Genomic DNA, 62,407 nt, shown 5'->3' on the forward strand with positions numbered 1-62,407 from the left:
TATATAAATATAAATATATAAAAATATATATAATCTTCCCAGAGTAGGTTGTTTGACTAACTTTCTCTTCATAGAGGCAGAAAGTATAACTTCGAGATTCTGTGTTTCTAAATGTTTAGTATAACTACAGTGTACGTATAACAAGAGGTTCCTTTTCCCTCATTTAAAAGGTAAGATATCTCTATTTTCTAAAAAATCTGTTCATTTTTTGGTACCACAAAAAACCTACTGTATAATTTCTGAGAAGACAAGCCATGTACTTCTCATGGGACAGTGGATAATGGCTTTATTTAACACTTCATTTTTAAAATGGGAATTGCATCTTCAGCTTTGTAATAGTATTTTTTTTCTGAAGATTGCTATTCTCTCCTTTGGGTGTGATTGAGTTTTTATCTTACTTTTTTGCTTTCTGCCGCTGTTCTTCTTTTCCTCCTGTTTGTGAGAATTACCTCCCACCTGCTTATACATTGCTGGTTCAAAAGCAGTCCTATTTTAGTGGTTGCAGCATAGCAGCCTCTTCCTAAAGTACAGTGGCAATGTAATAAGAAATTATTACATCAAAAGGGAAATTAATTTTCTCTGTCTTTAATGAAAATGGTTACTTAAAATGAAGGAATTTCATTTGAAAAGTTTGGATTGTTTTTTATAAAACCCTAAATAAAGAATTTGGGTTTACTTGTGCATCTACCTTGACACATGTCTTTAGGTTTACCAAACACACACACACACTAAATAATTAAAGAAGGAGAGATAATTTCTCCAAACTTTCCACAGCTGGGTAAACAAAATATTTCTGGTTTAATTCACATGGCTTTGTCATGGTATTTATTTGTTTCATTCTTTTAACTTTTTTGGTTTGGTCTTGTTTTTGTCTAATTTAATATTGCTAATTAAAGCTTGAAGGATCTCGCTGTCTTTCTGAAAATATGAATAGTGGACTCAATCTGAAATCTACCTTTAAAATCTTTCTCTTTTCTTTTTTTGGCAAGAGTCCAAATTATCTTATTTATAAGAATATAAGGATTAAAGGGCATGATTGCAGGATATTAACTTTCAATGGGGTTGCATCACTTGGGCAAAAGGACTCATCTCTCTGTGCGTGCATGAATATCGCGAGTTCAGCATCTGCCATGACTATTTAAAATAATAACGAATTTAGTTCTTGGGAAAGCAAAGGATTAACAACAGTAGCTCATGCCAGGATTAGAGTAGGGAAGTGCTGCTCCAGCATTTCTCAGCCACTCTGCCAAGACACTTGAGTTTTAGCTGGCAAGAACAAAGCTTTACAAGTCATTTAAATTATACTTTGCAAGAGGAGACTCCAAGGTCCCAGAACACGTGTTCTCAAGATGTGGGTCGTAACCATGCTTCAGTGTTTGGTGCTCACACTTGCTTGTCTAATGGCTGACAGACAGCAAGGTCATTATGCTGCTTTGTTTATATCAAAATCAAGAAAATGGCAAAGGTTGAAAATAAGAGCCAGAGAAACTAGGGCTGAAAAAGAGCTTCTGGAGTCATTTGGTACTTAACTTTGGGTTATTACATGATAGTGCTGCTAGTTTTCTACAGTAGTTCTTTGTCACATCCAACCTTGAAACCTCTGTTTGAAATGGTGATCTCAGAATCTCCTTTGCCAAATCATTACACTATTTGTTTTTGGTAGTTTTCTTTTCATCTTTTAGGATGTTAGCTTTAGTTTCTTGACTACAGGCATTTTTCTCTTGCACTTGCCTCACTTTTTATAAATACCTCCTAGGCTTTTGTGAATAATGTTAAATTTTAGCAGTTTTTTCTTTTCCTCTGGTTAGCTGTTGAAACAACTTTTAAAAATCTAGACTTTCAAAGCAACTACAGTGTTTTGTTTCCTAACAATTTCTGGATGCTTTTCTGGACAGAGTTGGCGGGCATTTTTAGTGTAAATTTTGTTCATATGCACTCCAATGGGTAGATGGACCAAATTCTCCTAGCATACTAGCTGAAAGATTGGACATGCCTGGGAACGGTACTCACTCTTCAGCTCAAACCAGAAATTTCACTATCCTCACCCTAATACAATAGTATTTTTTTTAAGTTTTTATAAGAACGGAAGATGCTCCCATTGTAGCTTCACTCTTGCATGAAGTTCAAAAGTACGACTTTGAAGCAACACATCATTTTGCACATCATTCTACATACCAACCCTGTATTGGCTTTTTTTCTGCAGAACTATCCCACTGCACAGCTATTTATGGCCCTAGTTTCCTACTGTCTGCTTTTGGTTAGCTTGTCTTCTCTGTGCAGAGTTGATTTCTCTGAAATGCCCCATATGGACTGACTGAAGTTTTAAATCCATTTATCTAGTCTTGTCAACTGCATTTGCCACATCTGCAGTAGCATTAGCCCAGGATGTTTTATGGGGATGGATAATATCCTTGGAGTTGCCTGGTGGTCCTTGGAGAATTCAGGTGCTGCCTTGATGATGTTCCAGTATACCTCAGAATGTGGTTGTATTTATTTTCACATTAATCAATGCATGTGCTTGTACTGCCAGTGTACCTCTTTATCTTGAGGAATATTTTCTGTGCAGGTTCATATATTGTATTTTGGCAGTACAATTCCTAAAGCTGTTTTCTTTTTTATTCAATGGCTCAAATAAGCCAAATCCTTTCTATTCAAGTAAGACTTCAAAAGCTTATAACTGATCATCTTTTTCTTTCTTGCTCTCTTCTTTCTTTTATTTATCTCACTCACTATGAATAACAAAGTTTAACTGTAAAATAAACCAGAGAATATTTTTTTTACCTTTCTTCTGTGGTAAGTCTTAATCTTTGTGGCAGAAAATGAGTGGGTGGAATAACAACGGGACTTTGCATTTCTTGTGCCCAGCTCCAGCCATGTTTAACAGCAACCTGCAGCCTCTAGGAGCTGTGTAAGGAGGAGTTGTGGGTCTTTTCTAATGAATGAACATTTCCAAAGAGATGCAACAGGCTGGAACTCGGTAGGCCATTTTTTCTGAACATAGCATAATAAAATCTTGAACTCCAACAAAATTTTATTCTGAAATAGGAATGTGTTTGGTAGTCTGCTGCTTGAATCAGCTTTATGTGGCAGAGAACCTGAATTTCTGCACAGGTTGTTCTTAGTAATGTCTGGCAAATCTTTATCTCAGATATTCAATCAACTGTGTTTGGCTTAATTAAACAGCAGATACCTAAAGAAAAACAAAATACTGACACTCAAAATGATCGTGTTAGGTTTCTAATATTTTATATTTAGGAATATAAACCAATAAATAATGGAATATATGCATTGCTTTCCCTAATAAGAAATTTCTACAACTAATGTTACTGCATTTATTTATTAGTGCTTATATGTTTCTCTTTATATATATAAAAACCATAAATTTATACATATAGATAAATATTTAGATATATTCACATTTGTCTGGGCAAATGTCAGTTAACAAGAACCATTTGAATAATCATAGATCAAGCTAACAGAAATCAATCGTCCAAATAGGAAGTTATCCTAGAAATAGCTTCATTCATCAAACTTCATGTTAAAAGAAATAAAGCACTAAATAAAACAGCTTCAAAATAAGAATGCTGGATGGGTGACTTGCACTTTAGGGGCAACTGTGAAGATGAAAGTTTTGTTTGTAGGACATCTGAGAAATCCTTCCTAGCCATCACCTATGAGGAAAATAAAAAATTGTTCTTTTGAAAATTAGGAAAATATTCTGCTGTATCTATGTGATAATAAGCCTTTAGGAAATCAGAGAAAAATGTTCTTGTAATATAATTGCACAGGTGAAAGGAAAAGGATAACATAATGAGAACACAACTGTGATGTTTTGGTGTGGTTTATTTTGCACACAGACGTGACCAGCTGGAACAGACCAAATGTGTGAGAGCTGTCACAGGAGCTGTAACGGTTTTGGGGCTCTAAGCTGAGGAAGACTCTTCGAGCAGTGCTCAACTAAGTAAAGAAAGCAAAGAGAAAAAATAGATAAGTCCTGGGATACCACTGTGGAAAGACAATGAAAATGGAAAAATGGGACATGAGGGGGACTTAGCAGCCCTGTCCTAAAATCTGGGAATTAAATAATTAAACTACTGCTGTAGAATTTCTGTGTTTCTGGCCTCTTTTCAGTGTATGTCGGGATTTTCCCACAGAAATTTTAGAAATTCCAGAATTAGTCATTTTGTAATATGTATTTTAGCATAGACTTTTGATCTGTCTTTTTCAGAAAATCCTGTTGGCTTATATCCAGATTTTCCATTAAATATGCTGATATCCCAATTAGTGAGAACAGCTAAATTAAATAATTGCAGCCACATATATGTGGACATTATTCTGATTTTTAAAACACTTACTTGGACTTAGTGCTTATATTCTTGTTTAGCACATCAGCAAGCTGTGTAGCTTTAGGTGAGGTAGTTGTTTGACATTGATTTAATTAAGCTAGTGCTACTCTTGTATAGATCTTGGCTTAATTTCAGGCTAATTTTGTTTTAACTGGAATTGATTAAGGCGCTATTTAAGATAAGCTGATATAAATGGCTGTTAAGCAAAAGATGTGCAGAGAGATTTACAGTCACAGAATTAAAATAGGCTAATACACACATTTAGGTGGTCCATCTTTCTCTGGTAGTTACCTGAAATGTGATTAGCATCAGCAAAACAAAAAGAAATTGTATTAAATGTTTTCACACAGAGCACAGACACGTGGTTGAAATACTTTAGGTCTGCTGAAACCTCTTGCAATGGTTTAATACAGGCTGCAGTTGTTCTTGTAGAGCTTAGCTGTGCACAGGAATTACTGCAGCTGAGTAAGTCGTGGTGTGGAGGAAAGGTGAGGATCTGCTGTGCCTGTAGACCACAGTAAATAATGAAGGAGGATTACATAAGTGCATTTTACTGTCTCATATTTACATCAGGTGAAGAACATACACAACTACAGTTACTTCTGTTCATGACAGCCTCTTACAATGTGGCCTGTCAGCCATGTTTGAACCCTGTTGTCTATGTCTAAACATAAACTAAGCAAAAAACCAACCTCAAAACAAAAACGAACAAACAAAAAAGTGAGGATTTTGAGATGAGTTATGGAAGTTTATTCTTTTTTAATGTTTACACATACTTTTTTATTATGTCTCTATTAGGAGTACGTTTCAGCTGCTGTAGAGGAGTGGTCTTATTTTATTGCTGACTATAAAAATGCAGAGCTTCAGATTAATGTATGAAGATGTAGTGAAGAAAAATACTGATACAAAGAAGTTTCTATAGCAATTACTGAAAGAGAAAAACATACCTTAGTCAGTTTTACTGGTGTAATTCTACAAAATCTAGGGACTACTATGTAGAATGGATGGGGACGAGTGGTCTTCTAGTCTGGTGTCCTCTTTCTGACATTGATCAATCATAGGTGCTTGTTGTTTGTGGTCTGTTTTTCTACTTGTGAATATGTGGTGATGCAAAAGTATTTCTTTCTCATGGGTTTTAAAGGCTCATCCAAGAAATTCCTGTCCCTGTCTTGAGGTGGGAGAGAGAGTAAGGAAGGGATCTTACCACAGGGTCATCCCTGCACAGGCAGGAATCTTGAAAGGACTTTCACTCTCTCCCCAGAGGCAAGATCAACCTTACCTACTTTTCCCATGCTGCCTGCTTATTTATCATTTATATGTATGTATGTGTGTATGTATGTGTGTGTGTATATATATATATATATGTATGTATAATTTACGTGTTCCTTTTCACTGGTGTCACCCTTGGAAACAACCTTTTAAATTTTCCAGAGGAGAGAGGATTTCCCCCTCCCGTTCATAATTTTATGTTTTCTGTTTTCTTTATCTACTCCTGAACTAAGTCACTGCATCAGTAGCTGATCAGTCATTTGACGTATCTTGGACTCAGAGTTGGACCCTGTTTTCCATATGTGGGCAAAAGACTGGCCCGTATAATAACTTTTTAATAACTTCTCCATTATTTTATATGCTCATTTTCCCAGTCTTAAGTGTATAATTAGAGAGAGAAAGTCTATAGCTAAAGCCAAGCCCTTACTAATCTGTTTTTGTCACTCAACATTCCTGCAGTCAAAATCAGGCTAGGTAGAAGCAAATGCAATTCCAATTTATTTTAATGGAAATTCAGGATTTTCAGATCATGACTGATTAAAAGTGCTCTGGATACCAATTTGTTGTAAATTATTCTTGTTTTGCATAACCTCCGAACATATTAATTTACTACTTAAAACCACTGCTGCCTGCTGCTAACAATTAGATAACCAGGTTGTCACTCCAATTTTTTCACTGCTGAACTTGGCAGAGTCTAACTGGCCTTCTTCTGTCTCATCTCTGGGAGCCTTTCCCCAAAGAGCCAGTGTTACATTTAGTGAACAAGAAGACTGATTAATCACATTGACTCCTAACTGCTCATCCAGGCCAACTCTTCTCTTGCTTTAGTTGGAACTGTTTCAAGAGCTCTTAAAAGACTATGTTATTTTAGTAATCTGGAATTTACAGAATATTTGACTGTGAAAACATCTTAGTAACTTTCTTCTGTGTATTAGGAAGGATACTATTTAAATATTGCACACAGCTATTTTTTACTTGGACTTGCATCTTAGTGCAAATGAGTGTTGAGGTAGTAGGCTTATTTGAAAACAATAGAAATTAGATTGGTAAAATACTAATTAAAATATTTAATCTCTCCTCCTCTTGTTGCTTTCTGATTGTTTTCTTCTGTTTTCTTTATGTCCTTAAATATTTTCCTCCTTCTGTTTATGGTCCATGAGAAAATTCAACATGACATTTTATTGCAGGCTTCATTTTGAAATTTTTTTGTCTGTAGAACACTTTTCTGGGACAGAAATTACCTAATCAAAAGCAGCCCCACAAAGGGTTACAGGTTTTTTTTTTAATCCTTTTCTCAGAGAAATTTCTCTTTGTAAGAAAACCTTGGAATAGTCAAGGGGTGGAGAATAATGAAGAGGGAGCTCCACTGTGTCCTTTTCCATATGTTTCACATGCAAGGGGAAGTTTGGTTGGTTTTGCTGGGTGATATCTGCTGTTACAGCTTTCTTAAAGTAGTTTAATATTAGCCATAATAATGCAGCCACCATGGTTAAGCATTCCTAATAATCTTAGAGTTTTATTATCCTTCCACCACAACTTTGGAAATCTTATGCTGTTCCAGAGTCTGGAATGACGTTGCCTTAACCTTGTGAGGTAAGCACATTGTAACCCAGGAGTCTCAGGAGAAAGATGCTTTCTATAAAACACTTTAATGCTGATTGAGCCCTAACTCCTATTCTGACTTTGTTGTGCCACAGTTGTAAAAGATGGAGAAAAGACAAGGTAAGGAAAATGAGAGAAAATATCTCTAAACCCTATTGGAGACTTTGGAGAGTGCGTGGAGAGAGGGACTGGGAGGGATTTTCAGTATTAAATGCAAATCTAAAAATTGGAAATGTGTTATTAACAACTGGTATTTTCAAGAGGACAGAAAGAATTGGTAACAGCAGTTTCAATTCTCTAAGAAGTCTGTGAAACTAGCTTTCATTTCAGAGCTGTCAGTACTGCCAATGTACAAAGACTAATAGGTACAAATTGTCCTACAAGCCAGAAGTCTAGAATTTCTGCCCCTGGCCACCAGGCAGCTGGATGTTTCTTCTGGTGGATTTTAGATAATAATTTCCCCCCCCCGCAGATTCAGAGTAAATCTGGATGTGCAGAAAGTGCTCCGCATGTCCCTCTGTTCCCTAGAAGAGCCAGCCCTGGGAAGTGCTGTTTCTTCTTCCCCATGATGATCCATTGAGTTTAATCCTCGCTTCTTAACTTTGGAAGTGGCCACCTATTAAATTGGGTGAGAGTCTCATAGTGAATTGATCATGGTGGTATCAGTCGCTGAGTAACTTCTGAAAAGTAGAGGATAGGAGTCAGAGAACCATTGCTACCATAAAGCAAAGCAAAAGGAGGGTGCAGCTGAGCAGTCAGGGCTGTAATGTTTTCAACTGCTTGCAGAGTAGCAGCGGGGGTTAACATGATTCAAGACAAATTTGCAAGCCTTGCATCACTCTCTTCTGAACTGGGACTGTTGGCAGCTATTAAATCAGTTGTAAGTATTACAGCTCTTAAGTTACATTATTCATCAAGAATAACAAGGGTAGCCTATTTCAAGTATTTGCTGTACACACATTTAACCCAGTGTTTTCTGTAACCAAGAGAAAAAGTGGAAAAAGAGGAAAACGTTCCTTAGCAGTGAGTCCTAATGTAGAAGCAAAGTTTTCCTTGTGAGGAAAGAGCTAGAAAGTAAACTATAGTTGTATCTGAAAGCGAGTAGCTTCCCAGTCAGTGCAAATCAGTGTCTGTGTTCATAGCTGGACCAACTGGCCCTGAACATGGCAGCTCATAATCCCTGTCCTGAGTGGCAGAGCGCAATGGAGAAAATTGTGACAGTACTGGAGTAAGCTACCTGCTCTTACATTGCTGGCCATGCATTGTTCAGATATTTTGTCAGTGCTGAAAACAGTCCAAAGGAGGTTCACTGCACAGGTCATTTATAAGATGAGAACATGCCAAAACCAACAGTGGTGCGTGCCATTTTCTTGGCATCAGGTGGGGATGTGAGCTGCTATGGCATGATGTTTGGTCTGTGGTGCCAGGTTTATAACTGTGGAAAGCTGTCCTAGTCTCACTTCATGATGTCAGTGCAGCAGACCTTAGTATTAGTGACATTCATGTTAGTGGAAGATAATTTCAGATTAGTTATGCTCTAATATGGCATTTCGGTATGCATTTTGACAGTTCCTTCAGAATACAGTTATGCTTGCCTATCATAATAACTGGATATACAGTGCAGGTGGCAAGGAGAGGACCAAGAAAAAAATGTATAGAAGCTTTAGTGACTTACATGGTCACTAAGGTTTATATTGGCCGAGGAGCACGTTTATGAATGTTTTTGTATTTATTGCTACGAGGTTTCTATTATACTTCCAACTAACTGCATTCATATGTCTGAAGAAGAGAACCACTTATATAGAAGAAAAACTGCATATGGGATGCTTACAACTGACATACACACTTACTCTGTGAAATAAGAGTTCATGATCTCCTGAACCATGGCTTTGAGAAAGGCACAGTTTAAGTAGTCGTTTCAGATTATCATAATAATAATCTGTTCTTATAATGTTGTGTATGATAGAAATTGGTTGTCCCAATCAAAGTCATAATAATAATCAGAAAATTCTTTCTGTTATAACTTTATTTTTCACATAATCCTTGTGTTGTTAGAAATACACTATATACCCCTTGTTAATTAATGTTGTAGTCATCTTGCTTTTATTATCTATTGCTCTGAGTTGGACTCCTAAGAATGCAATCACAAATGTGCTCTGTGGTGATGGATTCTGTGGTCAATGAGAATATGTGCCTTCACACCCTCTACCTGCTTTGTTTTGAATCTCTGGGTGCCCCAGGCTTTGCAAGGAAATTTGTGAGAATCAGGGCAGCGAGGATGCTGCTTCTTGCTGGATGGCATACAAAGTGGTGGAAACAAAAAAAGAATAAAGGACTTAGGTGTGCTTTTTGCTCCTATTTTTCAGCTATCTGAACTGATTTGTTTAACTTGATTTTTCCGTTATCAATAAAACAAACAAATGTTTTGCATCCAGTCTCTTGGACAAAACAAACATGATATTGTTTGGGTTTATGTGCTATTTTGTACTATTTGGCTGTAAGTTTAGAATGTGCAGAGTGCTTCCTTCCAGATGATTTTTTTGTTGTTGTTCTTCAGAATAATAATAAAAATAAAAATAAATACAAATACTGAATATGTGACTTAGCCAAGAAACAAAACATTTTTCATTGTCTTAAGATTTGCTCTGCTCTCTGTGGCTGTAACTTGTTTTAATTTTTTCACATAATGGTAGATTTTAAAGGCTTTATGAAATGATAAAATATAGGCCTTTCATGACAGTTACAACCAGATCAAAATGTGTCTGTGCTTGAATATATTGGATATTCTTCAGAGGGCTGATTAAACTACTATTCTATTAATATGCAACAATTTCCTGTGTTTTATACACATCACTGTGATGGTATATCACTTCTAATCAAGACAGTAATGGACTGCCCTGACCCAGTAAGATTCAATTTTGGTTCAATATCCTAACATATAATTTACTTTATTATCAAATATGTCATCAGGTTTTATGGCCTGATTTGGTCAGAAAAAGTAAAATAAGTCTTTTAGAAACAGACGTCTGCTCAGAGTTTTGCTAAGCAAAGTAACCAGCTGTAACTTGACTTCCCTGCTTTCAAGATGAAACACGAAAATTTTTTCAGCTTAACTGCAGTGTGTGGCTCAAACCTCTTTGTCAACTCCAAGGGATTCTAGTGGGAGTAGGTGGGAATATTCCTAGTAAGAAAAAGCCCCACCACGATCCTTCTCCATCAGTTGGTACTGACAGATGCAGAATTTCATATCTCATGGTGGGTTTGCCTAAATGCTTTCAACTTTTGAGGGATTTGTATGTCCTTTCAGCCTCCTTGGTTTCTGCTCTTGAATTGTTAAAGCAAGAAGTGGAAAAATGAAAATAGAAACAACGATGTAGTTGAATCCTTTGTGTTTACAATATTCTTCATTCAGTCAGAAAATAATATGGTGTCTATTTAGCCAAAGCTTTTGTATAAAACAATGCAGAGCCATGAAATATATTTTAATGTTATTCTTCAGTTCTTTTCCCCATAAAATGCAGCAGTGTTAACTTGCTTCTACTATTTAGCTTCATGAGAATTGAAAACTGTTAATTGAACATGTGGCATTTCATACTAGCACAGAGTATCATTTGTTAGAGAAAATATACACAGAATGCAATACTAGAAACTTAGTTTCCTCTCTCTTCTGATGAATTTTCTGCTTTGCAAGATGAATGCTGTTGGAGAATATTGAGTTCTTGTTGCCGTTACCGTTTGTAAAGCTTCCCCACCATAAGGAGAGATTTAATTCTGTAGCAAATATTCTGTACAGTGCAGTACATCAGATTCTTTGTTTTCTAAACACCTGAGATTCTACACCCCTTGAATTCACACAGGTATCAGACTAGTGAATAAAAATGCTGAACTGTGGGGTTTTTTTAATTTACATTTAATTGGGTTTTTGTTCAGTGGATAATTGCTTACCCTGCAAAGCTCGACATTTTTAATACATGCATAGAAAATGCATGTTAAGTAATTAAGAGTTCTCTTTTAAAAAAGGAAAATACCAAGGAAACCCAGATAAAAGCTAAAGCACACAATGTATAAATACTCCACTTCAGTGGTTAGATAGTTTTGCAAAAGCCTTGGGCTTTTCCTTTCAGCTGGGAGAAGAAGATTGTCGGCGCATAGATGTCCCCAGAGGCCGTAGCTGTTTAATTTTCAGGCTTTCCACTGGAAGGATGAAAATACAGTCAGTGAAAAAGGCACATGAAGAAGAGAGGTTGTTATGACAGTGAAGAAGCCATAATGTTTGGTCTTCTGGTTAAATCTTTTAGAAATCACTGGAACCTCTCTCTGTGCCTATTCCACAACCTATTGAACATGGTAAAATACAGACCATAATGTCTGTTTATTTGCAGCTACATGTTTAGTGGCTTTCCAGTAATAAAATAATGTGTTTTTCCCATTACCAGGGCTTTTTGAATCTTAGTTCTTATGGAAATATCTAACAATTTTAGCAATGCTGACTGCGTTGAGATATTTGATGGCCGGTAATCATGAGATAAGTCTATATTAACAAGTAGTGTGACTCAGTAGGAGCAAATCAGTAGCGTTAAGCAGTTGGTATGAAGGACCTTGTGCCAATACCGTAACCTTTTTAGCGTGTTTTACTCCAGATTATTTCTAGTCTGATCCAGTAGACTTCTTGTAGCAGGGAGTGCGTCACCTGGTGTACCTGTTCATGTTCTCTGGAGATACTTTACATTGTGAACCAGATCATGGCAAGAGGGTGAACTGGGATTTTGTTTTAAAAGTGCACTCCAGATCTGAACTTATGTAGATGTACCCGTTGAGTGGCATTAACAGCATCACTAGCAAAAGAATGGGTGTTTCTTGTACACTGTTACAAATTATAACCAGGTACATCCCAGACTTATGTCAGCAAGTAATGACAGCAGCTTAAATGATAGGAATTTTTTCATACATATTTAAGTGCCTGCCATTGCAGCACCATTTCTCTTCTTAAGAGCTTTCCTTTCCCAGACCCACATCTCAGTGAAATCAAGCAGCAATATCTCAGTGGTTGGCAGTGAAACTAATGGTAAGGGATTCAGTAGCCCTCATTGAATGAGGCATAGCCACATGATTTTAACTTTTCAACTCATGTCAATCCAAGTGCTTAAAAATGCCACCTCCTTTTTTTTTTTTTTTTCCCCTGTAACGGAAAACAGCATGACATCTCCAGTCCTTGCTTCCTAAACCTTAAGGTTTACATGCATCTAGCCATGTCTTGCCTCCTGTGATTGAACTCAGAAATATTTTACAATTGGGGAAACAGTGCACTATCTTTTGGATACCTCTGCAAATTAGAGATAAACTGAAAGACCTACCTTTGAGGTGTGAGACAGAGTTCATGAAAAATGAATGTATAGATATTCTAGCCACTGGTCATTAATTGAGCCCTTTTTTTTAATCTGCAGCTGGAATATTTCAGTGTTATAAAATTGATTACCATTTTTATGTCAGTTGGCTGCTTGTGACAGGTACTATATTAAGAGCTCCAGAAACCAAAGTTCTCTCTTTATCAACAAAACAGGTTCAGCGGGGGCATAAGGAACATAAGCTCCCCTGCACTGCTTAATCAATATGCCTCAACCCTGGCCTGAAAGAATATCTCCAAGGGGAAAGGCATTTGTTGAATTTCTTTTCCAATTAATTTGACAGCTCTGCTGAGACTAGTAACAAAAGTACTAATTCATGCTAATTGCAGTAGTGGACCTTTGTCATTGGGGAGCTGGGCTGAGCTCTTTGTAACATCACACAACCCACCAGGCAGCATTTTGATTAGGAGGTGTTACTGGAAGAAAGAACATTGGGTTTGAAGACTGTTCTGCATTCAGTTTTTCACCTGCAAAATGGAGACAGCAACACTCTCCTGTATGTGTTAACAAGGGTGGAAAGTTGCAAAAGAACATTCAGCCTCAGTAAATGCAAAATCATAGAATGGTTTCGGCTGCAAGGGACCTTAAAGATCAACTTCCCTCCCTCCCAGAGACAAAATGTAGGCTTTTTGTATGTCTGAATCAACTGTTATGGCTTGGGGTATGTGCACTGACACAGACAACTGGGAGAATTAAGCCTGGTCAATGGATTGCTGGAAATAAAAAACAAAGCAAAGCCCCAAATGTGTTAGAAACAGAGGGTAAGAGAGAAAATGTAGTCCAATATATAAACCAATTGGTTTCATCAGAAGCTTTACAAAAGGAATAAGAGCATTTTCCAGCTGATAAAATACACTGCAGAACTACAGAGGAGTATAATCAAAGGCATAGATGTTTCTATAAAAGCTGATTGAAAAGTTTGTGATTGTTCATCGCAGACAATATAAGTTCATGATAGATTTTGTAAGGTAAGGAATAGCTTAGGAGGGATACATCAGGAGCAGCTGTTCTCCATCTCTCATAGTAAAAACCAAGGATACACTGATTTGGCTAAAAGGCTACCAAATCTGAGGGTAAACTGAAGGAAGAATGTATATTTTCACATCACATTAACTACCTAGACTACAGAGGAATGTCATGGGAATTAATTGAGATTAATAATTAGCAAAAAAACCTATATTCTACAAAAAGAAAAGTACAATGAAAAATTATATTTTTTGTTAAAAATAAAGTAATGGATATTTAGAACCTTGCGTTTTCAGGTCTTTGAAATAATGTCTAGGTTGTAGTGATGAGGGTGAAATAATGAGGGATGGCAGATGATCATTCCCTATTAGACTTTCTCTTGCACTTTCATATGATGCTACCATTAGATGCAAGATAAGCACCAGGGTAACTGCTAGGGCTAGGTATAATCTGCATGACAATTCATTTGTTGTTCTTTATTTATATTATCTTTCATATTGTTAACCTGTTAATCTGGCCTGGTTCAGACACAGGGAAATTATATAAACATCCCCAAGTTATGAAAGTTGTTTTTCACTTATTACCTAAATATACCCTGGGAGGATTACCAAGCACTATCTTGATTTTTCCACTGAGCTGGAAAGAAAATATCTTCTCAAGAGCTCATGTACTGTGGGACTGGGGCTGCCATCTCTACCAGGTCTGTTTGCTTTCAGGATGGGGTAGTTCGTTGGTTTTTCTTGTTTCTGTTTTGGGTTTTTTTTTGTTAAAGTTCTGATAGAGAGAGAGGGAGATTGAGGAAAGACTAAACCAGAGCGGTACCGCAGTTCTCTCTCTGTGGCTCTCTCAGCCTCATGTTAGAAAACATTTATTGTTTGAAGCCATCAGGATCATATATCTAGTTTGCCTTTGAGGAGTCCATAGTGTACTTTTAGTTCAAGGAAAAAGTGTCTTTACTTTTTATCCTTGCCAAATGATCATTTTTAACTATCAAATTTCTTGTGTGTGTTTGTTTGTACAACCTTTTTTTTTCCTGTTCAAGTTGAAGCTGGTGGTTTTTTTCTGGTATATCTTTAATTTAGATTTTCTTTTACAATGTTTCTTGAATTAGGAAGTTATTTTTCATCTCTGCGTGGATTAAATTAATTTTTTTTAAAAAATAGAACATGGAATTTCTTTGTTTGACAGAATGATAGCTTAATATATCTTGGTGTGCTCAGGCTTGCCTTCAGGAAAACATCATGTTTAGGGAAAGTGAAAGACAGTTTTTATAAAGATGGGTTTATTGAATTCCCTGTTTAAATACTTGTTTAAGTGATTCACTAAGCATGGGTGGAATTAAGGTAGAACTTCATTTACTTTGCTTTAATTCTGAATCAAGGCTGTAGTTCTCAATGTTTTCCTATTAATGAAAGATTTCATTTCCCCAAAACTGGCTGCAAGGAAGCTGAAATGTCCTATGCATTTTGAAACTATATTTGCACACCCACAAGCCAGAACATCTTTGCTGTAATGCTGTTTTAGACCTACTATGTATGACATTGCACTTTCAACAATATTCCTAGTAGCAATCATGGCTGTAATGCACTTCATAAAAAGAGATACAGAAGCCTGCAAGGCATAACGTGGAGCTATTACAGTCTGTGGTTGAAAGGTGCAGTGTTACTCCCTCAGGATAAAGCTATCTCTTATGTACATATAATTAATATGTCTGCCAGTAACAGTTATTAAACAAAGAACAGGAATTGTTTCTGCTGAATGACTTGAGACCTGGGAGTAAAGCCAATTTAAAAAGCATCTGATTAAAATGCACTAAGGCCACAGATCACTATAAAATATGAAGTGGGGAGGAAAAAGCAGAAATTTACTCATGAGCAAGATTAAATACTACTGAAAAGCAGCAGCTTTTAGGTGTAAAAGAATGAAAAGTGCTCATTCCAAAGAGTACTTTTGTAGGGGCATTTCAGTGTCACATTGCACTGAATCCTTGCCCCTTGCATGCTGTGCCATTCATCCTGGTGCAACGGCTGGAGGCAGAGAGGTGAAGAGAAGAGAGATCATTTCCTGAGCCCTCAGATTATTGGCCTCTTACTGTTGGAGGAGCCCTAGTGATAGGAAAGAAATTGCACCGGTTTTGTTAATTGTTGATTTCTTGTAGCAATGTACAGCTGTAGTAGTTTTTCAAAACTGTCAGTGGCTTTGGCTGTGCTTACTGTATTTTCCAGTCTAGAGATGCAAAAGTACATGTGATGCATGTTTCCTTCTGCAGTAGTTTACCCCCAAAGATATGTTACAGTAATAAACAGTTGCATTTTTTGAAAGCTATAGCACAGCTAATTATGAAAGGAGTGATTTTTAAAATGCAACTTTTAATTTTATGCCTACATTTTTAGAGTAAAAACTATGTCTCATGCACAGAAAATATAAGATTTTAATGGTTTGCTTATAATGCTTAGCAAAAATGATTAGGTTGCTTCTGCTACTGGTCCCAGCAATACCTGTTTTGTAATTATTTCTGGTATTATGTATTATGTGAAAGGCTACAGGGAAGACAATATAAGAATACAACGAATATGAAGAATAATTGTTTTTATTTCCCCAGCAAACAGCATTGACTCCTGTGGGCAAGGAGAGCAAGCCAATGTCCTTACCTCTTCCTGGGGATATTCTTACCTTGGCACTAACAGGGTCCACCCCAGCCAGAGCTTTTAGCTCTCACTAAAGTCTTTCTTAATCTTATTTCCCTCCTCCCCTGAGCACAGACAGTGCACATACCAGTGCCACAGCCTAGCAAAGAGAAAGCGAGCTCTGCCTGTGCAGTAGCCCTTAATGGGGATCCCCACCTACTGTCAAGCATTAGGGCTGCCCCTGCTGCCTCCTACTTCTCTTTCTCCTCCTCAGCAGGTAACAGGTCGGTCGTTGTCAAAGTGTTTCAATGACATTCAGCCCTGTTTCTCTATTTCTACTGCAAGGAGTAGTACTTACCTTTGAGACTTACTCCCTTAAGGGGTATCTTACAGTTTATTAGGATCTGGTGACAAAAAACATGCCTTAAGTTAAATGGAAATAAGAGCTGGAAATACACTGTAATTTTTAGAAGCCTGTTTGGGCTATGCAAGAAGGTAACTCTAGGCCCAATAAAGGGAGAGGATGTATATGTACATAATGCTATAGATTATGTGGCTTTTCATATACTAATGGAAAATGAGAGCTGCTAAAGCTGGTTTCCCTGCTCTGAGGGATTTTGCAGGAAACCTATGTTATAAAGCATTGTTTCCTGCTAAGCAGGTGCCATAGTGAGCAAGGGAGGAAAAAATGAGGCATTTTCATTTTGTGAATGACATGGGATACAAACTGGGAACAGGATGACTCAGGGCAGTATTCTACCTTCATGTATCTAAGCCAGAACTATACCATATCTATATAGTGTTATTTTTAATATAGAAAAAGTAACACGTATAGCTGGCTATGATTTGTGACTGAAGTGTGAAATGAACAGTTTTGAAATCTTCATTTAAGGTTAATCACGATTTTCACCTTTTTGTTGTTTCTTGAAGATATAAACAAGCACAAGGAGAGAAAGAAATGACTCGCCCGAGGAAAATAAAGTGGGTTTGAGAGTTTTATAAGGTTAATCTATTCTGCTTGTTATGCCATCCTTTTTCACAAGCTGACAACTGTGTTCCATCTCATTTTGCAAGTGTGCATGTATGTACGGGTGGGCGAATGTGCAATTCTGTTACTGCTGATAAACATAGTGCTGTTGGCGTCTCCAGAGCATGACCATAATATGCATAGTGAGAAAAAAAAGCCATGTAAATGCTTTTAAAAGGACATGAGAACATTGCAAATATGGCAATCGAGGTGAGCCAGTTGGTAGCAATCACTTTCCAGCACACTTGCACAGTCAAAGGTCATCCTGCAGCTTTGGGTCTAGCATAAGGACCTCCGCTGCTGCTCATTGGCATGCCATTTCCACAGGTGACAACGGAAAGCTCCTCTAACATGGACCACACATCTGGGAGATGCATCCCTGTCCTTTCTGCAGGGGACAGGGACAGGAGGCTTGTCCCAGGGTTGCTGTCATCCATCTTGCTAAAGCATGCTGTGAGGAACTGTTAAGTATCCGTGAGCTGCACAGGTTTATGACGGAATACCCTTCTTTTCTAAAAGCTGTGGTTTAATGTCACAGTGGCATTTAGCCCCTGGGCTACTTTACTGAAGAGCAGAGGAACAAAGGAAGGAAACACTTGATTGCTTGGTGGATGCTGCACGTAAAACGAGTGCTTTCATGGCTGCGCATATCCGCTTCCAGTGCATTGGGATGCTTGAGCCTTGCCTCCATGCATTGCACTTCTATTCAGAGCACAAAAAGCAGAGTTCCTGTAGGACAAGGGAGCGGGGCTCATTTTGCAAATAAAGAGTTGCTTTGACTTTGTGCAGGGAAATGGGCCCTGTCAGGCCTGGAGTACCAGGGAGTACCTGCCTTTCAGGCAGCGTGGGCTCAGGTCGTTAGTTGATATTTGCAGCTGGAAATTGGTGATACTGCTCTGTGTATAGGGGGCTGCAGGGTCTGAATACTAAAATGCTCCTATTTATTAACGGCTTTATATTTTAATTTAAAATTAACTCAAATTTAAATGAAATGTTTAACCCTTAATTAAGACCATGTTTTCATCTCAAACAGATTAGTTAAACAGAGGCATAATTCACTTTGCTGTTGAAAAGACAGCCCCATTTCTGTAAGCAATAACTACCACAGATTGCCACATGCATTTGTTTTTCTTTCACTGAAATAACTTTCCCTGTTCTCTGTCTCTGAGGCAGACTCATCAGTTCTAGTGCAAGGAAATTTATTTTCATGCAGTAACAAGGACAACTGCAGTCCTGAAATTCTTACCAGTAGGTGACTTCAATAAAGTCAGTGTGGCTCACACTCAAATAAAAGAGATTGATATCAGACTGCATACAGTTTTAAAATAATATTGCCATTTGGAGTTACCACAGGAGTCACAGGGACCAAAGGGTGTTGGACATCTGACTTGAAAAGGCCTTCTGAAAAAGCAAAACCAGACAGCCTTACTGTGCAGTTTCTATCATGTATGTAGAGACTCTCAAGGTTTTCTTTGCTCACTTTTAGTGTGGCAAGAGGTTTTTCTTCCCAACCCATTGCATCTACTTCCTCTCTCAGCATTCTCTCTTGTGAGGGAAAGGAAAACTTCTTAGCTTCTAGAAGAAAATGTTAAGAAAAAGCCACTGCTGTTCACAGCTGGTTCCCATGCTGAAATTACAGATTCTGTGAAGACTTCCTATGCCAGTCCTTTTATTTTCTACCTGACTGAAACCAGAGCCATGGTATTCACCTCAAGAAGCCAAACCTTCTTCCATCAGTCCATGTAATCCAATTTTTCTGACATTAAAAAAATGCCTTTTGAAGTAAAGGCTTGATTTTTTTTTTTTTGCTAATATATCAGAATCAAAAAATGACTAGAAAAAAGAACAATGGTAACAACATTGGCAACATTTTCTGTTGGCACCCTTCTTTCCAAGCTTCAATGTCAAGTATAATTGCATTTTTTTCCTCCTTTGGGCTGCAGTTGTGAATAATCTTAAATTGGTCTGACAGACAAAGACAGAAAATGCAAGAGAGCCTAAGGTGAAGACACAAGATTGTGATGCCCTCACTAGGACATATTGGGGCGGCAGGAATCCAACCAGCTCATCCCCCCCGTCTCGACTGCTCGTTCTGTACCGTGATAGAGGAAGCATGAAATTATTAAATCCCTGTCCCTCTGGAAAAGAAAAAGCCTGATATTGAGTTACCAGGGTGCTTCCTGCATGCTTCTCTTTCTTCTTCCTTTTTTCTCTGTCCCCACAACACAATCTTTTCTTAAATAAAGTCTACAAGTTTTCACTTGAGGGATGAAAGAGACATTTATTAATGGAGCTGTTTGATGCTTTCATTTCTCTTCCTCTTCCCACAAAATCTGTCCACTTCTTAGGCAAGCTTGTTTACTTATGTTAAATTCATTGCCATATTAAAACGTTGGTGGTAGATGCTTTGAAAGTGTCCCAGATAAATAGTCTTACTGTACTTCCATTCTGTAAATGAATGCTCATTTATTACAATGCTATGAATAAATTGTGCTTAATAAGCAGTGGAAATTGTGTCTCGTAGGAAGACCAGCCACATGACAAAGGTTCAGTTTTAGGTTATTAGTCTTTTTCCAGTCTTTACATGAAACTAGCATATAAAATTATTTTTTAAATTTAAAAAAGTATATACTGAAAATTACATCTTTGTCTTGAGCATGCCTGCCCATAGGTGTAAAAATGTCCCTTCAAGCTGAGTAGATATGGTTAAGTGAAACCATCTGAGTTTAATAAATGACAGTGAGTTTCCATGGGAAGTTTTGGTGAAAGTGCTGTGTAATTAGCTGGACAGATGTAGTGTGGTGTTTATTCCTTAATGTGTTTGTTTTGTTACTAGTCCTGGTAAAAGCGGGATTGGCATCCATTCTTTTCAACCTGGCTTGTTGTCTTAGGGCCAGGAATGCTTGGGCTGTGTCCAGAGATGGTAAAATCTTTTGAAGCTCCTCTGTCAGGCAGAGGGAGAGCCAAGAGGCTTGCTCTATGTACAGCACTTGTATGATGGGACAGTATTTGAGAGGGAATGAGATTTGAATCTTAAAAGGCTGCTACAGTAACAACAATAAAGCCAAACAAGTCAAGTGTTTCCTGCTGCATTTTCTCCTAGTGAAGGTGTTTAAGAGGGACTTAGGTTTCCTTTATTTCCTCAAGTTAAACAGAAATCCCCAAACACCCCTGCAGTCTTCTAGAAGAAGGAAACATAAGTAACGCCAGCTAAAGGAGGACAGACTGTGCCAGATCAGATTGGGTGGCAATAGCCTCTGTGAACTTCACCACAAAGTCATTTTTAGCAATTCTGCTTTCACAGATTGCCTATTGGGCCCACACCTCAGAGGTCTAAACTCGAGGTTGTTTCCTCAGGGCTTGCAGGAGAGAACTTGGAGTGGGAGGTGTCTTTTCCAGCTGCTTTGCTAACATGGAAGTCAGAGGTAGCAGCTGCAGCCAAGTGCCTTGGTTTACAGGGGCTGTGAAGTGCTGAAGAGAGGCTGAGATTAGCGCTTCTTGGTGAAATGTTTTGTGCTTCTCACACCATGTGCAATGCAGTGTGAGGAATGTTTCCTTTAGTAAGACATCTCAGAGTAGGACATAGAACTGCACAGGGCGTTTGTTCTCTCTCTGCTTCCCAGTGCGTTTCACTCAGATGTTTGCACCAGGAGCTAATCAACAAATTTGCCTAACCCAGATATTCAGTTAGGTTTTGGTTATAGATGGTGATGTGGAAGCTGAATATCCACCTTAATGCTACAGCTCTCTCCTCCAGCAAAGATGCTGGGTTTTTTATTCTTCATTTGACCTCAGACTGCCCATCCAAACACTTCTCTGTTTAGGCAGTGCATGAATGAACATGAAAGACATAGTCTTGTATCTTGGATTTTCTACTTCATCTATGAATCAGTTCATCTCTATAAGCAAAACTGAGAATTGTGTCTCTGTTTAGGCTTACACTAAGACTGGTGAACCCATTATTTTGGCTTCAAATTAACATCTGATTCAGTGATAGGTCCTGGGCGATTTTATTTAAGCTTAACTGTCAGGGCTCCAGAGACAAAAAGAAGTCATGTTTTTCTTTCTATTAGGGTTTTTTTCTTTTTCTTTTTTCTTATTTGTTGTTGTTGGGGTTTTTTGGGTTTTTTTTTGTTTTTTTACATTATATTTGTATTGAGAATGTATCAGGATTTTCCTAGCACTTGTGTGTTAGGCAGTGTTTGCTGTGGAACCAAAGTGTAACAAAAGATGAATGCATTTTAAGATGTGGTCCTTTTTGTTACATTGTCTGTATGCATATGGTGTAGGTATGAGTACAGACCTGTGGGTGACCAGTATCACCCAGAATGTTTTTACTTGGTAAATTCCATTTGGAGAAGAATGTGTGTCTTGGGGGCAAGCAGCAGCTGAACAGTAGAGTCTGCTGATTCTTATCTGGCTTTGGTCTTTTTATTGTTATTTTCAGATGGTGATATCCTCTTGGTGTAAAGAAGTCAACAGTGTTAGTTCACTGCACGGGTTTCTCATAAAAAGTTATTTGCTGAATTGTTCGTTTCTGTGACTTACTTCAAAGGCTGTTTTCTTCTGATACCAACGTGGCCGTGAATCAGTCTAAAATGCAACAGGAGTCAAAACAGAGGGAGTGTGCCAGTGGTAGTGAAACACCACCACGCACAGTTTTTCAGAAGCAGCTTTTGTGGGTTCAAGCGCCATCCCTAGGAGACTGGGCTGATGCAAAACACATCCTCCTCATATAGACTGTGCGAGTTCCTGATAGTATCAGAAGCAGCTCACTAAGCCTGCCGCATGCCAATGCATGGTCCTTCCTCCAGAAATGGAATAGATCTTTCACTGTTCAGGTTATTTTCTTGATTTTGACCTTCTTAGTCCTGCTAAACGGAAGAGACATATTTTAAAATTAGTGTGCTCTTGCACGCGAATATTGGCAGCAGAGCGGAGGTAAAGTTAGCTTCTTATGTGGGCGAGGGCCAATGTTTTGGTAAATTAACCAGAAGAGGTGAAAAATAAATGAAGTTCTTAAAATGCAACATAAAAAAAGTTTCTTCTTAGTGGTGCAATACACTGTTTTGTTTTCCAGGCAAAATTAAATGCAAATTCAAGTTGATGCATGAAGAGCTCCATTCTTCCAAGAAGTTTTATTTCCATCAGTTTTGTCATTGTGAAAAAAATCTGTGTTTTTAGACCATAAATGTCTGTAAAATGTTATTACATATGTATAGGTCCCAGGGCAATAACAAAATAGCATGTTAAAATCAAGGAGATGTCCATGGAATTTCAAACTATACTCCTATTATTTTGCAGCTTGTCGACCTGGTTTCTACAAAGCCTCTGCTGGCAATGTGAAGTGTGCCAAATGCCCACCTCACAGCTCTACCTACGAAGATGCATCTCTGAACTGCAGGTGTGAAAAGAATTACTTTCGCTCTGAGAAAGACCCTCCATCCATGGCTTGCACCAGTGAGTAGCATCATTATGCTCGGGGCTGTCATCCTTGCTCCTCCATCTGTATCTCACCAGCTTGCTTGCTTCCTCTCATGTCCCATTGTAGTCAGCCATCCACTGCGTCCCATGTCTTCTTACATGTTGGACAGGCTACCAGAAATTTGGTTTATGTCTTTGTATTTTCATTTTCTCCTTCTTGTTCTCTGTCAGAAGGAGAACTCGGAATGAGAGCTGGGATTCTTAAATTGCTACCAATATTTTTAGCCCTCAGTCCTGAATTGCACCCTGAGGGTACTGTCTGTCTATAAGAAAACATGGTCCTTGATAGTCTAGGTCTGTAGTCCAGTGAAATATTTCTGAAGTCTCTACAGGAAATAACAAGAAGAGTTTGGTTATTTGTTTTTGACTTTTGTATTTTTGTGCCCTTGTTACTCCCATCTTTGAGCACTACAGAAAATCTCATCCTTCTGATTTCCTCTTTCCTTTTATAGGACCACCATCTGCTCCAAGAAATGTTATCTCTAACATCAATGAGACATCCGTTATCCTGGATTGGAGCTGGCCTCTTGACACTGGAGGTCGGAAAGATGTCACTTTCAACATCATTTGCAAAAAATGTGGGGGAAACATCAAGATGTGCGAGCCATGTAGTGACAACGTGCGATTCTTACCCCGTCAGACTGGACTCACCAACACCACGGTGACAGTAGTGGACCTTTTAGCACATACCAATTATACTTTTGAGATTGATGCAGTGAACGGAGTATCTGACTTGAGTATGCTTTCCAGACAATTTGCTGCTGTCAGCATCACAACTAATCAGGCTGGTGAGTCTCTTTCTGATTATCCTTTCTTTGTTTGAAACTTCTTGAGATGTATGTACCTTTGTTTCCTTTCCCTGTTCTACAGGAGTTACCCTGACTGCTCATGTAACTAATTGACTTGAATGTGCTAGTAACAGTAAAATCAGAAACAAACCCAGTGTGTGTTGCTGTCAAAGGACCTGGCAGCATGACTGTTATGATTAACTCCCAGTTCCCAGTTAATAGTCTCTAATAGCAGACTCACGTGATTCCTTAGCCAGAAAGTGTTTTATTAATAAAACCAGATTTTAATAAAACACTCATTTCAATAATCTCCAACATAAATTACTGTAGTAATCTTAGTGATTAATTTTGATTAAATAGAAGTGAAAAAATGCTTTGATGTTAGACACATTAAAAGCTAACATTAAATTAGAGAGGTTTAAAACGCTGCTTTTTTTTTTTTCCTTTACATGTTGTCTCACCAACTCTGAATTATTGCCAACATGATGGGGGTGTGGAGCTGAATACTGAATTAGGTCCTGGTGTCATAGCTGATAGTGTTCAAAGGAAAGGCTCTGCTTCTGTGGAGACTTATTAAAGTCATTGAGGCCCTGCATGAGCGCAGCAGTATGCCCTGAGTGTCAAATCAGAGCTTTTGTCAGTGCTCCACTCTTCTACTATTTGCTTCTCATTAACAAGGTTCCATTTATCTGAAAGAAGCAAAGAATCTAAACTCTTCTCTAGCATTTGTTTAGGTACCAATTTTTTAGGAGCAATGTTTGCCAGTGAACAGAAAGTCTGGATCCTGAAATTTCTGTAGTTCTGCTCCCTGCAGTTCTCCATCAGGGAGCTTTGTACTGAAAGCATGTATGTGTGCGGTAAGACTTTTCCCGTCTCCTCCCATCCCACACCCTGGGCCAGAATATCTACATTTCAGTCTTTCTCAAGCACAAACCAAGTTAACATTATTCTAAGTAGTTGCTCTTCTAGTGAGCTAGATTATTGCAATGTTTTTCACTATAGATGATATATCTCTTCTCCTGAGATCCCAGATCAGCTTTAGTGGGAGGCATAAAAATGTGAGAACAGACTGTTTCCTGACAGGAGTCGCTACATTTCCAAATGCTCTGGAGGACTAAGTATACAGTAGGCAGACAGGGGTGAACCTATGCAATTGCAACATCTTCTCATGGTTTCTTCCTCATCTAGGCATTGACTTCATCTCTGAAACTTGCATTTGATATCCATTCCAAACAAATTGCTACTGTTAATTACATTTTTTGAATATTTGCATCAGCAACCTCAGCAGCCTTTATGTAGTTGCTCTCTTTTCTTGGTGTTTTTTGTTTGTTAGTTTGGGTTTTTGGGGTTTTGTTTGATTGGTTTGGGTTTGGGTTTTTTTGGGTTTTTGTTGTTGTTGTTTGGGGTTTTTTGTGGGGTTTTTTTTTACTATCAGAGATACTGCCTTTCAGCCTGTCCATCACCATAGCAGTTAGAAGTCACCTGGGGACACTCCACAGAATGAACTGTCCAGCATCAGTGAAAGGTCTTTCTCTGCAGAGGCCTCCTGCTTTGCAGTGTGTTTCCCCAGGGCCCGGAGCTGGCCGCCTTTGCACTACGATGCAAGGTGGATTTTGATTTTGTTTTGGAATGCACAGTTCCTGTGATGTGGCAGAGTTAATGCATTCCTAGCAATAGCAACTTTGTTTAATGCAACTCACAGGCTGCTTAAGCAATTTGTTTGTTTGTTTTCTCTTTTTATGCGTAGCCCATTTTTGCTTTAACTGCATTTGGGTGGTGTGGGGTACTTCAGGTTTAATTGTGCTATCTCTTTATCATGCTGTCTGGTTTAGTATATAAGAATTCCCCTAGAATTTCTGCAAGTTGCTAGAATTAGACCTTAAATGTGTATATAAGTAATCTTTTAAAGTATAATCACAAAAATGCAGTACCTCTTGCATTCCCTTCCATGTTAGGTCACAAAAGGGACACACCAAAAACTTCTTTTTAATTAATGTCATGCTTAAACACCTGGCTGAAAGGTGGAAGGCGAAAGTCTGAAGATCTTGGATTACATTAAAATTAAGGGCTTATCTGGAGGGCATTTAAAAAAAGAATTAAAGCACTGTTGAGCTGGATCTAGAAGAGACCAAAATATTCCAAAAGCCAACTCTAGGGCTGTTATTTGTGCTGTCTGACTTTAGGTACATTCCTTCAAGGACAGAGGTATCCACTGGTTGGATAAAGTTTTGGTTAAGGTTCTTGAGCTCTGCTGGACTAAAGGAAATAGGTTCAATACGGACAGACAGATTCTGGGGACAGAGCCCCTGGTAAGCCTGCAGAAAGAACAATCAGTCAGCAGGCTGTGTGTTTAGGAGAGAGGATTGAAGTATAGAAGGTCTCTACAACCCAGACCTCTTCAGTCGCTCCTGAATCCAGGCTGTCTCACTTCTGCCAACCTTGATTTGAGAGCCCTGTACCCTTGCAGTGAGTAAGATGAAGTTGCAGTTTTAACTCTGTATTTTTCAGTATCTGTGCTTTTTTCAAGCACTTTCAGAGCCCATCCCACCTTAGTGAAAGCTTTTCTGCAGAATGTTCCTCACTCACCCAGAAAGCTGGTTTTCAAGTATGTGTCTTTCTAAAAGCCTGAGGCAGAACTGCAGAATGTTTTATATTTTCTCATGAAAAAAATGTGATTTTTGTGGCAGTTCTTTTGGCGGTAAAAATCAGACATTGTACATCTTTAATTCAGATGAACTTAAGTCGAGACAGGCATCAGTTGGCATTATCTTTGCTGGTCTCTGAGCTCCAAAGGCCCACTAAAAATTGAACAAACATTTCTTTCCATGTTTCTCATGAGACACATGGGCATTTCTGCCTATGAAAGTCACCAGCCTAATAGATCAGAACATGCATAGTACTATTTTTCTGTAATGCAGCAATTGGGAGATCTGCCAGAGAGTGTTAAAATAAATCCAGCTGATATATTAGGAGTCATTCAGTAGGCACAGCAGCTCCATTTTTGTACATGAACAGATCATATACACATGCATACACACATGTATAGGGGAGGTGATTCTGCCCCTCTACTCTGCTCTGTTGAGACCTCACCTGCGGTACTGCGTCCAGCTTTGGAGTCCCCAATACAAAAAGGACACTGAAGCGCTGGAGTGGGTGCAGAGGAGGGCCACAAAGATGATCAAAGGGCTGGAGCACCTCTTCTGTGAAGATAGGCTGAGAGAGTTGGGGCTGTTCAGCCTGGAGAAGAGAAGGCTCCGGGGAGACCTTATAGCGACCTTCCACTTCCTGAAAGGTGCCTATAAGAAATCTGGGGAAGAGCTGTTCACTAGGTCATGTAGCCATAGGATGAGGGCTAGTGGTTTTAAACTAGAAAAAGGTAGATTCAGATTGGATATTAGGAAAAAGTTTTTAAATATGAGGGTGGTAGATCACTGGAACAGGTTGCCCAGTGAGGTGGTGGAGGCCCCATCCCTGGAGATATTCAAGGTCAGGCTTGATGGGCCTCTGAGCAACCTGATCTGGTAACATTGTCCCTGCTCACTGCAGGGGCCTTGGACTGGATGATCTTTAAAGGTCCCTTCCAACCCAATACTTTCTATGATTCTATGATATTTGTAATTTACATATACACGTAGATATATACATACACAAAAAGGGTCACCTCAAGGTGGCTGAAAAATTCTTTGGTACCTTACAGTGACTCTGAGTTCTAGAGTCTGTAGCTAACAATCTCAATAAGATTTTCCTGGAGAGTTTTCAAAACTGGTCTAAAAATAAAGGAAATATATGCTTCATTGTCATTTATAATGTTTGAAACATCCAGACTCTGATCTGCTGGCACTGTGAATGCAAGAAGGATAAGACTTTTTATAGTACAAAACTGTTGTAAAGCAAAAAATCCAGTCCCCTGAATTGAGGGAAATTCAGAATTGTTTCAGAAAATGGATTGGGTTTTTTCTTCCAACTGTTTGGCAGAAGTTTTGTTGTCCTTTTATTGCACTTTGTTTTCCTTCCCTTCCAGTGAAGGTTAATGAGCAGGCATCAGAAATAAAAAAAAGGCTCTCTTGCAAATATGGCTAGACAGGTATGACACTGCAATATTTCTAATTTCTGTAAGTCTTTCTGTCTCTGGTGTGGAAGTAAAAGAAAAAGTGCAAAAGTTTTGATTTAATTTCATTTGTTGATCAACCTTTTTGACTGCACTGCAATACATGCCTTCAGTTGCTGCCTGATACAGCTTCCTCTGAATTATGTTGAAGCATTCTGCTGCCGCCCAAGGAAGGCTCTCACCTCATGTCAATATGTTGCAGCACACAGATGTTATCTTCTAATAACACCAATCAACCCCATTTAGAAAGGGTCACTGGCTGCTACGGGAAAGGATATGATATTCGGTACCCCTGGAGGTGGTGTGCTAATTGTGAATGTGCCACGCAGAGAGGCTGACAGCCATGCCACGCTGCCTGGTTTGTTACTAGCAAGACTGGGTGTCTGGGCACAGATATTCTAGGTTCACTGGGTTTTCTGACCACGGTTTATGGGCTTCTTTAAAATTCATTTATCTGTGAAGACCAGAAAGTTGTGTGTTTCTTGGAGTTTTATGAGTAACCCAAAGGGAAAAGACTTCCAGTCCAGGTCATGATGGTTCTGCATTTACTGCCTTTGGGCTGTAGCAAGCAGAAGACTTCCACTGGAGCCCAAATGGATTTTAAATGAAAACAGGGTGTGGAATCCACCAAAGAAAGACTTAAGAATTGGTAGGGATAACACGATTGTACTACTGGATAATCAGTTTACAACAATGAGAGAGGAGGTTTTTCCAATGCAAAACACAGCCATTGGGTTAGGAACAAATATGAGCTAAATATGGTTTGCAGATGCTGCGTGAGAAAGTAACAGTTTTTCTACCATATCATTGCTTTTATGGTATCACACAGTGTCATAGAGATTGCAGGCATAACTCAGGAATGCTGAGCAAAATTATTAGTATTTTAACCTTGGATCTAATTGACTTAACTGCATTTTAAATAGACTTATTTTCTGCAGTGATCTTTGCAATCTAGAGGAGGCAAGGAGAACTTCCAGAACTTGCAGAAATCTGCACCATTAGCAGATACTGAACTATCAGGCAGGCCCTAGGAAGCCTTAGCCACCCCCTCAGTATCCCAGCACACAGTGCTGTCCCCATCCTTTCTTCCCAGCAGGTCTGGTTTGTTTTATTTGTTTAGCAGGTCTCCTGTCTAAACAAATAAATGTGACATCTGTGTAAATACAATCCAAATAAGTCTATTGGATATAAACATATACCTAATGATAAAAATGTATTTAACTGCTTAAGAGCTAAGTCAGAAACAACCAGCATTGTTGGCCATTACCTTTAAAGGCTCTCGTTTTACTTGGAGAAGGTGTTAGAATTGATTTGCAAAGAATTGTTATTCTAGATCTGTGTCCCAGAGTTGAATAAAATGATGTGTAAAATTGATACAGCACGTTTCCTTAACAATCATGGTTTCAGCGCTGTGAAGAAGCTGAGAGTCTTCGTATTTTCCTAACTTTACAGAACATAGTTCTGGTGAGCTTCCTCCAGCATGCTGTTTTCAATAGCATTCCTGTAGTTGAGTGCATCTTTCACCTGGAGAGGACTAACCCCATGCACCAGTACGTGCTGGAGGCCAACTGGCTGGAAAGCAGCTTTGCAAAAAAGAGCCTGGAGGTCCTGGTGGAGCACCTGGGTCTGCCACAGGAAAAGCACTACCACCAGGTCAAGGGAGGTGATCCTTCCCCTCTGCTCAGCACTGGTGAGGCCACATGTGGTGCATGCAGCTTAGCACACACACATGCAAGCTGCCCAGTAGAAGAGAGCCATGGGTATACTGAGGGAACACCAGTGAAGAGTCACTAAGATGATTAAGGGAAAGGAACATCTGTCATACGAGGAGAGGCTGAGAGAGGTGGGACTGCCCAGCCTGGAGAAGAGGAGGCTCAGGTGGATCTTATCAATGTATATAAAGGCCTGATGGGAAGGTGTGAAGAAGACAGCCAAGCTCTTGTGAGCCTTGTGCTTAGTGACAGGACAAGAAGAAATGGTCACAAACTGAAATGCAAGAAATTCTGTTTAAAAGTAGGAAAAACTTTTTTTGCTTTAAGTGTGATTGAGCACTGGAACAGGTAGCCCAAACAGATTGTGGTATCTCCATCTTTGGAGGTATTCAAAACCTGACTAATCAAGGTCCTGAGCAACCTGCTCTGGCTGGCTCTGCTTTCGGCAGTGGTGGACTAGGTGATCTGTAAAGGCTCCTTCCCATCTCAACGCATGTATGGTGATGGTGTGCAAAGAGGATAGCAGCAACTGGAAGGAGGCCAGGTAAGGGACTGTTCAGTAGTTACTGTCCTCTTTTAACTGACCTTTTCATCCATGTAGCAAGGCCTTCTCATGAAATCTGGGGGAGTAAGCTCCCCATACACTTACTTAGATTGAAGAGAAAGTAAAGCTATGAGTGAAGAGGGACTGTAAACTTCAATATCCCTGCTTCCAAAAAGTTAAGGAAAGTATAGTTGAATTGTTTGTTTTGGTATGTAGCGATGATAACCTCAGAACTCATGATCATTTATCAGAGCACATAAAGTTTATGCATACATGAATATGGAAAACTGCAGTAAAATTGGTTTGTTTTACAGAATACCTCTATAAGACTAGATAGCTTTAGAGAGATATTTGATTTAGTTAAGAGAGGGACTGCAGGCTGCAGTCTTGTTCATCTGTGTATTGTACAGCATTATTGTATGTTACAGTACTGTAGCAAACAGCTATGGCACTCCCCCTTGGAGTCAGCAATGACTGAACCAAGACCTACTTTCCACTCACTAGCTTTCCCCATGTGAATATTAAGATAGCTGGTTATGGGGGGAAGCAGTTTGAAATTGCATGTGAGCATTTTGGTTAAATTGCTGCAAACCTCTGCATAGTTACACTTGCATTGCTCTACAAATTAGTTTTTTCCTACTTTTTCGTGTTAAATTAATTGGAACACTCTAAAGGAAGAGTGCCCATTTTGGGATTTGAAGTGATCTGAACGAATTAGTTTATAAACATTACACTAGTACAGTTTTACTATGGAGACAGGTAATTTATCTTTGAAGATGTCTTTGGGCTTCCTAGCAGTAAGAACTGTGTAAGCTTTAGAAAATGAACTGCTGTCTCAAGAGAGCTTGTCTACAGTTTTATCTTTAATTTCCATGTACTGTATTCAAATGACTCTGTCTCACCATGTAGAGTTGCAAATTCAGTTGTCTAGGTTAGACTGGAGTGGCCACAGAGGCAGAGTGAAGAGAATGAGCAAAATTGAAACCCTGTACAGGATCGGTGGGAACAAGAGGTTAAATCTGTGACCCTCTTTCGGCAACAGAATTTTCCTGGATAGAGCAGCTTACTCCATGTCAGGCTGAATATTCTTTCACCAACCCCCAAATTTGCTTGTGAATCTTCCTGAGCTCTTACACCTTTTATTATTTTTGATATGATTCAGTGCCCAGGATTCCAGCAAAATAATTGTTATCAACAAAGTTCAATGAAAATAATTACAGTTTCTGTATTTTCCAAATATACCCATGCTGGTGCCTAAATAATTTTTTTTTTATACCTCAGGTTTTATTGCATATCTGCTTGATAATAAAGTAGACTGTTTTCTTTTAATCACTAAAAGCACAGTGTAACAGCTTTAAAAGTAGTTTTATGTTTGATTAGTTCTTAAGGACTAAAGGCCTTGTAAACCAAGGTCTCAATAGTGCAGCTGCGAATAGTGGTAGCAACCAAGTTCAACTTCAATAAACCAGTGTCAGTACTAAATCGATTCCAGAGTTTTGTGCTGTCACACATCCTGGCATCAGGAGAGTAACAAAGGGGATGTGTTGTAACAAGAGACTGCCTCAAACTCTGCCCTCAGTTCAACCCAGCTCTGCCACACAATCTGTATAGGATTCATATAGTTACACACACCAAAAAAAATAAATAAAATCGGAATATAGATAGGAATCTCTGATACCTGCTGTAGCAAGAAATACAAAAGAAATATAGGAGTCTTTTTGTCAGGTAAATTCTACCTAGAGATGTCAGTCTTTTCCTAGTAACTATAAAAAGTGATTATGCTTCTCAATTAAGTGCCTAAAAATGCCTAAACTTCAGTTTTGGTGTGTGTCCCCCAATTCAGTTGTGCACTTGTAAAATGTTGATTCCTTTCTCTGTGTGGCTGTTTTCATATAGGAAGCTTAAAGAGAATAACTGCCCCTTGAGCCAAACCAAAGCATCTACACACAACTATAGTATAAAGAATAACAACAACAACAAAAAGATATACCCTTTATCATATTCCCTAGCAAAGCAGTAGTCTGATTATCAGGAGTCTCTTTTTCATCTTTTTGCATTTTTAAACCCCACAAAGCAGAACAATTAATGTAGCCTGTTTAATCATCTTGCTTAATCATTTAACTCATGCATGAAAAGGTGGAGGAGAACAGATGGCTGCAATAGTAGCTGTGGATGTGCACTTACATGGGGCGGTATCAGATCTGGAAGTTGACTCTCAAATCCATTTTTCTCTCTCATTTTTTTTTGATTACTGAATGATAAAAATACACCAACCAGATATTTTCTTCAGGTGTAAACACACAGCCCAATCTGTCACATACACTGAATCAAATTTATTTTTACTCCTCTTTCTGCCTCTTTCTCAAACATATTAGTGGTCAAATCTAGCAGTTTTGGAACACAGAAGGGATACGTTTGTTTAAAGAGAAGGTAACCGATAAGGCACTACAGAGGTTTTACAAGGGACCAGGATGAAAATTGTTCAAAAACTCTTGAGAACCAAACTGACCAATAGGTGCAGAAATTAGGATCACTTGAAGGGGAGTCTTAAAGAGTAGACATAGCTGGTTTGTCATATCTTGATCTACATAAGTCATTTGCAATTTCAAGTCATCCTTTAGGTTTCAGCTTGGGGGATAAACATTTAAAATTGAGAAAGTAAATTTTTTAGTGCCATTGTAAGCAAAGACTCACTTGGCTTCCAGGAAATGTTGTTAAAATTCTAGCTCTGAGAAGGTTTTATTTGCCTGAAATCTGTGGCTTCAAGGGAATAAATTCAGCACCAAGTTGAGCACCAACCTTTATTTCAATATATGTCTCTGTTTACTTACAGGAACTGTGATGCTATTTATGCGCTCAGCCTTTATTCTGCTAAGCTCCACTGCACTGTCTTCAGCAACTTGCAAACGATGTGTGATGCTCCCTTTTTAAATAAAATCCATATTAGAAAGGGTTGTGTACACTTTACAATCTGTATCCCAAGACAGGTCCCTTAAGTAGATCTATCTTTTAAGAGAGACAATTTGAGAAAGCCACAGATGTTTGGTGCATGATATATTTCTTTCTTTCGCTATGGTCCTTATAAAAAGGACAAGAAGATAGACTTATTAAAAGTGAGCTAATGACATGATGTAGGGAGTCTCTGGTTCACTGACTGTTATTACAGCTGTGCCCCATTACGTACTGAATACCTAGGACATGCTTGGTTTTTTGAATGACATTTATCTTTTGAGTTTCAAACATTCCTAGCATAAATAAAGATTTTACGCTTTTCAAATGTGTTTTACAGTTCAGCCCAGAGGCTATTCAAGGATCATTTTAACTCAATAAAACTCCTCCTTCAGGGATATAAAAGGGAAGTGTTTTAACAATGTCACTCCATGCATAGCCTGTTATTAGCTAGAGACATTCTGCCTGCAAAGCCTTTGATCCCTTTTCCCCTGAACGTCAAGGAAGCTCTGCCGAGGCTTCAAAGTCTGTGACATACATTGGTCTCTTCGCTGCGCACACAGTCCTCATGTGAACGCTTGTGACCTTAGAGAAAGTTCACAGGTGAAGTTTGTGGCTCAGCCAGTGTTTTTCACTTCCAATGCTTTTAGCTACCTTTTCCAGAGGTCACGGTGAAGTTGTGTCCAGTGGATAATGGTTTTCTCTACTTGCTTCTATTTCAGTCTTTAACATGAGGCTACGTGTGGATTCTCACTCAATATCTTGATTTGGTAAAATAGTAAAAAAAAAAGAAAAAAAGGAGGTAAATGGGATGTTTAGCACTCTGATAAATAATATTCCTTAGACTTCTGGCTAATATTCCTCTCTTTCATAGAATCATAGAATTGTTTAGGTTGGAAAAGAACTTTAAGACCATAGACCCAACTGTTAACCTAACACTTCCAAGTCCACCACTAAACCACGTCTGAAAGCACCACCTCTATAGCTCTTTGAAATACCTCCAGGGATGGTGGCTCAACCACCTCCCTGGGCAGCCTGTTCCAGTGCTTGACAACCCTTTTGATGAAGAAGTATTTCCTAATATCTAAACTAAATCTCCCTTGGCACAACTTGAGGCTATTTCGTCTCATCCTATCTCTTGTTACCAACCCCCACCTCACTGCAACCTCCTTTCAGGTAGTTGTAGAGGATGATAAGGTCTCCTTTCAGCCTCGTTTTCACAAGACTAAACAGTCCCAGTTCACCCAGCTGTTCCTCGTAGGATCTGTGCCCCAGACCCTTCACTAGCTTCATTGCCCTTCTCTGGACATGCTCCAGCACTTTGATGTCCTTTTTGTAGTGAGGGCCACAAAACTGAACACAGTATTTGAGGCACAACCTCACCAGTGCCAAGTACAAGGGAATGGGCACTTCCCTGGTTCTGCTGGCCACACTATTCCTGGTGCAGGCCAGGATGCTTTTGGCTACCTGGATACACTGCTGGCTCATGTTCAGCCAGCTGTCCCCCAGGTCCCTTTCTGCTGGGCAGCTTTCCAGCTACTCTTCCCCAAGCCTATAACACTGCATGGGGTTGTTGTGATGCAAGTAGAGGACCTGGCATTTGGCCGTATTGAACCTCATAAAATTGGCCTCGCCCCATTGATCCAGCCTATCCAAGTCCCTCTGTAGACCCTTTCTACCCTTGAACAGATCAGCACTTCCACCCAACGTGGTGTTGTCTGCAACACCTTATAGGTTAAAACCTAATTGGGACAGTAGTTAGGGAAAGGGAGTTTTCCGCAGAGGTGGTGGATGGGGTTGGGCTGTGCTCAGTCTTTAATCCCTCACCGCTGGAAGGCAGCATCAGGCTTGGAGGTGCTGCAGGTTTCCACCTATGCCTACAGCCCACCCTCTCCTGGCTCCTGCCTTTCTTGTCCAGTCAACCTTTCCTTTCCCTTTGGGGTGGGGTTGAGCCCTTCAGGCAGCAGCCAGGCACCCCTCCTGCCCAGGCTTCCCTGCCCTTTCCCAGGGTCAGGAGAGGAAAGAGCAAGAGAGCCAAAAGCCTCCTTGTTCTGGGCCTTGACTCAGGTTTGGGGAAAGTCAAAGCCGCCCGTGTAGAGCCAGCATGGGGTGGGGGCAGAGGCGCTGGCGAGAGCCAAAGCGATGGGCACGGGCCTTCCTTGTAGGGCAGCAAAAGGGCGCTGTGGGATTTGCACTGGGTGGCCTTGGGCTCAAGGTCTCACGACCTGTCCGCCCCTCTACCTTAGACCCCACCACCAGGGGAGCGCACAGCGCCACCTACAGGCCTCATACCGCCCCGTGCCCCAGCGCTCGCCCTTAAACCCTCGCACTCCATCCCCCCTGCGCCGCACCTCCCGCCTCCACGGCACCCCACACCCACCGCCCTGCGCCCCCCCGCTCCTCCCGCACACGCACGGCACCCTGTTTTCCTCGCCCAGCTGCTCCCGCTCTGCGCTCCACCTCTAGCCCCACACCAACCCCACCTGTTCCCCCGCCTCCACCTCCACCCACCCAGGACTCCCGCGGCCCGTCGCCCTCCTCCGCGCTTCCCTGCCTGCTGCTCCCCCACGCTGCTCCAGCACCTCAATGTCTTTCAGGTTGTCCTGCTTTCATCAGAAATAGTGTGACCAGCAGGAGTAAGGAAGCTATCATCCCGCTCTGCTTATCACTGATGAGGCCATGCCTCGAATACTGTGTTCAGTTTTCGGCCCCTCTCTACAAGAAAGATATTGAGGTGCTGGAGCACATCCAGATGTTTCCCTTATCTGTGCTAACATTCACACTAATCACTGAGGGAAACAGTCTGTGCTCTTTTTGCTTGTAAACAAGGCCATCAACTTCCCTTGTTTCTTGAAGCCATTCAATCTATACAATTTGTAGGCTGGAGACAGGTAGGAAAAAAGTGTTTCTTTGGGTTTGGGGATGATTCCTGGCAATAGGAATTTTTAATGTATTAATTCTTGTTTAAAGCATTTTAATATGAATTATAGTTTCAAAGTTGTGCACCCCAGCTTGTTACAGTCTTCACATACACAAAGCTTTGGTTTTACTCAGACCAACTATCTAACCTGATCTGAGCCTAAGAATGTGTCATCCCGCTTGTGAAGACACGTACTCTCTGAAGCCAGTGGACCTTGTTCTGTAAATTAAAGACTTTGGTTCTCCTCACTAGTGCCAACTTCCCAGTGTTAAGAAGTGAGCATCCTCATATATTTCTTTGCTTCTTTTTACTTTTCTTGCAGCATCTAATTCTGCAACCCAATATGTAGGAAAGAAGGGTTTTTTCTAGCATTCATTCTAGTCAACTATTCTTTTGTATATAGAGAAACTGTTTAAAACCAAACAAAAATAAAAGTTAAATCACCCCAAAATCCAAAAGAAAGTTAAAGGAAATGTGGTCACTTTTCAAGTCTATTCCATCAGAGATTCTCCAGTCCTGGTTAACCTTTGCAAAAGCAATTGGTCCAAAGCCATCTGTGGAACTACTAAAATGTAACAGGGCAGGAAGTTTGAGAAATATTGCTTCCATTCACAGTGTTTTCTGTCCAGGTTGAAAAGACTCTTGATGGAACTTGAACCAGTTCAGAAGCTCTTGGTGATTACTTAAAAGGACAGAAATACTTTAGATCATAAATTACTTAATTGAGGGCAATTGTCTTCTCCAGTTTTGACTACTGGCATTTCTAGAGATAAGTATGCTTATTAAATTATGGATGGGATTTCTCTCATTGAGGTAGTAACTAAACTTTCACAGAAAGGCAAAGCCTACTCAGAACTTAAGAGTTGATGTTATGGGCTTGGTGAATAAATTCTTCTTTCTAAAAACTTCACACCGGGAAGCCCGAGGCTCTAACATCCTTTAAAGTAATGTAAAAATGGAGTAGGGAAGGCAAAGCAAAACTGTTTGTTTTAAGCTGATACGATCTTAAACACATTCAGTGAAAAATATGAAGTATTGCGAAGCTCCTACCATCACCATCTCAAACGGATGAAAAGAAAGAATAACATTTGTGTTATGAGTACCTTTGGGCTGAATCCTTATGAAAGCATATACAGCATTTGTCTCCTCTCTGAAATAACAGCTGTGAACGCCATGGCACCATAATTTTCAGTTTCTGAAGCGAGTGCCTTGTGCAGCCTGATACTTCCCAAATGGACGTGGCGTTTCCATGATTTATTATGCACGTGTTAAACATATGAGGAACTCTAACGTTTTGTTTGCTCTCTGGAAGGCATTTGCTATCTCTTTTAATAAAAAGAGGGAGAAATGAGAACATGAATGTGCAGCACTTAATGAAGTTTGCTTTTAATTTAGAATTTATTTGTAAGAGTGTGAAATGAGCTCTGATAATCACTTGTCCAGTGACAGCTGCTGTCCAGAAGGTTGCTTTTCTCCACTCTTCAGAGCAAAATCAAGCAGCTGCCTTTTAGTGCAATTCCTGCTAAAGCTGCTTGTTTTTCCCTTTCCAGTTCCTTGCCACCTTTCCTTCACAGCACCTGTGCAATGTCTGCAGCCGCTCTGGAGTCTGTGACCACAGGCTGGAGTCCACCAGCTTCCAGATGCATTTGGGTACCTCTGCCATGATGCAGCCAGTCATCCATTAAAATAACCACAAACAAATAAGTCTTTCAAATTGTCTTGTTTCTGAGAGAAACATACACACAGCTTTGTTTCATCCAAAGCTATTCTGCTTGTATTTGTCCTTAAAGTTTTGTTCTGTTTCTTTCCTTCCACATTTTGATGCGTGTAATTGTGCAGATCTTAATAGATCTGAAACTGGGAACCTTTTCACCTGCTTCCTTATGATTGCATCCTGCTAGGATCCAGCCTGGATCCAGTGGGAGGATGCTGTATACTGGCCTCTTGCTGTTAGGATGGCTTGACTCCATAATGCCTGGTCCCTGGTGATGTGAAAAGACAGGGAAGGTGTATTGCATTCTGGCTGACAGTCGCCTAATGATGTTACAGGATCAGATGACATTTTACAGCACAAGTCATAAAAATACCTTGAGCCTGCTTCAGCTCAAGGAAAAGGTGCAGGAACACAAAAACAAGTACTGTGCTAGTTTTAACTATGGGTTCTGGTTGTTAAAGGGTAAAGGACTGTGTCTGCACACACATTGAAGAAGTGGGTAATTGTATCTGGAAGAGGAGTGTCTAGGGTTTAGCAGGTTTCCAAAGTGTTTTTAAAGTGTCACTGTTTCCTCCTCCTCCTCCTGCCTCCTGGGAGGCACCTAGGGACCCAGGGCTGACGGAGCCTTTGTGGAACGTGTCTGTGGGATCAGCCTTGCTTCAGCACAACTGTGTAGAGGGATACAGTGCCTTTAGCTGCACCTCACAGAGAAAGTAAATAGTAATGCAATCAGAGAAGGTTTAAATTAGGGCAACTCCTGCTTTCTGTGAGCAGTCACGTCTACAATGGACTCCTTAGGTGTTGATCCACAGACTACATGTTGGAGATGTAAAGGATCCAAGGACAAGCGTAGCAGTTCATACAGACATCATGTTAACATGATCATGTCATGGAGATGTGACATCATTATACTGATTTGCGAGTCATTAGTTAGGGCTCTGTCACCAATGGCATACTGGTTGGTAGTGGAATGGTTGGATAAATCTAAAGATAGAAAGGCTGGTTCACAGAAACCCAGATGTTGAGTTGTTGTTGCATGAATGAAAAGTGTATGTGCAGCATTACGAGCAAGCCATGCATGGGTGCCTAATGCTTGCACTGGGGTAAAGTCTCACATATTCTGACTCTGGACATGACTTCAATTCTCTAGTGAAATTGCCTCTAAGTGAGAGGTAGATTTTTTCATTCAGACATTGATATTTGCACTTTGACTTGTGTGATAGTTTGGTGGCTTGGACACTGGTCCTCTAAGGCTTGCAGATTTGGGTTTGGGTCCCAATGGATCCTATTGTCAGAGACTGCAGGTTTAATTTTCAGTTTATGAGCTTTTTTTACTGCTCATGTTCCACATTACCTCCTAGGGGCTTTATAGACATTAAAGAACATTTCTACATTGTATCAGATGACAGTATTATGGTTAGATAATAAAATCATCTGTTTTCTACAGAAAGAAAAAGGAACAAGCCTTCCATTAGTTCACCAGTGCAGAAGACGTTGCAGTTTGGGTAACACAGTCAGTTCTGCTGGCTAAGATATGTTCTTGATCACCATATTTCAGCATAGCTTGAAATATTTTACTCTCTGACACTGATAGCTGGTTGCAAGCAAAAGCTGGAAGTGCAGAGCCCAGGGTCATTTCAGAATGTTTAATTTGTGATCTAGAGACCTAAGCAAGAAACAACAGGACGCTAAATATTTCAGCAGTTAAACACACATGGCTTCCCAAAATTAATACTAAGTTCTCTTGCTGTCACAGAACAGGGAGTTTTCTTCCAGTGTATATATATACATCTGTAAGCCAGTCACATATGAAAACAATAACCAAGGAATAAGGAAAAAGTCAATAAGGAGATTTATATACAGGTCCTATTAAACTGAAGGAAAACAAATGATCTATTGGGGTCAGTTTCACTGGGAAATCAATTTGAGCAGGGTTTTATTGTTCTCTCTGCTAGATTCTTCATGTTATTTGCTTGCACCTTTAATAGTCATGAGTGAGGAGGTTTTTGCACTTGAGAGTCTAAGCTCCCTGGATCATTGCGTTCGTTACCTTTTCAACATCCACATTCCCAGTTGTCAGAAATGCTACCTAACAATGCTGAGCGCTCAAAGTACATTTCCCCTTGTAACTCTAGGGAGTTTTGAAAGTTCATATTAAGTGCTTAAACTGGTCATAAACCAGTTAGAGTGTAGTACCAGACAAATAGTAACCATTTCATGCATAAAAATGCCTCTATATGTGTTACATGTGACTATTGAGAATACACCTCTTGATGCATGGCCACACAATCCTAAAGTTAGTTATAAAAAAACTCAACTCTTATTCGGTGAAGAAGTTAAGAGTACGAATATATTCATCTAAACACCAATAAAAATGTAGCTATATAGAGGTATATGAGTCAAACGTCACTGAAACCACATTTATTCAACTTCTTACACTAAAAAAGTACTCTTTTTAAGTTTTACCTCAACATTTGTTTTCTAAATGATAATTTGACCTCTGTGTTGATATTGATGTTTTAATGTATGTTTAAAAGCTTCTGTTTATCTAAAACAGCTTTGTAATATGTCATTTTTTGCTAACCCATAGTGACAAAAGTTTTTTGTCGATGGGAACTGCAGACATTTAAAATACTTGTTCTAGCATTCAGTCGTTCCACAATCTAATTGTCTTCTAATTCAAGACAGTAAAATCCTGGAATTGCCATGAAAAATGGGTATTCTGAATATGAAGTAATTATTTTCCTTTCTGTAGCCTGATTTTGAATTCTGTCTCATCCTGCTGTTATTTAATGGTGTTCAGGAAGCAGGGAGTTCTCAGCTCCCACTTCTTCATCCGGAAGACTAAAAACCATAGTCTTTATAAGCATCACTCTACATATAGTCTTTATATGCATATAGTCTTTATGTGCATTGCTGCTCATGGTGATGCCTTCATTGCTTAATGGTTTATAATGTTAACTTCCTTTAACTGCAGTTTCTCTCCTTGCTGTAATTTCAGACTTTTCCAAATAAACAGTAAAATACATTTACTGAGCTGTTCTGGTAAGAAGGGAGTTTTGCTACAAAATGGAAGCTAAGGCAAACTTCTTCTTTGGGCCAGAAACGGGTGCTCTTAGATTAACATAGCTGTCTTGACTTGATTGGAGGTTTTCCTCTAACGCTTCATAGGATGTATTCAAGATTACTTATTAAAAACAACAAAAAAACCACAAACCGTCCCATTAAAGTAAGTACAGATCAGAAGACAGTATTTAGAACACAGTTTGTGTTTTGATTTATTACATTGTATTCTAGGAATTTGTTCGTAAATTTATTCCACACTGGCCTTGTTGAGCTATTTCTCCTAAATGCACGCCAGACCTGAGGTGGGGCTGTAGGTCAGAAAGTCATTTCTGTTGTCATATGACTGTCCCTGTGCAGGACAGTATGTACTTACAAGAAGTTGCCTTAATTCTTCCTGTATCTTTAATCTGTGGATTGCAGTAGATTTAAGTGCAAATTTAGAAGTCATCTGGACAAGAAGTTTTCTTAAATTAGGGTGCAAGGACTTCTAATGCTTTTCAAACCTGCCTATCTAACAGACATAGCAGAAAACCAAAAAGGATTACATTGAGATTTAAAACTTTATCAGTCCATATTCCTACAGACCAGCAAAGAAAGATTATGCTATGTGCTGTACTGATAATTTTAAAATTTTATCTCATCTTGGTCAAACCAAAGGATAATTGGCATGTGTTCATCAGTCAGTCCTGTGTGTTAGTGGAGGAGTCAGTTCTGGATGTAGGCAAAGAAACTATTTAGTAAATATAGAGAGAGACATCAGCTGTGCAGGACAGCAGGCACAGCTGAAGAGGCAGGCCACCTCTGTCTTTCGGCTTACAGCAGAGTCGGGTTTGGGGAAAGGTTGCTTCTGTGGCTGTGATGGGCCATGTGGATGGCAGCCCCTCCAGGCACAGAATCCTGGCTCCTTTCTCTGGCCGCACCCACAGGGTCCACCAGGCTGGCTATCAGGGATGCTTATGTCAAGATTTATCCTTACAGAATGACAGAATCATTAAGGTTGGAAAAGAGACTTCTAAGATCACCAACTCCAACCATCAACCCCATACCACCATACCCACTAAACCATGTTCTGAAGTGCCACATCTATACATTTTTTTAACACCTCCAGGGATGGTGACTCTACCACTTCCCTGGGCAGCCTGTTCCAATGCTTGACCTCTCTTTCAGTGAATAAATTTTTCCTAATATCCAATCTAACCTTCCCCTGGTATAACTTGAGACCATCCTTGCTCCTTCCTACTTCCCTTTTTGTAGGAGGGTTCTAATGCTGACATCATCCCAGGAGCAGCACGGTTCAGTTTTGCTTGTGCTTCAAAGAGCCATGAGCCTGACTCAGTGGCAGAAAAGGAGCTGCTGGAAGAGGTTCTTGTGAGGACTGTCTTCCCTGGGGCTCACTTTTGTGCAACAGAAATGTTAAGAGGGATCAAAATCAACTAATGCAATCCAATGTGAACATGCAGAGATGATGGGAACAGGAGGAAAATTATGAAATCTATACCCAGATATTGATTCTTTGTTTTTAACCTCCTCTGGTGCTTCAAGATGAGAATGCTCCAATGATATAGAAGATGGTTTAACAAGATGAAAAAAAAAGATAATATAAAAGATTTAAAATTAAAATTGCTACAAATACACATCTTCCCCTTTGAACACACATAGTATGGTTTATCTTCTAGAAATAACATAGTTGACCACTGAAATATCTGAAGACACTCTTCCATTATGCACTGAAGATTAATGCCTTAAAACTAGGTAACTTTTGTAATTGACATGGTTAAGCTAAGGTGGTGGTTTAAACAGATTTGGAATACATAACTTCCATAGTTCAGAGGGTCAGTAGCTGTTGAAGTGGCCTGGTGTGTAGCGCTGTGTTGCAGGACTCAGATCTATTCTTGTACAAGGGATTAAAGGTGCCTGAAACTTTGTGTACCCCATCCATCTCCCCTCCGTTGGCCCATGCAGTGGGATGCTGTCTCTTCCAGACATTCTGTATGTATAATTTCTAAACAGCTTTGGGAACCCTAGGGATTATGAAAGGTATATGAATGTTTTATAATGTTATTGATAACTGCAGAGCAGACGCTTTTCTAATAAACTGCTGTAAGATAAGTTAGTGGTAGCATCTGCAGAGATGTGTGTAAATGAGCTCAAAATAATTATTACTGTGTTAGAAGAAAGCTTTTTTTAAAGCACATATGTATTGGAGCATGTGAGATTATTTCAGCCTGCCCAGAGAATGCATTATAGCACAAATTACCATAATTTGTTAGGGGGAAAAGCCATTTCTGTTAATCATAGATTAATTATTCATAAAATCTGTATTAATGTTACCTTAATGGGAAGTGTTACCAGCTGGGGTACTGGGCTTGGCAATCTATTCACATACAGAAAAAGATGAATAGCTTGACTTAGAAAGAAGACATAAAAATGACTTACAAGACCATAAAAGCAGCAAGCAGGGGTATATGAGTTAACTTAGAGCTGGCTACAGTAAAGCAGTCCACCCAGCTAACCACTTTGTATTTTGGCTCTTGCACTGGTTTGTGCCTGAGTGAAATTCAAGTGGAATTACTGAAGGATGTTTGTTACAAACCAGTCCTAATGCTTTTCAGCTCTTCAGCAAGAATAGGTCTGGTGAGTGAGTAAAATAGAATCTTTTGCATTCTACTTATGAAAAAAATAAAACCACAAAAATCTGATTTCAGTAATTTAAATTCAGGATACGTTCTTCCTGCTCAGATGAAAAAGAAAATGAAAAATATTTTTGCAATTTTTTTGATCTTCTCAGAAAGCTATTATGAACTATGTGATGTGAAAATGCTGCTCAGAGATTGTGTTTTGACCCAGAACGAATGTGGAAGTGTGTATATACATATGTGCAGGTGTATGTGCCTTTCTAGATGCTGTACTCAATTAAAGGAGGTTGTCAACATTTGTATTATGATTTAAGACTAGAAAGTATGTTTTGATGGAAGTTTAGCAAAATCAAACACAGAATGAATTTTCCATATTTTATTTCAATTAAAACTTCTTTCTTTCTGGCTTTTGAAAGGTCTCTAGCAAGAATGAAAATCCAAACAGAACAGACACTGGCTTGGCATGCAAATGTGTAATGCCTGTAAAGTGCAACTGGTTTTATTTGAACAGTAAAAGCTTCACAGGATTCAGCTGAAATTAAATTGTTTAGATCAGCTAGACCCTTTTTATTAGGATAGCACAATGTTGAACTTATAAACACATGTTAAGATAAAAGGCTGTTTATTGGTAAAAGATTTTTTTTAAAATGACAGTTACGACCTTTAATGTGTGATCTGTAAGTTATCATCTGGTGAATTTTGGCCAAAACCATGGAAGAGAAGCATTTTGAGTGGGAAGCCAACCCAAAAGAAGCAGAAAAAAAATAAATTAAAAAGTTGCATAGCTTTCAGTGAGCTCAGGAAACCTAGGCCTGGTCTTGGAACAATGTGTAGAGCCGGGTGGTCTAAAGCTGAACTAATGTTCAAGAATCTTAGGTAATTATGATTTTTTTCTGTAAGGTTGATAGTGCTTCCAAGTTTTGGGTGGTGGGTGAGTCTGTGGTATGCAATCAATTGTCATGCTTAACTCTGATTAATACAGATGAGAAATGAGGTTATTTTGTAGTTTAGATTTTTTTCTTCAAATTTCACTTTCAAAGAAATGTGGTAAAGCAGAAGTGTATATGGGAGCAATTTGTAGCTGGAGAGATTACCAAATAATGTTATAAAAGAGGCTATATTCTGCAGTATGTTCATGGTCATTACTAGCTGTGGATACCAGGAGCTCCTTGTACGTAATGCATCCCACCACCATTTTACACTTGCATATGAAAAGGTTATTGGTGTTCTGCAGAGTCTGGTAATGATAATACTTCAGTATTATAAAAAATAGGTAGTACTGTTATTTTGTTCTCTGTATCAAATGTATTTCATTGCTTACACTGTAGTAGCAGATCAAAACCATCTACTGTCTTGCCACTAGTCCTCAAGTCTAACAGAAAATCTCAGTTCATTTTCCTTGAAGCCAGCATGCTTTAAGGCATGTGTACCAGGACTATAATCCAGCTGCTGAATGTTGATACAAGTCCAGACCTATGCTCATGAGTCTTTTAAATGGAAACAAAACTCTTTGCCAAGGATTGGAACAGAGATAAACTCCGTCTGCTTTTCTCTCCTCCCTCCTCCCCCCATCCCCTTTACAGCTCCATCCCCCATCACAGTCATAAGGAAGGACAGGACATCCAGGAACAGTGTGTCTCTGTCTTGGCAAGAACCCGAACATCCGAATGGGATCATCTTGGATTATGAGGTCAAATACTATGAAAAGGTGGGAAGAAAGACTGAAGGGGAGGTTTTTGTTCTGGTAATCCTGTAATGAAATTGTTCCATCTTGCCTATGTTAATGATTCAGACACCCCTGTTCACTCACTGTCTGACTCAATGACTCTAAGTGTTGAAACTGTTCAATTTTTGTTAAGGAGAAAATCATGAAAATGTGAAGTTGGCAAGTTGTGTTGTCTACCAACTTCACCCCCAAATACATAAGAACAAATATAGAAAGTAACGCAGATAAGCTGTAATACTTTTTTTTTTCTTGAGTACAGTTTACTTACTCAGTTCTGTTATGTTGTCAGTGTTCATACATTTATTTGTCAGCATCTATGCATTGGTGCTTCCCTGTGGTGAAACCATCTTTTACACAAAAATTATTTGGAAAAGAGATGGTGACTAGTTTACTCTGTGAAAATTTCCACTTTTCATGAATAACTGAAATCTTCATACATTTTATGTAAATAACTACAAATCAAAGAAAATCTGCCATTAAATAGGTTCTGCTTTACATTGACATTTTCTTGTATTTACAGCTGTTGATTTCTATATTATATATAGATATATATTTACGAAAAAAAATCGTAACAGAATGGGGTTTTTTTAGTAAATCTTACTGGTAGAATTGAAAACACCATAAATTGTTGTAAAGATTATGAAGGGTAGTATTGGCCATTTTTAGATTGGTCAGAGAGACCTTTTGATAGAATATATTGCTACTGAAGCTGACAAACTTTTAAAAAATGTCAGAAATAATAATTTAATTTAGCATTTACTAGTACTGTTCATATCTAGGAGTCAGGCTTATATTTCAGACATACCAGGGAAAATGTGGTGCCAATGTCCACTAGTAATTGCTCTTTAAAAGACTCCATGGGTATTCAGTTAGTCTTTAGAAAGTTTTCATATGGAACTTACTAGTGGGACAATGTGGAATTGATAGTTCATGCCTGATCTCCAGCCAAAGAATGGGGATCATAAAACTGTATTCTGAAAAGATTTATCCCAAATTAATATTTCATCTGATTTTGGGTGGGATTTTTTTGTTGAGCATTTGAACCTTCAAAGACCTTGGTAAAAATCTGAGCATACATAGTACTAATGATAAAAGGGGACAAAGAAAGCTTCCTAAACATTTCAGTTCAGTCTTACCTTATAGAGTTGTAGCCTATAGAATTTCACTTGTTTTTTTTTTCTGTTATTTCAATGGAGACAGCATCAAGGCTTCATCCTGGGCTTGAGAAGTAAGAGAGTACTGGCTCATACATCAGATTGTCTTTAGTTGTACATTCTCAGTGCTGAAGGGATGCATGAATTATTTAGGCTCTCTTGTTTCCAATTATTTTAAGAAAGAAAATAGATACTGCCTTTCAGTAAGGCTTGGAAGAGCTATTTACCTCACAAAGAGCCTATGTCTGAAAGATCCCAGAATTTCAGACTGTGTTGCACAGGCCAGGTTATTTCTCCACATTATTAACTTTGGCTTTCTTTGAGACCTGGCTGCTCTTGCTGGCATTTGCCATACCTTTGTTCTCCAAGAGCTGCAGCAGCCCCATCTTAGCTTCACCTCCAGTCTCCCCAAGTGGAAGTCCTTGCCTGGACAGCTCTGGGCGAGTACTGTGGGATGCAGGATGTAACACCCAGGTGTGTTGTACATTGTAGCATTAGGGTGATCTCTTTGGTTTTAGTTGCTCCAAAGGGAGAGAATTTTCTCCCTTTTGTGCATTTAGCTCATTTTAATTGAATGACCAAGAAGTTTTATTTGTGTACTTGGATTTTTTTTGCGGTGTTTTGATCATTGTTCTACACTGAGATTGGCTTGCTTTATTCAAGAAAATTGTTGCCTTCCAGTAGTGTTGTAAGCACAGACTGAGCATGTGGCTGCTATTCCCACCAAGTATATCCAGTCTTACGGAGCAACTGGTTGTCACAAAACAGCTTCATAAGACAACCAGCCTTATGAGGCTGATCTTGCACATGTGTTTCTTCCCTTTGAAGTCTGTGATCAAGAGTTCATACGCACCAGACAGCTTTCTTAAACCAAAAAGCCAACTGCTTGACAGTAGGAGCCAGACCATCTAGAGCAAAGGGTTTTTAAAAAGCAACCTTTTGACACCAATTTTTTTAATGTGTGGTTTGCAGGCCCTTGGAGATTCAGAAGCCTATTCCTCAGGGTTTATGAAAAGTAACTAAAAAAAGAAAATCTTTTGTCAGGAGGCTTTAATCCATTGCCCTTATTAGGTCTGCAAAGGGAAAAAGGTTGAAAACTACTACTCTATGCATGTTAAACTTACCTGAGGTCAGAGCAGCCCATGCTGGACTGTTTTTCTTTGTTTCTTCTCTAAACACTTTGGAAGATGCTGCTTTTCCGTCTGAGATCTTTAAGCTGCCTCTTTCCCCTCCTCTTTTGAAAAGAGAGCTTTCTTTGTAGACTGATCCAGTCTGTTTGATTTTCTGCTTCAGAAATCATCTTGGTTGTGCTCATCAAAAAACCTACTGCTGCTAAGTGGCAGCTGCTAGGAAATAAACCCTTCACAGTTAGCAATCAGGATATTTCTCCTGACAAGTTGTACCTGATTGCTGGTGGATGATTTATGTTGAGCCATTCTTTTTCCTCCTGCTTGTTTTTACTTGCTATGCCTTTTGTAATCCCTTAGAAATGAATAAATATAGCATTAATAGAGTAAAACAGGTCAGCCCAATTCTGTCATACATCTTGTCCATGCATGTTTTTTTATTAAATTAAAAGGATACCTGAAATTTATTGGCAACTGCATGTTGCTAATATTCAGGATTTAATAATAGATTTGGAATAAAAATAGAACATCCTTTATGTAAATTATGATAGCCCATAGTTCTTTGTATGCATTGTTGGTATGCAGCATGTGGAAAATACTTTCTGCAAATTAATGAATTAACTTATTCAAGTCTTTTTTTAACCAGTGATTGCACTTATGTAACCAAGAGAGAATAAAGCTTTATATGGTGTTTCTAGAGAAATCAGGAGCAACCATTTTGGGAAATTATTTTAACTTTTTGGAATGAACGTATGGGACTTTAATGTATACATTATGCACTGAAAGTGACAGTTTTTCAGGCTCAGTGTTTGGAGGAGAAGTGCATTTTCTATAAAAATCTGTAGAGCCTGTTTATGAGGCTCCAGTTACTATTTATTCCAAACATGTAAAAGAAATGAAATCCTTTTTCAGAGGAATACTATAGGAAACTTCTAGGCATTTATTTTATGGTAAGGCATAACATTTTATGTTAACGGTACCAAATACCACCCAAGTTTAGTCTGTCCATACAATGCTGTGCTGGATTTTAAGTGTCTCAGCTGTCAAAGTGCACATGTAAGAAAAGTCAGGTTTTTTCTTACCCAAGTAGATACTTTGTTTCCTCCTTGTACTTGCTCACTTAATTATGTTCTCTGGAAGGAGTATTTTGTCATGCTAAGGTACGAAAAACACAGTGTCCTAAATACCAAGCTCTTAATTGCTTCATTTAAATATGTGGATTGCAATTCTGAGAGCTAAATCCCACACATTTTAGTAAGGTGAAGTCTTCTGCGAGCAGTGAAATTTAATTGCAGTCTTACAGTACTAAAATAGTACTGTGCCTTTGTTATCATTGAAATTATGTGCTCGGCCTGGTTAAAGCCAACAAATAAATAATATCTAGTTTTCACTCTTTCTGAGGCTGAAAAAGTAGATTATATGCAAATACATTTAGTTGCTTTTAAACTATTGTTATGATGATAATATTTTTGAAGGTAAGTAGGCCATCTATACTCCACAAGGTTTGTAGGAACTGTCATATTGACGAACAGTTCACACCTGGCAATAAGGGGAAACAGTATCGGGACTGTGGGTTCCTCCCAGAGATGTGTAGTCTGGTTTTGGCCTCTCAAGTGTATGGAGAAAATGTTCTTCATCATATAATATAAACACTTACTGTGCTTATCTGAAAAAAGACATACCGTTCACTCTCACTACTGAGAGTAGTACTGCCACCATAGATGTTAAATGTATCCAAAATATGTCTTTTGTAAACCATAGTTTAAAAGTATAAAATGTCATTTGCAAATGAGACACTAACAGTAGTGGGATTTTCTTCCCAGTAAAGACTGTGTCTGGTAAACTATGCAGAAGTATTCAGGAAGAATACGCTTTGTGAATCCAAGTTCAAATTTATCATCAAACAGAGTGTTTGATTAAAGTTCTGCTTGGCAAAGGCTGACTCTCCTTTTTGTATATTCCATCTGGTTATGGCAGCTGTAGTGCTGCATCTCTGAAGTTTTACTTCATACCCAAGAAAGATAAACTTGTGCTTTTATGTGGTGTTTCACTGATTTGATTACTAGTAACATAAAAAATGACTTACAAAATATGTGTGTAAGAAGCTTACCATAAACTAAGATACCATGACATCCTCCATACCATTGTTTTAAACATTTATTTTCCAAGTTCCATTGTGGATTATTAACAGACAGAGCCATGACTATATGCCCTTGCATGTATGTATCCGCACAAGGAGGAAAAGTTTTTGTTTCATAAAAGCAGCCTGAAGTGAGATCAAAATGAGTGTCCAGTCATAGCATACACAAAAGATTTTATGTTTTGAAGACAAGATTATTATGTCTTTGAAATTAAAATAGTTGCCTAGATTCAACTGAATGATGAGATAAGGAAAGCCTGAAAATTATAATACTAGGCCTTTGTTAGTTCAAAAATAAATAATTTTACAAAAACCTGTTAGGTCTTTAGAATGTCTTCCTGTAAGTTTTCTCCCATGAATTTATAACAGAAAACTTTTTCAAAGGAGTATCAGGAAACCATGAAGGGAAACCGATGCTGATTTCCTTTTTATTCTTTGTGTGCTATGAAAATGGGCCACGGTAAACATTTTTATAGTCATAGACTAGGTCCAGCTCACCCTATTTGAGGTTTTGATGGTAACTTTTAGGCACAGGCTTAGCTTCTTTTTTTTTATTTATTTTTTATTTCTTCACTGTGATTACTCATGTGCATAATGCTGAATATTACGTGGAGAATCTGGCAATTTCCCTAACTATGGTGTAAATGTTTTTGTTTCTCTATATCAAAGACTGCCAAGAACAGGGTAGTTAGGCTTCTGTAGCACCAAAGTGAACAGTTTCTGATGTCAACCTACTAAATTAGAATAAACCTAACTTTCTTATTCTAGACAGCACTGTAAAGCAAACACACTAAAACACCTCTAGTCACTTGAATTTTTCATATGATGGTGAGATGGCTTTGACAATGAGTGTGTTGAGTATTTTCCAACCTCTGTACTCATGCATCGGCACTCTAGTGTTGTCCAAGTTTAAACATCTGTACCTTGCAAGCTAATGCAATACCATAAAACATAGTGGGAGTTAGTTGAGATCGTTTACATATGATGTATGTTAACTTAACTCATTCTGCTTTCAGCCAGGTAAGACTCAATGATCTTGGTGTATTCAGAGTATTCAAAGTAAAAGGGCAGCATATGAAATCCCCACCACCTCTAGAATAAAAAAGTTCATAATTGCAAACCTAAGCAACTGAGATTCTTGCAGTTCCCTGCATATGTGGCTGCTGTCCAAGATTTTTTCTGAGGCAGTCCCAGCTGCCATTTTTAGGAAGCCAAAAATATTCTTTTGCTACAGGATGGCTTAGTAAAATAAGCAATACCTCAGGCCTCAAGTGCATGCTTGAATTTTTAGACTATGTGCTTACAGGGGGACTGAGACATACTTTTTATCAGAATTAGCTTTGTGTGACGTGTATCCAGACTTACTAGATTACAAAATGATCCATTTCTTATTTTTTCTTATTTTATATAAAAAAATAATTATGTCAGAAATATGTGACTGTTAAGCAAAGTGTGTTTGTAAGCATCTCATCTGGACACACACCTTGCTTTTTAGCAAAATGCAGTAAGGAGCAAGTGCACGTTTCCTTTCTGGCTACTAAAGCCCAAGATTCATTCAGGAGCAAGTTCTGTGGGGTTTTGCTCAAATGAGGATGGACACACCAGTTTTATATTTTTTATAGCATAATAGAAAACCAGTTTTATTTGCCTGTTTGCAGAGCTGAGGTGAGGAGCATGAGTGGAATTTCTCTTCTAACTGGTATAAAGGTAAACACTGTCTTGTAAAATGCGAGGCAGTAAAAACTACATCCTGCAATAGCTCTGTAGAGCCCTAAAACGCCTGAGTTGGCCTGTTACAACTTCCAGTTCAGTGCAATAGGCAGATCTAGTTTATGCTTTTTAAATAACAATTTAATCTTCATTTTATTGTATTACAGACTATGGACAAAATGATGCAAAACCATTTAATGCAGTGTCATATACTTAGCATTTCTAGTATTTGATTTTCAGCACAAGGCTGTAGAAGTTCTAATGATTTAGATTTCTTGCTAATAAAAAAATAAAAATTAGCTGATTGAAAATGAATGGCTGGGAAAGCATCTGTGAGACTATAAATATTCAAAAAAAGCGGCAGTGATCTCCATATGATTCGTAGTATTTTGTACACACAATCTCTTGTTTCTGTTTTTTAGGGTGTGGTTTTAATCTGGTAATTTCTCTTCCCAAAAGCAGGAACAAGAGACAAGCTATACTATTCTGAGAGCCAAAGGCACCAACGTTACTATCAGTGGCCTCAAACCTGACACCACCTATGTCTTCCAAATTCGAGCCCGAACTGCAGCTGGATATGGGACCAACAGCCGCAAGTTTGAGTTTGAAACCAGTCCGGACTGTATGTATTTGTTCAAATGGTTTAAACTGGTATCCTGCCCAGTTTCTGACTGATTTGAATGGCTGCTTTCACTCCATTTATAGTTTAGTAAATGCGACTCATAACTATTTATGATGTGTCTTTCTGGGTAGTGTTACTATATAACTTTATGTTTTATCATTAAACTTGAAACATGCTATAAAGAGTATACCATGAATATCACAGGTGATATTTTCTTACATTCCCTACCCGACCTCTGCCTTGTGCCAGAATCGATACCTGCTGAGAAAGAAAGTTTGATAGAAAACCAAATTCATATCCTTGTGCTGTTCCAAATTTTTGGCCTGAACCCTATGGGCTATAAACCCCTGCTCCAGGAGAATTCATATGATATTAGTCCATTGCTCCTGTGGGTCAGTGTGTAATTTTCCACATTGCTGCAAAGTGTAGCTGATGTCTCCTGCATAGCCTTGAGATGAAACTAATATGCACAGGCCAAGAAGGATGGTCATTCAGCTGAGTAGCTGGTCGGGGAGTTGGGCAGTTTGGCTCCCTTATCCTCTCTCACTGTGTTTCTGGGTGGCCTTGGGGAAGTTATTTGCTGGTCTCGCACTCTTTTTTCTTTTCTCTGATGCCTAGATAATAACATTATTTAACTGATGACCTTATTCGTATGATTTACAAGTTTTGTTGTTGTATCAGAGAGACTCATAATAGAGATCATAATTTTAAATGTTACTTTCTTATCACTTGGTACTATGTAGTAAATCAGACCTCTTCTTTGCTAGAAGCTGAAAGTGGCTTAATGCATCAAAAAGTCAGCCTTTAGGTACTCAGTTACTGATGTGGACTGATGCTGCATAATCAAAGACTGTTTGCTTTTTAGAAGGTACGACTTTCACAAAAGACTCCTATCTGCTGTTCAGAAACACAGCACAACTAAGGACTATGATTCTGATACACTCTTATAAGGCTTATTCATGCCCTTATGATAAGGCTTGAGAACCCATAGTATAAGAAGTGCTCTGCTAAAAGCAACAAAGTTTTAACCAAGAAAAGTAGCATAAGCCAAATGGTCTTGCACATGGCATCCATGTATTTTTTAGATAAGTTATGTATTTTATTCCCAGATCTTCCTCCCCAACCTCAGCTCTGATTCTGAAAAGCAAACAAGCGTCTTTTTAAAAGAAACAGTTACAGATTACTGTTATGTTGACGTAGCTTTGGCATACTGGATGAAATTAACTCCAGATAGGACAGACAATTACAGCAAGGAGAAAAAAATCATTTGGAGTGATAAAAAATTTCATAATTTAGATGTTAATAAGTTTTCTCTGCAACATAATATTTATAACAATAATAATCATAATCAGAATAGTAATTATGTAGCTGACCAAAAATGAGGCAGATGACAGGAGACAGTGGTGCATATCCCAATAATGAGCGTACAAGTTACACAGATAGACACCAAATCGCATAACTTGATTCCTGTTGCCAAGTTATCGTAACTATGCAAGTACAGTTGTAGTTCTGTAATAGGCAGAGACTTCTTCCCAAGGGGAATGGTGTGACTTCATTCATGTAGACGAACACATTCATGTGACTTCAGTCATGTAGATGAACTGTCCAATTTTTGAGGAGCAGAACATTTTATTCTAAGTTTTCAGCTCAGTTTGGACAACTAACTTGAAGCATAGTGCTGAGTAGCCTAATTCTGCTATGTTCAGTGAAGTGTGATAGGTGTCTGCTGAAGATGGTTCATCATATCTAAGATCTAAAGGTGTCCTGTCATTGTACAGCAGTCTAGTGCACCAAAGCTCCATGCTTCGGGACTGCGGGGAAGCATCCAACATAAAGCAGAAAATAGCCCTTCTTTTTCCTATAAGCATTGTTTAACCATGGGTAGTCTTTTCATCTGCTTCTGTGTGCCCTGGTTTGTCACAACCTTCATGGGGATACTGTCAAGCTTAACTCGGAAGCTTAATTCATCAAAGCACTTTCTATCATACAGAAGTGAGAGTAAGTGTGGTGATTACTGACTGGCTGGGATATCTTGCTAAGGGAAAACACCTTACTGACCATGACAAAATATATGTATGTCATGGTATGTATGATTGTATTTACAGATATGTTTATATATAAGTATCAGTTTAACAGCAGTTACTATAATCAGTAAGAACAAAAATCAGCAGTAGCAGAAACAGCTTTGGTAGATTGTCAAAGATGGCCAAAGTCTCTTGTTTGGTGAAAAATTACTTAATAGATGAAATATTTGTCATGAGACTAAATGCTATGACTGAATCTGTCTGTTTCCTATATGAATGTCAATTGTGATGTAATCAGTGTTATGTGTGGGAGGGGTTATTTATATATTTCTGTGTTAACTTTCCAGCATTCTCCATTTCCAGTGAGAATAGCCAGGTTGTATTGATTGCCATTTCAGCGGCGGTAGCCATTATTCTCCTCACAGTTGTGGTGTACGTCCTGATCGGAAGGTTAGTTTGGTCTGGTTTGCACTTTTACTCCCACTTTCATTTCCCCGAGGGCCATTGATGAGCATGGCAAATTGGGTGTTGTTGGGCAGTAGTGTGACTGGTTTGTACCTTCTCCTTTGTCTGCTGTCCAGGAGCTCTGAATACTGCTTCATGCTCAGTAATGAGCCAGCTAACGTTAGCAGCCCCAATCATGCAGCGGTTGTTAAAAAAATGCTATAAACACATTCTTAGGCAATTGTAAAATTAAACTGTAGGGGTCGAAAATCAACAAATCCTCTCATTAGCCAATTTCCTCAAATTCCCTGAGAACATAACATGCCTCTATAGGGCACAGAGAATGTAAATATCATTAAACTTTCAAACAGGCATTTAATTGTGGAGGGAAAACATTTTTATTCTGTTTCCACCTGCAGTTAACATATAAAGTTCTCTATATTAATTTTTTTTCTCTGTTGCTTGTAGATTCTGTGGATACAAGAAGTCTAAACATGGCACTGATGAGAAAAGATTGCATTTTGGGAATGGCCATTGTAAGTTACTGAAGTCTTTTAATGCTTCCAGATCTGTTGAATTCATCCCCAAGATAACTGGTATTTTTCAATTTAAAAAAATAGTCATACCTCACGTAAACCAAGGTGAAATTGGGAAGAGAATTATCTCTTCTCCTGTGGGTAAGGAGACTTTCCCCAAACAATTATTCTTTGTTTCAAATTCTTTCATCTGTGTTCAGTTTACTAATGAGCAAAACACCGCTGTCTATGTTCAAACAATATGCGTGGTTAGCAATATGATATTGATTCTGCTGTACATTACTGAAATGCAGGGTGTAACTTCAACTTCCTTGCTGTCAGCTACTTAAAGTCTAAGAAATGACATTTTTTCCCAAAGCAAAATATAAAATCAATGAAATCTGTCTTGATGACTACTGAAGGGATTATGAAAATTGCTTGCTTGACAAAGTTGACCCACTACTACTTTAGTTTTCGATTATTCTAAGCGTAGGCTGTAAAGTGATTTGGAATAGTTTCTTAAATTAAGAATAACTACTAAACAAGTGTCTGAAAAATTAACAGGATTTTTAAATTCATCTCTGTTTACAAACATGTTTTGTTCAAGTCCTGGTTTCTCACTCGCAAGAATGAATATGTCTCTGCTTTCTTTGAGTCTCACCCAGGACTAAGAAGAGAGCCTTTCAATTGACTTACATTGTCTTTGTATCACAAAAATTATATATAGTTAAGGATGTGAGATTTTGCTCATCCTGAGGAATCTGGGCTACTTTTGAAATGTGTTCTAAAGCAAAATGTGAATATTATCTATTCCTAATGTTTGTGTACCTATTTTTAATAAGGCTAAATAGAACTTTATTTGTGGCTTCTCTGGGTCATTCGGCTGTGCAAGATCCCATCTGAGAGATGTTCAGGGGAACAAGTGTTGATTTTCTGAGCCTGGGCATGTGTCCTGGCTGTCAGGAGGAACTTGCTTGTTATGGCCCATGGCTGAAGGGATGTCACTATGCAGAATTTCAGCTCCTCTCTGATTCTGGCTCCTTTGCAATGTGCATAACCCTGCAGCACTTTTCCACAGCAGAGAAGCTGTGGATTGTGAAGACAAGATCACAGTCAAAGCTCTATCTATACCTTCTATAAAAATAGAAATTAATTTTGGAGCCAAAGAAGCTGAGGGGAAAGGAAGGTGATAGTTTAACATTCCTGATCAGGAGTAAGGAGGGGATTCTTGGTTTTTTACCACTGCATTTTGGACTTTTTAAACTCTTACAGGGCAAAGATAACACCCTTCATAAACACCAAGACTGAAAATTCCTATCTTTTTTTACCCACAGAATTCTTTGTGTCTAGTGAGCATGTTTTTAATAAGAAGGTGTAGTTTGTCTTTGAAACTGTTTCAGCTCCAGATAAATATCCTGCTACTCCATGTTAAACCATGCTGAACCATATATTTCTATTGCTTAGCATGTTGCAAGGTTAATGTATGTGGGGTTTTTGCACACAACAGTGGCACTGTACCATCTGCAAGAAAAGAGCTGTTGGTACATTATCAGATGCCTCCTCACCAACTACGATTGAATTAACAGTTTAATGAGGGATTTACCTGCAGTAGTTGGAAATTAGAACTGCTTCCTAATCCCCATGACAATGAAATAACTGTTCTCTGACTGTTCATATTACTATTATTTTAAGTTCAGAGCCTCTCCTTATCTCCAGAGGGCCGTGAGCATGCATATCCACAACACGTGTGCTCCTTCCCTTGCACTGTCAGGGGATACACAAGCTGGAACAGTGAGTTTGCTTCATGCAGTCTGAGAACTGCTAACCAACTAGCCTCAAAAAAATCTATACGATTACATGTGGCCCATAGAATTAGTTCTTCATCATACAAATTTAATGAGGTTATAAAATAAAAGCAGCCAGTAAAAAAAGTGTCACAGACAAATAACAGATCAGAGTTTGCTCTCCTTACTCCCACACAATGGAAAGTTGCAATCACTATTCTTAAAACATGTCAGTGCTGTTAAATTCCTGTGGATTAAATTGCTTTTAATTTAGCTTTAGATTTTTATGTACTGTTTTCTGAGTAGTGCCATGCTGATTCACTGGGTAGTAAGAACAGAGCTGATCATGGACCTGGTATTTCTTGTAGAAAATCTTGAAAATTATTGATTGATTTTGCAGATATTTATCTGTTAGGATTTGTATGTATGTGCATCTGTGGCTGTTGAAACTTTATTCTACTAAATTACAGTTCTTCTCAAAGGATAAGAAAATTGCTCCTATGAGCTAAAAAAGGATAAGGTAACTTCCATGGCTGTCATAAACTTTCAGCATCTTAAATACAGCAGCTGGTTTATTTCAGTCAGTTTATTCTGAATTACTTTTAAAAAGGCTCCAGCCATGAACTATTCCCTACAGCCTTATTACAAATCCTATAATATTACTTCAAAGGAGCAAAAATGTTTCACCTCCTCAGATCCTCTCTCTTTGCCTTTTTTGCTTAGACCTTTTTTATTTTTTTGCTACCCTTAGGGCAATTCATGCTGTTAAAATGAAAATGTAAATTATTATGTTTGCACAGAATGAGCTGTAAAGTAGTACAGCTTAACACATGTGCATGTGTTTATTATCTGTTTTTCATGACAGAACCCAGTTACTGTACAGGCTACCCTTAATTATTGGTGTGAAGGGATTATTCTCCTTGCAGTCACCATCACCTGATCTTGGGAACCTCTGGGGTCAGCATTAAAAATCTGCAGCCAAAAACCCCACAGTGCAGAAGCTTTTAATTGTCATTATTTTTATTGGTGGTATGAGGGAGCTTGTAACGTACATTCAGCACAGACGGAAAGGAGCATTTACAAGATTTTTAACCAACAGCAATATACAGCCAATTACTTTTTGTTTTACTTGCAAGTAATTCTGCAATCATCAGGCTCTTGAAGGAAACACGGTTGGCATTTAATGCCGAGCACACGCAACCCTTCTGTTAGGAGTGTGTCTCTTAGTTTGCATTGATTTTGAGGCAATTAGCTTGGGAACTCAGTTTTATCATTTCTTTGTCAATTCTGAGGTCAATAAATCTCCAAAAATTGATTATTTTTTTTTTGCATATACTTGGGATTGTTTGACAAAACAATGGTGTGCTCTAGCTAATGCTCCAAAGGTATTTTTTCCTATCTGTGTAACCCCAGAAAAAAGCTTTAATTATTCTAGCAGTCAACAAATTGAAGCAGTATAATAATGCCAAGCTGGAAAGGATTTTCCTGAGTGTGTAAGGCAATGTTTGGAGGAAGAGTTAATATCTTTTACAAGACCAACTGGGACAGTTAGGAAAAGCTAGAATACATGTCCAGGAATGTGGGTTTTGTTTCAGAAGCAGAAAACTTTAAGCTGAATGTAATGGTTATTTCACTGTTTGTTAACAAAACATCTTTGTGTTCTAAAACAAATACAGAGGCAGGCACTCAAGGTACTGGGTACAAGAACAGGCAGGGCCTTGAGCCAGGAAGGGAGAATGAGGCTATGCTTTGCCTTCAGCATCTTTGCTGGAGAGAAAGATTTGGAATGATAATGCAATCACCCAGCCCCATTCCTATGGAGAACTTGAAACTGCCCTTAAAATCATTCAGTCATTTGAACTAGCACTTGCCCCGGGCAAACAGAAAAATCCCTAGCCAGGAAACTGTAGAGGGGGACAAAATAATAACATGGATGTTAGGGTAATTCAGCACTAGAACCAGGCTTTAATAATAAGAACAACTGGCTGCCACCCTTGTATGTGCTAGCAGAGGGATTGAGGCAGAGGTGCATTTGTTAATGTATAATTTTCTTTTCCAATGCATCTTGTTAGAGGACATGGAAAGAAAAAGCTTAAGTCAATGTGCTCTCCTTAATATAAGTTTAAGAACATTTTCAGGTTAACTGTAGCGTCGCACATTTTGTTCCTTGCTTCTTTGTTGTTACCTTGAAAGGGACAATATAAGGCACCATCTAAACAGAGAAAACTGAGAGGGCAGGTAGTACTTTAATATTTGAAAAAAAGTTAAATATGGCAAGTGCAGATATATTTAAAGTCGTTTTTCAGACTTCTCTGCAATAGCTACATTAGCGTCTCTGGTTTCACTCTATATTAAGATTCCTGGAGACCCCTCAAAAGCAGTTTGATTTGAAGAAGCAGTATACTTTTTTTCTTTTATTGCTTTGATTTCTATTGTCTCATGAGCTTTCTTTAGAAGGATTAATTAAGTCTAAGTAACATTTTTCTCTCTGAATTTGTTTTTACACAGTAAAACTCCCAGGCCTGAGAACTTACGTAGATCCGCATACATATGAGGATCCAAATCAAGCTGTGCATGAATTTGCCAAGGAACTAGATGCTTCTAATATATCCATTGATAAAGTAGTTGGAGCAGGTAATGACCATCAGATATATTGAACTAACGATAGCTTTTTGTTGTACATACTGTTTTACATCTTTGTGTTTATGCTTGTGACTTGAAAGAAAATGTTCTAGTCTTCAGATTAGTATTTAATATTTACAGCTGTCTTTGGTGCATATGGAAAGTTAAGGGCACATAGTTCTACTTTTTTCTACAAAGAAAACAGATAGCAAGATAGTTTTTTAAAGGATACTCATCAGCTCACACTTGGCCACAGCACTGCTGGGAGAGAAAAGAGAGTTCTGCCTCACTTCTATGTTTGTATTTAAAATCTGTCAGCACAGAAAATGGTATCTACTGTGAAGACATTTTCTTTTTTTCCCCTTGAAAGGACTCTTGACTATTATGCCTTGAGTGAAACCACAAACTAATTTCATACAAGTCACCACACATCCATCAGACTGCAATGACCTTTGGTCATTGGATTGATTTTGGTCACTGCTTTCGATTTGAATTATCGATTTAGGAGGAAAGGGTTGTCTGTCTGATAACCGATTATCTGAGCCATACAGATGCCAAAGATTGTTGGATTTACAGAAAACAAACTGTTGAAATGAGCAGATTTTGTAGCAGAGGAGCCAGATTACAGAAAGTCTTGTCATACTGAGTTGTCCACATTGCAATGCAGCATGTAGTTCCTGATAAGATGTGTGCTAGCTCCTTGAAGTGGTGAATTGTCTCATTGAGTCAGAAGATAATGAAGTGTTAGCTTGCCTGCTAAATTAAAGCATTTGTGAGAAGTACTATTGATCTTTAATCCATTGCAAACTACTAGTTCTTTTATTGATTTTTTTCCTTTTCTTTAAATTTACTATTTGAATTAAAATCATGAGATGGGCGTGCACGGCAAAAGATTTGGAAAAAAATGTAGAACCAAGCTACTGTACTTAGTAAATCTCCTGAATCAGCCAGTAAAAAGAAACTATATTCATCCTCTCTTACTGCAGCTACTCAACTACTTGTATGAAGTTACCTTTTTTTCTGCAAAAGTAGAATTTTTATTCCTTGCTGGTTTTAGTTTTGCCCCACAAGAGTGCACTGTTCTCCATCATCTTCAGTAAAGGCAGCAAAGCTCTGCTTACTGCACATAATAGAGAATTAATATGGGGATAGAGAATGGAGTTACTGAAAAGCTAAATCCAAGATCAGTATGATTCCTTCTAAGATTTTCAGGAGTCTTTGTTCATAAATGTGTGATTCCTAAACTTGGGCAGTATGCAGTATATTAATATAGAAAACAAATTTGTAATAATTATATGTCATATTTTATAGCTCATTTTTCTGACCTGTTTTTAATGAGAATGCGCATGAGGATGAATCACACAGAATCACAGAATTAATGAGGCTGGAAAAAAGGTAAAGCAGAATTTCATAGAATCATAGAATGCCTCAGGTTGCCAAATATGGCGTCTGAAAATGGAAGAAGAGTTTTCTGAGAGGCTTCAAAAAAGCGATATATCCTAAAAGACTCAGGTGGTTTAAAAATAAGTCCCTTTGCTCCACTCCAGTCAAAGTTACAGTAGGTTCCTGCAGATCTCTACATTGAAGCTTGAACTCAGGATGTAATAAATCTATTTGTTGAAGACTGTGACTCAGATTCATGTAACCTAAACTACAGATGACGTTACAATTAGCATTTCCTATTAGCAGTTGTCAGAGATGCCAACGGGAAGAGCCAGGCAGGGAAGAACAGATAAAAATCAGGCTATGGAGTGCTGGGAGCTTCCAAAATGCATTCATCACTTCACACTGCTGTCACATTCAGCACGTGGTGGCTTTTGCATTCAGAGAGAGTGCCTCCAAGGCTGCTTCTGCCTGAACACTTCTTCTCCCCCTAAAAGCAGAAAGGCATTTCCTGTCTCTTACTTGAGTCAATGACTTGTTTGAGTGAATGACTTGGACTTTTCCTGCCCTTCTCCTTTACAAATGCAAGTGTGAATGAAATCATAAAGACAGTGATTTGAGAAGAAGGGATTCATTTAACTGCATTGAAGTGTGACGTAAGCAATGAGACCTTCAAGTCAGGCAAGTAGTCTTGATATTCTGAGGTATTTTCCAAGTACTTTTTCACAACTTTACCCAGAAGTCTCTGAGAATAGAGGGCAGTTTATGTAGCTTTGAAAACATACCCAAATGCAATAAGGAAATACTCTTGTCCAAAAGAACCTCAAGAAAAACACAAGGGATTTTAGTGGGATGCTAAGCATAAAAAAATTGAGGTCAGGAGTCACTTTTTTTAGATTTTTCTTTACAGTAATTCTTTCTTTTAAAGCAACTGACTTGTTTTTATGGATCAAATTCAGCAAACCACTTAGGAAGTTTAAACACAATTGGATAGCAAGAGATTACTACAGACAGCACCTGCTTGATTTGGGATAGATATGTATGTATGTGCTTTGCTGAACATGAAAACAAGCATTTACTTTTCTTTAAGTTTAAAAATACTTTTAGCATAACATCTGGTTAATTAATGTATTTCTAAAATTTAGGGGCTACCTGCCCATGAACTTATTGTGAAGTTTTGCAGTGTCACAGTGAGGACTTATAGAAAGTCACTGAGATTAATAAGGTTTATGAAGCATTCAGTTTAGCTGCCCCTCCAACTCTGAGGAAGTTCTGTGAACAGCAGTACGATCACGATTTAAAAGACAGCAAAGGGAGTAGCTAATTTCGCAGAGTCATCTTTTACTTGTCCCCTGGGTCTGAATGCACAGTAAATGCCATTCACTGATGTGCTAAGTAGCCTATTTGAAAGAGAAATTAAGATCTCCTGAAGAGAGATCTTTATATCATAAACAGCTCTCCTAATAATATCTATTTGCTTTTCACATATAAATAGACATATCAATCTGCAGGGAAGGTTATACAATGTTTATGTATGTTGCATAATTAAAAATAAACACTTCAGAAAGGCTTTGCATGAAAAGCCATCAACCTCCTCTCTTATAATCAGTACCAGGTTTTCCACCTTACAACTTGTACACAAGTCCTTATTCATCCTAAACAATATCTGATGAGATCCAGTCCATTTCTTACTGGGACCATATAATCATGATTTGCAGGAAAAAGATGTTGTGTAACTGCATGTCACTATGAGTGTTGATCAGATCAGACTTACGTAGCATCCATACAGCCTTGTATATAAAAGAATAGTTGGGCTACTCAGTAAGCTTCTTCCAGCAAAATCCTTTTCTGAGAAAGTAAACCCATTTTATATTCATGGACCACAGTAAGCTCCATTGCTATGAAGAGTCCAACTGTTAGTCTCCCGTGACATCCACTGGCCTTAAGGCACTTGCGGAATCTGATTCACAGATTCACAGAATCACAGAATCGC

General features: G+C 38.6%; 1 protein-coding gene across 1 annotated transcript; it reads left to right on the forward strand.

The window, feature by feature from the left end:
• Positions 1 to 22,546: 22,546 nt before the first annotated feature.
• Positions 22,547 to 59,043, forward strand: LOC104543624 (ephrin type-A receptor 3; the record flags this gene model as incomplete). The annotated part of the gene is made up of 7 exons (XM_010188281.1): positions 22,547 to 22,702; positions 23,179 to 23,514; positions 44,747 to 44,871; positions 51,480 to 51,642; positions 54,014 to 54,116; positions 54,579 to 54,646; positions 58,918 to 59,043. Coding segments are annotated over 7 exons (1,077 nt in total), but the record flags the coding sequence as incomplete, so codon positions are not given.
• Positions 59,044 to 62,407: the final 3,364 nt, after the last annotated feature.

The sequence above is a fragment of the Mesitornis unicolor genome, unplaced genomic scaffold (assembly GCF_000695765.1).
Source record: "Mesitornis unicolor isolate BGI_N332 unplaced genomic scaffold, ASM69576v1 scaffold15217, whole genome shotgun sequence".
In the NCBI taxonomy this organism is placed as follows: Eukaryota; Metazoa; Chordata; class Aves; order Mesitornithiformes; family Mesitornithidae; genus Mesitornis; species Mesitornis unicolor.